The 72,089-nt window shown below is 39.0% G+C and overlaps 1 protein-coding gene across 1 annotated transcript; it reads right to left on the bottom strand.

The window, feature by feature from the left end:
* Positions 1 to 33,468: 33,468 nt before the first annotated feature.
* Positions 33,469 to 66,157, bottom strand: LOC149206323 (cysteine-rich receptor-like protein kinase 2). Its single transcript, XM_089397658.1, has 6 exons — positions 66,040 to 66,157; positions 35,075 to 35,217; positions 34,766 to 34,973; positions 34,413 to 34,647; positions 34,188 to 34,338; positions 33,469 to 34,099 (listed from the first exon to the last, which is right to left on the bottom strand). The coding sequence occupies exons 1-6, from the start codon at positions 66,155 to 66,157 to the stop codon at positions 33,704 to 33,706; spliced, it is 1,251 nt and encodes a 416-aa protein (XP_089253784.1). The 3' UTR covers positions 33,469 to 33,703.
* Between the last annotated feature and the right edge of the window lie 5,932 nt (positions 66,158 to 72,089).

Here is a 72,089-nt window from a genome sequence, read left to right as displayed (position 1 = left end):
AAGATTAATCTCAGGAACAAGACAAGTGTTTCTTTATTGCAGATAGCTAAAGTAAAACAAGGAATGATATCACCTGAATCTTCCTCTCGCAGGCTCCAAGTGGAACTGTCCTCCGAATTCATCCAATCCCAAGTCTTCAAAAGGCTCCTTCCATAACTCACACAAGGATATCTCAACTAATGAAAAAACATCCTAACTCAAGGAAACAAGGGTTTCCTGTAATGGGGGAAGTGTTGGAAGCACAAGGATCTTCAGACTAGATCAAAGATAATCTCAACAGAGTGATTTTTCTCTCTATTCTCTCCTACCTTAAGCCTTCCCATTGAAGCCTTTTTATACTTCTCCCAAAGTAGTTTTTTAGCTGGGAATTCGTTGGGAACAGTTGAGCCATGGGCACTAATGGGTAATCAACAGGTAAAACCCGTGATCTCCACCCGAAATTAAGGAGATTTAATTTTTTTAAGTGTTTAAAGACATATACGTGGGTTGGGTATATATAGACCCACGTACACACGCGTTTAGCTCAAGACAATGTCGCGTATATGGAGTTAAACACTATTTTTTAAGTATTTAGACCAGGTCTGGAAGAAGGGGTTGCCCTAGGCCATGAGTGTAGCATCACAAACATCAAGAGTGAGATTTGGAGCTATAACAAAGGGATAGGGTTCGCGAAGGTCGAGATAAATCCTAGAAGTAACAGAAACCCATCACACAGATCTCTAGATGCAGAAAATTGGTTCTGTCATCCCCCAATACTGCTTCAGGTGAGACTGTAGCATGCGCTATGCTGGTTGTTTCCAAAAGGGCCAGAATTTTAGGGTTTTGTTGGTTGACATAGCTAACTCTAAACTTTGGTCCAGACCCCATTAAGCCAACAGTGGACAAGGGAGGAGGGGGTGTTAAACATGTATAAAAGTTATCTTTGGTGGTCGTTGAAGTCGTCCAAATATTTCGACACTACGTCTTACTTGGAAAAACTACGGTCGTTTCGGATTTCAACCCTTTGACATACATTTTTTAACATCAATTGTTCAGGGGGAAATAATCTAAGTGGATTGTTATTCTCCAAGAGTTCAACCTAGAATTCATCAAATCGAAGTTGAAGGAATCCTTAGTTTTTTCAAGCTAATGTGCGGTCTCCCTTCCCTTGATGCAGCATCTACATCTGAAGATTCCATTTGAGACGAGTCATTGTTCCTGATCTCATCATCTGACCCATGGTATGGATATTTTGTCATTTATCTCCTGACCAATACTTTTCATCCTAACACCTCTCGCTCAGAGCAACGACAGATCCTTTCGCAACACCCTTTACTGTTGTGGTATTGATATGATCTTATGGAGGTTCCTCGCTATTGAGGAGGTCACGAAAGTCTTGAATGAGTGCCACTTAGGGGAATGCGATGGAAATTTATTTGGTTATGCTACCACACAACAAATCTTACACGTCAGTTACTTCTGGCCCACCATTTTCCATGACTCTGTCCTCGCAGTACAAAAATTTCATGCATGCCATATCTATGATTGAAAATTCCAAGTTCTGCCCACTCCTTTGAATATCGCTATCACCGTTGGTCCTTTTGCGAAATGGGGCATCAATTTTATGACATGTAACCCACACTCAACCAGAGGGGAATGACTACATTATTGTCATTGTTGACTACTTTACTAAGTGGGTTGAAGCGATGCCTACATTCAATAATACTAGCGGAACAATTGTGTACTTTTTCTTCAACTACGTGATTGCTAAGTTTGGTGTTCCGCAAGCAATAATAAGAGATCACGGGAAGCACTTTCAAAATCATATGTTGACTGAATTAGCTTCCAAATGGGGACTTTTACATGAAAATTGAACTCCCTATTATCCTCAGGCTAATGGACAAGTTGAGGTGATTAACAAAGTTCTTAAGAATATTCTTCAAAGTATGATAGCGGTCCACAAATTGGATTAGCACTTGCTTCTCTTTGCTACCTTGTGGGCATATTGAATCTCAGTTAGGACTGCTACTGGATTCACACCCTTCCAGTTGGTGTATGGTCTTGAAGTGATCCTCCCCATCGAATGCAAAATTTCATCGCTCAAACTAGTTATCGAACTTCTTCCCACTACTCCCGTAGAGGAGGAGCTTCTTTTACATCTAACTCATTTGGATGAAACCCAGTGCGATTTCACGTTAGCCAATGAAGCCCATAAAAGACGCATTAAAGTGCAATATGACAAAAGTGAGAAGCCTAAAATTTTCTCGAAAGGAGATCTTTTTCTCTTATATGACCAATAGGCTGACACGTTAGGTCGAGGAAAGTTCCAGCATATGTTGTTGGGCCCATACTTTTTCAAGTGAGTGTTATAGACATTTTTGTGCCTCGCAGCATGGAGCATGAAATGTCAATAATTACAGGGATCCTCAGTCCCTAAACATGTTGTTCTTACCCCTAGAGGAACAAGGTCAGCAAACCACAGCACTTCCTATCAGTTCTCCACCTGAAAACACTCAAAAACAGGCTATTTTTGGATCATGTCAGCTGCTCCACTGAGCATCTGCGCTGAATGTCAACTGCTCCTCCTTGTACCTGCGCTGAAAGTCAAAACCAATGAAGGCTACCTGCGCTGGGCGAGATTGGCCAAGTGGCACAGTCACCCAGGAAGCTTCCAAACTGACACTTGGTTCGAGGAATTCGCCCTGTGATGAGTAAGAGGTACTTGATCTCCATGTGGAAGCAAGGATCTCCAAGTGGACTCAAGAACTGAAGTTTAACTGAAGAGGGAGAGGACACAAGGCAGCTTTATGTCAGTCTCAAGCTAACTCATCCTTTCTCCTTCTACCCTATATATAGAGCTCTTCTATGAGGTTTAGGGAGGCTGGAATTTTGTGCAAAGCAAGGAAGTGTTGTTGGTTTACAGTTAGGGCTATTGGGTGATTGCTTTTATAGAGGAGAAGAGGAGATTTCTTGCTGCTGGGGAGGTGCTGCTGGATTGGAGCCATTTATGGTTGTAACCTTCTCAGAACCTTTTTCTTCTATCAATAAAGCTTTGATGTTCTCCTATATACTTGTATTGCAATGATGTATTGTTTTTATCTGTATATTTGATCCATTCTAATCCATGCATCAGTTATGAGTACATGTTTCTTGTAGTTTCCCTCTCTTGTTTTTGCAGGATCTTTGTGTAGCTGGGCCGGCAAAGGGAGCAAGGAGCTGGGAACAAGAGGCAAAGAGAGAAGACAGGATCGACAAAAGCGAAAGACATCGGTTGGTCAATCTTTTCTTCCTTCTCTGTACTTTCATAAAGGAAAAATATCAAAGCTTTACTTTCAGTTGTTGCTAAGGAACTATCACCCTTAGAGTAGGGATAGGGTCATTCCGAGTCGGATACTTTTCCCCACAACAGTGAGTCCTTGCAAAAGGGGCTTACGAGTTAGTGGATCTCAATGGAATTCCATTATGTAGCCTAGAAATGGGTTGTACCTCAAAAAATGTTATGCTTGATCCCATGCATTGTACACTGTGTACATACTATCTATAAGTGTGTTGAGTGTGTTTGCAGTGTGTTTTTTCAAAGTTTCCCATGGTTTTTGTTGATTTTTTTACTTTTCGATTGTAGATGTCAACCTCTCTCGAACCGTATATTGGTTATGTCGATGGTGCTAGTTGTAGTACTCAGAACCTATCCTCCACAGCATGGTCTATCTTTTCTCCAAATAGTGAGCTAGTGAGTATGCAAGGGATTTACATTGGTCGCTCGAATAACAACATTTTTGAGTATAGTGTAGTGGTTGAGATACTTTTTGATGCTATTTCACATGGTATCTGTTGTATAGTCATCAAGTTTGACTCGCAATTCGTAGTACTACAAAACTCTATTCAGTGAGAAATACCGCCATCCTTCGCATGGTTTTGAGAAGTTTTGATTTCATATGATATGAACATATTTATAGAAATATGAAGACATTATCAGATGCCCTAGCTAATTTTGTTTTAGATCGACATTTGCAAAGAATGTAAATAACTTTCAATTCACATCACATCATATTGAAAGTATAATAGGAACTAGGAAACACTCAATCTATATATATATATATATATATATATATATATATATATATATAGTTTGGTTTTACAAAATGTGTGCCCCGAGACACATATGGCTACATCGGTCATATAAATCTACATGCAAAACATTTAAGTAGACAAACCAGTGGTGCTCATGATAAAATGACATGGCATGAGCTATCTTTCACAGTAATCGACCAATACGATTAGGCACTTTGATTGCGTGTCACTGAAGTCGCAATGGAAGTCGATTGACTATGGTCTCATCAATTCCATGTGTCAGTCCTTCCATGTGGCACTCCACTTCTGATAGGATCTCTGCTACATCTGGATCTCGTAGCGCATCCTTTCCTACTGCATCATCTTGTATTGGTCCCATTGCCTCAATATGTGGTTATCTCTCTATGCAATGGAGATATGTACCACCCATTAGTCAAATAGGTCGAATGTATGCATGAAAACATCAAATAGTTTAGTCTCAAGAATATCAAAAACATAAAAAATAAAAAAATAAAAAAAAATAAAAATAGTAAAACTTTCAAAAACTTAATGGTCGAAGTATATTACCTAAATCATCTCATTTCTTACCCTCAGGCAACTCGAGCTCAGGATCATCACAAAAATCCATCCCTGCGTAAGGATAATAATCAATAATGATGAACTACTTGCATAGCCATCCAAAGAAGGCTGGTGAAAAGTTGATCTTTGATGGGCCTGTATGTCAACTCATATGGTCTATCCACCTCCTCATCCATGGGGTCCTTGGATCAATGGGTTGAAATGCAATCTACTAAGGCTGCAATAGTGGAACCCACTCTAGAGAAAAAAGGACTAAGATCATTCCACAATGGAATCTTTTCAACTTCCTCTCCTTTTCTTCGGTAAGATGTTCCTTCAAATTAACCAAGAAACCCTCACTCCAGTTTAATATTGTCGGCTTTAGAAATTATATCCCATACTACATGTAAGATCTACTCACTACATGTAGTGTTGAGCTACCTTCCAATCCTGAAATAATGAATAAGACCATTCTCAGAGGTAATTGAGATATATCCTTTATGTTGATCTTCCCATCTCTATTATGAAGGGTTTGAGGTCTACAATAGGTATCGATATAGTATTTGATCATCTCACCACCAGGTCTTCCACCTAGAAGAGAGATGGGGGATCCTCGCTTTGACAATCCAGTCAAAAAGTAAATACCCTCTACCTGTATCTCGAGAAGATTCTTCCCAAACCTGAACGCATGTGCCTGTATATCCCATGAACAGACAAGGTACTTAAGCAAGTCCATCTATTGCCTCATTTCCAAAACCCAGAAGAATTTCAATAACCCACAGTTTTAGAGTGCTTGGATGGTAGCCAATTCACTTGCTGCATTTTTTAATCAAATTTTGTTCTTCGTGTTCTCTTTCTCACCATATGAATGCGATTTTGTACTAATTGGTGCCTGAAACATCAACAAGGGATCCACTATGATCTTTCCCATGCAAGAAACTTGACAAAATTTGAGGCAAAACTAAGAAACAACTTAGGAAAATGCGCCCAGCACACCCCAACAACGTCTACCATAGCATTGCACCTCTACCTACAGTGTTTCCCTACCTAAGGAAATGTAGTTTTCGACATGGTGGGGGTGCGTTGGTCTCAAGGCATTTTTTATGAACCCCTAGGGAATCAAAACCCTAAAATTTTTGCATGAAATTACAAAAATGGATCGTGGAAAGATAAAGAAAGGTTTAAGTTCCTACTTGGAAGCAACGACACTTGAAATGGTTCCCTGGATTCACTGCAATTAGTTGCACAAGATCGAGGGAAAAAGGGCTCCAAATACTCATTGTTGAAGGTAAAATGTGAAATGGTAAAAACAACAACTCATTTTGAATATTTATGGTCATTTTCTCATTATTTTATTCATTGTTAATGTTTTTACCTAGATGTGCTTCATTTTTACTATGAAACAGGTATGTTTAATCCTTCTTGTGGTGTTTTGAGCAAGTCAACAGTTGTTAGCAGGTTTTCATTATGTTTGAACAGGTTACTTTGACCACAGAGTATACTTTTATCTCTTTTTCGGACTCTTTAGACCCACGAAAAAGGAACCCCCCTAGAGTCCTCTTTCAACTCTCTTCAGACTCCCAAAATATGAAAAGATTGTCAAGCACTTGTCTTTTCAAACTCGTAAAAGTAAATTACAAGACATCTATTCAGCATAAGTTTAACCCTTTTCCTAATTGAGATAGACTAGCTATGAAAAAGGAATACCTTAGTTGAACATGACTAAGAGGTTCTTTTGGGTATTGTTTTCTACCTTTCAGGCCTAAGGGACTATCTACGAAAAGGGACATCTAGATTTTTCTTTTTTGCCTCTTTTCCAAACTCGCTAAACATGAAAAATATGTCGAGTTTTACCTTCACTGGACTCGTTAAAACATCAAACAGTGATGGACTTGTCAAACATGATGAGGCTGAACCACTCCTCAAGGTTCGTTAAATATACTTGGAGGGATTCATCTAAAGGATGGACTTACAAATAAATCATATGTTATCCTCCTCAAGATTTCTAAAAAATAAAGAGGTACTGACTAGTATGGTCGGGGAAATTGGGAAAACAAGGGATTCCATTTTGCTAATGGCAGCGAGTCACTCTTGTACATGACACTCTTCCACTTCATCTTTGTGGCTATTGGGTTGGGTAATCTACTTGTTTTTTGGTTATCATATCGTTTTCAGAGCCTCCATCTCAGTTTTGGGTCAATGCTGCCAACTCCATTCAGTGTTGTCGATGTGTGTAAGAGAAGTCATTCAGTTGATCTCTGTTATAATGCTCTTAAGCCTTCATTTCATGTTTGACTTTCTTGATCCAATTCCATATCAGTGTCATTCTTCTCATTCTGTCTCAATCATCATACATGTTTATGTCATTGATGGGGGGTACATCAAGGCCCTTCTGATACGAGTTTCTTCATGTCGACATCAGCACGTCATCCAGGAAGTTAACGTAGAAACACCCCTTGGTACCTTAGTGCTTGCATAGATCAATGGCAAGTTTCTTCACACTTGGCGACAGGTTTACATCTATGGCCTTGGACTGAAATATTTTGTGTGGTGTTTGACATCAACCCATTTATTCACACCATACAGATTGTACTATGCTACCTTGAGATCCATTAACATCATTGGTGGTTTCTCTCGTGCCCATTAATGGATTACATCATTGGTCAGTAATCAGATGGTGTCTACCATGTTCCACTCTAGTGATGAGCCCCAATTTTGGTACAATTTGGGCTCATTTTGGCCTATTCTACTTGCTCAAACCATTCATTTTTTACTGCTTATGCATGCATTTCTTAGTTTATTCATGTTGTTTGTAGGAAGAAGGGTAGGCACTCTATCTACGTGACTAATGCATTGTGATTCCAGGTTTTGGCATTAAAAGGGAGCAAAAGACAACGAAAAGGAGACAAGGAGACAATGAGGTGGCACTGCTGACTTTTAGGAGAGGATGTCCACGGTCTTGGGGACATTCCTCGTGATTCCCACCAAGAACTCCGAGCTCCAATCCATCTCCCCTCCAAGCTTAGAAACAGCCAGCTGTTCTATAGGAACAGCAGTTATAAACTGCTCTACAGGAACAGCAGTTATGACCGTCCTACAGGATCAGCAGTTAAACTCTAGTTGGACAGCCGAGCTCCTAAAATCAAGGACACTTGTTGGATCATCATTTTTGTATAAGTGTAGAGGCCTTAGCCTTGGATAGGTTGTTGAAACTCTCGTATTGCTATTGTAATTTTGGAGCACAGTTCAGTTTTTGTTCCTTTTTGTAAGCCAATTTGGCATGATATCAGATTATGAATAAAGAAGGCAGATTCTGATCTAGTTCTGAGTTTTCTTAAGGAGACTATAGCTCTCAGGTTAGGGCCCAACCTGAGAGCCATAGATCCCCTCTGCTGTAGTGTTGTTTCCATTTCATTTCAGCACTTTGAGCTTTTCATTTGCACATGCAATTCGAATTACAGGTTGTTAAGTTGGTCTTTTTCATGAGTAAGATAGGATTTGCTTATGGTGAGTTTGTTTACAGTTGTTTAGTGTAGCAGAGGATAGATATAGTCTATTGGAGCTCCAACAAAAAGGGTTGTTAAGGCTCACTGCCATCTCATTTGGGATTGGGGTGCAGTCCATGACTAACCACCAAAAACACGCATTTCTTTATTTCATGATTGCTGCAAACACAGTCACGTTATGTTAGATGCTTCCTTTTCATTCACACCTGCACCACACTCCTTTACCACAGCTTCATGTACATTCTCCTTCGCGTTTTGGATTGTTGTTCATTGAATTTACAAGCACAGGTAGTTTAGGTTAATGCATTTTCGGTTTGGTAACAGTCACAAGCATTTGTTTCACTTGCACTGCCCTCTCTCATCCATTACTTCATTCTCCATCTTGATCACACATGCAACACATCTCCTCGACCTTTACCCCGCTCTGTTATCTCCCAAAGTCTTCCACTCCTCACGTAACTTCATTTCCTAGCCTTTTGTTGACCTGGCCCTCTATCTTCCAACCTACTCCCTACATTCACTCCCTATCCTATTCCTCCACTTCTACAGCCATCACCAGCCTCATTCCTACCTTACACATCTCCCCCTACCATTTCATCACTCCTCCATCACGCCAAACACTAACGGTAGGTCATCCTGTAGCCGTTTGTAGACATCCTGTAGAAACCAGAGTATCCTGTAGGATCCCCTGCAGACTTCCTGTAGGAGTCCACTCACTCGGTTGCCGAGCTTCTGAATGCGAGGAACCTCTGTGGATGGATGCTAAGGATCCCTAGGGACCTCTCCTAGCCTTCCCAACCTGTCCCACGTTCTCCTTCCTTCTGCATTCCATCTGCACAACCAAACCCTAATTAGCACACAATCACAATCATTCCACACACTTAAAGGAAAAATACAAAAACATGTCTTTTATGATGCAAGCAGCTTAGATCCATGCATTTTCACTTATTAGAGGTAACAACAGCATTGGTAGAAGTTTCCTTCACATTCTTTGCATTATAGAGGTTAGACTAGTTAAATTAGGGTTTCCTAGGTTTACATGCTTTGATTTGCTTTCAGTTCATTTTTGTCAAGTAGATTAGTCTCCTTTGAGCTATCTTTCGTCCATCCTTGATAAAGCTTCTTCTGTGAGCCTATAGAAGTTGGCTTGAGCCCTAGCGGACTTGTGCCAGCTGACCAAGTGACAACTGCGACAAGAGCTAGTACTTGTGCATACAGCATCGTCGCTTCCAAGTTTGTACGAACTACCGGGTTGATAAAATGAGAGACAGGAAGCCCCAGGAGTTGTAGCATTATTGCTACAATACTGGAGCTCACCATATTTTTGGCGCCGTTGCCGGGGAAGCGTCAGAGTATTAGTAATTGTTGCTTTTCTTCTACTTTCGTACTCTTACTTCTGCTCAGTAGTTTATTTCATTTCCATTCTGCAAAAGTAGCTTAGTATTTCCTGCTTTCATAGCTTAGTATTTCCTGCTTTCATAGCTTAGTATTTCCTGCTTTCCTAGATTAGCATTTCCTGCTTTCCTAGATTAATATTTCTTGCTTTCCTAGACTAATATTTCTTGCTTTCCTAGAGTAATTTTTCTTGCTTTCCTAGATTAGCTTTCTAATTCTGCAATTTCATTTGAGCAATATAGTTAGTTGTAGATCACTTTGTTTCAGTTTTGCAGGTACCAAAGAAAAAGCAAAAGCACTCAAAAAAAGAAAAGTCCTTTCCATTTCATGCCTCGTAGGAACCGAGATAGATCAGGCAAATTCCTACCTAACACCCCCACCACATCACTTAGTCACCCTTCACTCTTCGGTGGCGACAGTGATCCAGAGGAAACTATAGGTGAACATCCCGAGACATACCAAAATCCTATAGAAGAAGAAGAGTTAGAGACCACTCCATCCGAAGCTATGGCTGACAATAGAGAAGATGAGAGAATAGAAGGAGCTTTCCCCATCCGAGAGACCAATGGAGATATGAAAATGAAAAACATTAGCCCCTCCGCCTTGCCTCACTTCCATGGACTGACCACTGAGGATCCTGATACCTTCTTGTTTGAGTTTGTTGTCCTTTGTAGAACCTATGACTATACTGAAGATGAGCAAAAGCTGAAGCTTTTCCCTTCCACTCTTAAGGATGCAGCACTACGCTGGTTCATGGGATTACCTGGGAATAGCATCGCTACTTGGGCTCAGATGCAGCAAGCCTTCAATACCAAGTATAGGGATTATTGTAGGTCCAAGGAAACCAAGGGAGAGATCTTTCGAATGACCATGGGGAATGATGAGTCTTTAGAGGATTATGAGGAGAGGTTCCAACTTAGCTATAAACGGGCCAGGTGCACACTTGACCCTGAATCCCTCAAGTTGGTTCTACTCCGAGGAGTCCCTGAAGATCTCTTAGACACCCTTCACATGTTAGCTGGGGGGGACATTTACCAAGTGCCTTATGAGGACATCAAGACTGTGTTTCGAAATCATTCCAGGGTAGCTAGAAAACGAGGTAGAGGAACTCTCCTCTCCACCGGTGTCCCTTTCTCCAAACATGAGTTTACAAACCAATTAGAAGATCTTAAGAGTGAGGTGAGACAGACCATTGCCATGCAGCTGGACACATTCAGGATCCAGCAGAAGAAAGAAGAAGCTGAGAGAGCCTTGGCTGTCTTCTGTCCTAGGTGCACCAGAAGACACCTTAAGAACGAATGTCCATTGCATTTGGTTGAAGTGTGTTTCGTTTGTGAGGAGGACCACCCAACAAATCAGTGTCCAACCTTACCTGGGTTTAAAGCCATGTACCAAGGAACCGAAGCCCCCACTGAACCTCTCTACTTCATCAACCAAAGGAGGCCTCAAGGATCTAGACCTTATCAGCAGGGGATGCAAGGGGCATCTCAAGCTTATTACAACCCCAACCACTTGACTCCCATGCCTTCCTGGGGTCCCCCTGCTCATCCTTCTTGGTCCATGCCTCCTCCATGGTCTTATCCACCTCAGTACCCTACTCAACCTCCTTCTCATCCATATCACTCACATACCCAGTCGCAGCCTCAATGGAGTGCTCCTCAGTCGGGGTGGAGGCCCCAATACAACACTCCTCCTGCCATTTTGCCTCCACCACCAGTTCAACCTCAGCCTTTACCTCCTGCTCCTCCAAGGCAACCTCAGATGCCTGCTCAACCGAACCCGAACCCCAATAATAGACAGGCTCAGTAGGTATATACTGGGGAGACCTCATGCCCTACCTATGCTGTGGAGATCCAGGAGATCAATCTTAGATCTGGAAAGACTCTTCCAGATCGCCAACCTCCTCCCCCAGAGGATGAGGAAAACCATTAGGAGAGTGAACCAAAGCCTATTCCACCCTTTCCTTAGAGACTAACAGCCACCACACAACCTAACCCAGAAGAAGATGAGTTTTTGGGTGAGCTCAAGCAGTTGTGTGTAAAGATCCCACTTCTCCAAGCCATCAAGGATGTGCCAATATATAACAAGCTGGTTAAGGAGAAGTGTTTCAAACACCCAAGCAGACGGAAGAAAGATGCCTCAACTATCAATGTCATAGGACAACTGTCTGACCTTATGCTAGGACAAGTCATCTTCCCAAAGTACCTAGATCCTGGAAGTCCTGTAGTAGATGTTCACATCAATGGCACCATTATCCCCCACACCTTGATTGATCTGGGGGCGGCCATCAATGTGATGACTAGGGATACCATGCTTAAACTCAATCTTCAGGATTCCTTGAGGAAGACCTCGACAGTACTGCAATTAGCAGATCGCTCCACCGTGACTCCCGAAGGGATTGTGGAGGATGTCTTGGTCTCTATCGATTCTTGGGAATACCCTGCAGACTTCCTGGTTCTGCAACCAAAGGCCAAGCTTACTGGATATCCTCTCATCTTGGGAAGGCCTTGGTTAGCTACTGCAGATGCTTACATAAGTTGTCGGGCAGGAAACATGACCATCAAAAATGGTCCCATGTCCAAGCAACTAGTCCTATACCCACCTGCGCAACCTTCTTTAGAGCATGATTTACCACTCTGGTTGGAGGAAGGAGAAGAAGACGAGGTGTCTTCAGCACCTCTGTGTACCCTAGATACCACTAGAAGAAATCCCCCAACCGAGGATGATTTGATTGAGACCCTGATCCAGAATCCACCTTCCAGTGCACTATCTTTAGAGAAGTTGGTGGAGGATGCCCAAGCTAGCACCTTAGTGGACCTTTGTACAACGAGCCCTGTCACTCCCAGAGTCAAAAGTGTGGAGTTCGGCCCTGAGAGAGCATTAAAGATCAGCTCCTCCCTATCTCCTTCCCAAGAGAAGGAGTTGTGTAGCCTATTGGCCAGCCACTTAGATGCTTTTGCTTGGAGCTATAAGGAGATGAAAAGGGTCCATCCCTCGGTCTGTACCCATCATATATACATCAAAGAGGATTGTAAACCAGTTAGGCAACCCCAGAGGAGAATGAATCCAGCCCTTAAGGACATTGTCAAGGAAGAATTGCAGAAACTGTTGGATGCCGGATTCATCTACCCCATCTCAGATAGTGAATGGGTGTCCCCTCTAGTGTTGGTTCCCAAGAAGAATGGGAAGTGGAGGATCTGTGTAGATTACCGTGAGCTGAACAAAGCTACCAAAAAAGACCATTTCCCTCTACCTTTCATAGATCAAGTGTTGGATGGACTGGCAGGAAAGAAGTTCTTCTCTTTCCTGGATGGGTTTAGCGGGTACAATTAAATCCAAATCAGCCCGGAAGACCAAGATAAGACCACCTTCACTTGTCCTTGGGGTACCTTTGCCTATCGAGTCCTTTCCTTTGGGCTATGCAATGCTCCTGCTACTTTTCAGAGAGATATCTTGAGCATCTTCTCGGAGTTGGTCCATGATGCAGTGGAAATATACATGGATGACTTTACTCCTTATGGGGCCAACTTCCAGGAAGCATTGTCCAACCTGGGGAAAGTCCTAACCAAATGCACCGAGATGAACTTGTCCCTCAACCCTGAAAAATGTGAATTCCTAATGACTGAAGGGACCGGGCTAGGCCATACCATTTCTTCCCAAGGATTGCAGGTGGATCCTAACAAAATTGCTCTCATCAAGAGGGTTCCACCTCCTCAAAAAGTAAGGGATGTCCGGAGTTTCTTGGGATTAGCAGGATACTACCGGAGATTCATTAAGGACTTCAGCAAGTTAGCCTCACCATTTTTTGGTCTGTTGGCAAAAGATGTGGAGTTTAAGTGGACTGACGATTGTCAGAGGAGTTTGAATGAGTTAAAGGACAAGTTGGTGTCAGCACCAATCTTGAGAGGTCCAAACTGGGCCCTACCTTTCCACATCCACACTGATGCCTCGAACAAAGCCATAGGTGCAGCCTTAGGACAAGTTGAGCAAAAACTTCCATATGCCATTTACTTCGTTAGCAAAAACTTGTCCAAAGCAGAGCTGAATTACACTGTAACCGAGAAGGAATTCTTAGCTGTGGTCCATGCACTGAACAAGTTCCAACATTATATTACTGGTTACCCGACTTTTGTACATACTGACCATGCTGCTATTAGATATTTGATGAATAAACCCGATGTGAATGCTCGTATTATTAGATGGTTACTTTTATTGCAGCAGTTTGATCTAACCATTGTTGATAAACCAGGAAGAGAAAATGTTGTTGCTGACTTCTTGTCTAGATTGGATTTGTCTGCAGGTGAAGATGGGACGGTGGATGACCAGATGCCTGATGAGCATATGTTTGCTATCTCAGTACTCTCTCCATGGTTTGCTGATATAGCGAACTACCTTGTTTCAGCTCAGTTCCCTCCGCACCTCTCTTCAAAAGAGAAGAGCAAAATCATCAGAAAAAGTGCCTCATTTACTTGGATCGGGGGCAACCTGTTCAAGCTTGGCCCTGATCAGATCTTAAGGCGTTGTGTAAGGGAAGAGGAAGTCTTTGACATCCTCCTCACCTGTCATGATGGGCCTTGTGGAGGACATTTTGCAGCAAAGAGAACTGCCTTCAAGATCCTGCAGGCAGGCTACTATTGGCCCACACTTCATCAAGATGTCAGAAGATATGTCAGCCAGTGTGACCAATGCCAAAGGATGGGGAAACCAACCCAAAGGGATGAGATGCCTCTCCAACCTCAAGTGACTCTTGAGCCATTTGAGAAGTGGGGCATGGACTTTGTGGGTCCAATCAATCCCTCTTCGAGGCAGAGATCCTATATCATTGTGTGTACTGACTACTTGACAAAGTGGGCAGAGACTAAAGCAATCAAAGCAGCACAGAAGAGAAGGTGGTCGAGTTCTTAAGAGAGAACATCTTCTACAAGTTTGGCTACCCAAGAGAGCTGGTGACCGATCAGGGGAGCCAGTTCACATCCAACTTGATTGAAGATCTTCTAGCTCATCACAAGATCAAGCACAGGACTTCCACCCCCTATCACCCTCAAGTAAATGGGCAGGTGGAAGTCACCAATAGAGCATTAGAAGGTATCTTGACCAAAGTGGTGAGCAGCAGCAGAAAGGACTGGGCAGATCGCCTGGTTGAGGCCACATGGGCTTACAACACCACCTGGAAGACCACCACCGGCTTCACACCTTATGAGCTGGTCTATGGGAAGAAAGCTTTGCTGTCCATTGAGTTTGAGTATAACACTTTGAGGATGGCAGCTCAGCTGGACCTAGATCTCAGCCATGCACAGCAAGAAAGGTTATTGCAGCTGAATGGACTGGATGAGCACCGCATGCAGGCCCTCCTTCACTCAGAAGTGGTTCAACTTTAGAGAAAGGTGTGGCATGATCAACATCTCCATGACAAGCAGTTCCAGCCGGGAGATTGGGCTTTGTTGTATGACTCCAGATTCAAAGATTTCAAGGGGAAGTTGAGAACCAGATGGCTAGGACCATATGTAGTGGAACAATGCCATGACAATGGATCTGTCCTCATTCGAACCATTGATGAGGAAGCCATTCCCATGCTTGTCAATGGGCACCGATTGAAGATCTACAGAAGACCTCTCTCAAGACAAGAGTTTATCAGCACTATGGAGAAATCTGTTTTGGTCATAGAGAAGGGTTCTGCCTCCACTTTGGGCATACCCTGAAGAGAAAAAAAGAAAAAAAAAAAAAAGAGAAAAAAGAGAGAAAAAATAAAGATCCTTGGGTGAAAACCTCTCTGAGGTGCCCAAGGCAGGCAGTAGGGGTGAAAACCTCATTAAGGCGCTCCTATTGTCTTTCAGAAAAAAAGAAGAAGAAAGTTAAAAAAAAAAAAAGATCCTTGAGTGAAAACCTCTTTGAGGCGCTCAGGGCAGGTAGCAAGGGTGAAAACCTCTTTGGGGCGTCCCTGCTATCTTTTCAAAAAAAAAAAGAGAGAAAAAAAAAACAATAAGCACAATAAAAGTTTTGCATGCAGATGTTCTATGGAGGAGAAGAAGCCTCCCCACTCCAAGCCAGGGGCCTTCATCATGCTATCAAAGGATGTCATCAACACCTCCTCCAAGAATAACAATTCTTTTCAAGGTATGTGCAATTTTATCATGATTTGGATCTTCTACAGGAAGATACAGTTTTCTACAGGAACAGACAGTCTTCCTACAGGAAGACGCGGATCTTCTACAGGAAAGTGCAAAATTTCTACAGGAAGCTCTGCGTTCTACAGGAAACTTCCTGTAGAAGGTTGCGACGGCCGAAATGTGTTTCAAGTGAAGATCTAGCGACTGAGGAGTGGATTGAACGCATGCATGCCACTGATGGCACCGCTGAACATTGCTATTATCTTGCTCCACCATCCTCGTCGCCATGCAACCAAGATCCCTGCAGCAGCACAACAAAGCAATGAGTTCTCGTGAAAAAACATCTGTCAAAGAAAAACCAAACACCGAGAGCCATACCACATCCACATTATGCATCAGAAGCGGTGGGATTGTGATCGAGAAGCCAGAACCGCCAGCATGCAGCATGTACCCAAGGAGAAAGGACTGTGACAAGACCCCTCACGGGGATCCTGTAACAGTTCAACCTGCTCGAGTGAATACCGTCCACAGCACCGCCATCCGAGATAAAACACGGGCGCATGAACGCGAAAGCATCCACTCCAGCGTCAGCAACCGGTAGCCATGTGCCTCCGGGTCTGTGTAAGCCGCGTGCAGCAGGTAAATCCATCGTCCACAAATTGGAAATCATGTGCAGCCGCGCGCAGGTAAGTGTTCTAATCCTTCTCTCCATCAAATCGCATGGATATTACTTTGATTTGTTTTGCATGGCATAAAGGTGAATGGTTGAGCGGTCGTAAGGCCAGTTGACTGGCCACATCGGCTAGTGAAAGGATAGTCAGTTGATGAGGTGGCAGCCACGACAAAAGACACACGTAGCACGCACGTGAAGATTAGTCCGTCAACCGTGAAACGAGTTTAACCGAAAAGGGCGGCGGCAGATCTGTGGGAATGAATGCGGCAGCAAGCGAATGTGCAGGCGGATGATGGGTGACGTCACCCAACGGTCCGGCGGGGACAGCTCACCCCCCGCGCCACGAGCTGCGCCGATTCAAAATCTAATCGGCTCGATTAAGCGTGTATATCCATCAACCTCACTTCAAAACTCGAGTAGCTCCTCTGATTACCTCTGCATGTTGATACGCCAAGCTCTCGGCTACCTGAACGCTGGTAAGGCACCTCTCGACCGCTGTCCAACTATAGCTCCCCTCGAAGTCTGCGCACTGCTCCTACAGGAACAGTTTCTACAGGAACGCAGTCCTACAGGAAGCAGTATCTACAGGAAAGCAGTCTCTACAGGAAGGTGAAGTCTTCACGTAAAAAAGGTGGCGGAAAAGAGGTAACCCTGAAACTCCTTCCGCAATTGGTTTTCAAAGGTGGCAAGGTCATTATTCACAGTTTGGTCATAAAAGATATTGGATTGCCGTGCCCATACTATCGCTTCTACAGGATAGAGGTATAATTAGACTGTGGTTTTGTGAATTCATTGCATGCTCTGTCTATAAGACTGAATTCCCTTTATATTTACCACCTGTGGTCAAAACCACCGTGCTCATCATGCCTGGTGGGTTTATCAGACGAGAGCCCACTGATTCAACCACATTGAGGAGAAATCAGGCAGTGGTGGAGCTCTTTACACAAGCACAGTGGATGTCTTTTTGTGATAAGTTGCAGGGGTACGATGAGGAAGTGGCCGAGGAATTCTTGCAGGCCCTGAGGCCAAAATCCAAGGTGCTGGCCACAGTCAATTTCAGAGGCCTAAGCCTCAAGATAACCCCGCAGTCCATCAGTAGAATCACTGAGCTTCCTATGGGTCTCCCGTGGGATAAAGAAGAACGAAAACAGAGCCAGCAAGCGAAGAAGGAATTCTTTCCACCTGAGGAAGAATTCTCTGAAGATAAGAATGGAGTACGAAGGAATAGTTTGACACCACCTTGGAACGAGGTCAGTTTGCAGATTATGAAATATATTACATGTGAGGGGCGCTATAGCATCATCTACGGGTACCATTTCTGATTGCTGAACGAGTTAAGGCACCGAAGTGAGCTTCCTGTAGAAAAGAAATTAAGCATTCCTTATTTCCTATTGCAATCTTTAATGGAATGTGCTACGAAGCTGAAGGGTGGCGTCCCAGATCAGGTGGCACACCATGGGCTAATCAAGTTGCTTGTAGAGGATGCATTGCACTCCTATAAAGTTCCCCTCTCCTGGGAGTCATTTAGAAATCTAACACGAGATGGGGACATCAAAATGCTGGTCGAAGATAGTGGCTCCTCCAGCAGTGAAGACAAAGAGGCAGTGGCCAAAGAAAAGAGGGAACCAGGTCAGAAGACCCCTGCCACGGTGCAGAGGAAGGAACAAAAGAGGAAGCAAGAAGAAAAGGAAGATGAAGAGGAGGGTGACACACCTGTTTTGACAGCAAGAGAACAGAGGATGAAGAGCAGAATGGACAAAGCGGAGGTGGTCCTTGTCAGCCCAAGCACCTCATCAGCTCCTGCAGTCAAAGCCAAAAGCAAAATCCATGCAGCCAAGCAAGAAAAGGTGGTGACAGTTGCATCTACAGGGAAACAAACGCAGGCTTCTACAGGAAGCCCCAGAACAACGCCTACAGGAAAGCAGACGAAGGCTTCTACAGGAGGCTCAAAAACAGAGAAGGGATCTTCTACAAGAGACCCACAGAGCGTAAAGAAAGAGTCTTCTACAGGAGGTCCAAAAGTGGACAAAGTAGGGTCTTCTACAGGAAGCCCGAAAATCACTAAGGAACAGACTTCTACAGGAAGTCTGGAAACAAAGACAAAGGCTTCTACAAGAAGCCCAACAATTCAAGAAAAGGCTTCTACAGGAAGCCCAAAACTGCTAAAGGAAAAAGCTTCTACAGGAAGCCTGAAAGAAAAAGGAAAAGCTCCTGCAGGAAGCCCAGACGTGCTAAAAGAAAAGGCTCCTACAGGAAGCCCAAGAGCTAAGGAAGATGCTCCTACAGGGAGCCCAAAACCGGTCAAGGAAGGGTCTTCTGCAGGAAGCCCGAAACCAAAGGAGGAGGGACCCTCTACAAGGAGCTCTGAGAGAGAAAAGCACAAGAAAGAGAAGGCTAGCATCCTCGAAAAGGAGGCGGCAGCGGTACTGGCTGCCCTCAGCACACCTCCAAAACCGAAAGAGAAAAGGGAGAGGGAGACCCCTCTACCACCTGAAGCCAGGAGAAGCAAGAGGATGACCGTGGGCAAGCAACAGCCTCCACCCAACAGCCAAACCACTTCAGGGGATGTCCCTACTTCACCCAGTGCAAGGACCCCCTCTAAAACATCAGCTACCCTCGAAAAGGGGAGCCCAAAAATAACTTCCTGGACACGAAAGATAGGCCAGTCGCCTTCCGAAGCCCGACTCAAGGAAATAGGAAAGGGGAAGGAAGCATCACCCTCGTCACCACCAGGGGCAGAGAAGGCAGGGCCATCAAAAGCAGAAAAGAAAGAGCCTGTTCTGGTCCCGAGTCCTCGGCCAACAACAAGGAGCAGGAAAAAGGTTGCTCAAGGATGAGCAAATGGTTCAGCTGGGGGGTGATGATGAGCCCCAATTTTGGTACAATTTGGGCTCATTTTGGCCTATTCTACTTGCTCAAACCATTCATTTTTTACTACCTATGCATGCATTTCTTAGTTTATTCATGTTGTTTGTAGGAAGAAGGGTAGGCACTCTATCTACGTGACTAATGCATTGTGATTCCAGGTTTTGGCATTAAAAGGGAGCAAAAGACAACGAAAAGGAGACAAGGAGACAATGAGGTGGCACTGCTGACTTTTAGGAGAGGATGTCCACGGTCTTGGGGACATTCCTCGTGATTCCCACCAAGAACTCCGAGCTCCAATCCATCTCCCCTCCGAGCTTAGAAGCAGCCAGCTGTTCTACAGGAACAGCAGTTATAAACTGCTCTACAGGAACAGCAGTTATGACCGTCCTACAGGATCAGCAGTTAAACTCTAGTTGGACAGCCGAGCTCCTAAAATCAAGGACACTTGTTGGATCATCGTTTTTGTATAAGTGTAGAGGCCTTAGCCTTGGATAGGTTGTTGAAACTCTCGTATTGCTATTGTAATTTTGGAGCACAGTTCAGTTTTTGTTCCTTTTTGTAAGCCAATTTGGCATGATATCAGATTATGAATAAAGAAGGCAGATTCTGATCTAGTTCTGAGTTTTCTTAAGGAGATTATAGCTCTCAGGTTAGGGCCCAACCTGAGAGCCATAGATCCCCTCTGCTGTAGTGTTGTTTCCATTTCATTTCAGCACTTTGAGCTTTTCATTTGCACATGCAATTCGAATTATAGGTTGTTAAGTTGGTCTTTTTCATGAGTAAGATAGGATTTGCTTATGGTGAGTTTGTTTACAGTTGTTTAGTGTAGCAGAGGATAGATATAGTCCATTGGAGCTCCAACAAAAAGGGTTGTTAAGGCTCACTGCCATCTCATTTGGGATTGGGGTGCAGTCCATGACTAACCACCAAAAACACGCATTTCTTTATTTCATGATTGCTGCAAACACAGTCACGTTATGTTAGATGCTTCCTTGTCATTCACACCTGCACCACACTCCTTTACCACAGCTTCATGCACATTCTCCTTCGCGTTTTGGATTGTTGTTCATTGAATTTACAAGCACAGGTAGTTTAGGTTAATGCATTTTCGGTTTGGTAACAGTCACAAGCATTTGTTTCACTTGCACTGCCCTCTCTCGTCCATTACTTCATTCTCCATCTTGATCACGCATGCAACACATCTCCTCGACCTTTACCCCGCTCTGTTATCTCCCAAAGTCTTCCACTCCTCACGTAACTTCATTTCCTAGCCTTTTGTTGACCTAGCCCTCTATCTTCCAACCTACTCCCTACATTCACTCCCTATCCTATTCCTCCACTTCTACAGCCATCACCAGCCTCATTCCTACCTTACACATCTCCCCCTACCATTTCATCACTCCTCCATCACGCCAAACACTCACGGTAGGTCATCCTGTAGCCATTTGTAGACATCCTGTAGAAACCAGAGTATCCTGTAGGATCCCCTGCAGACTTCCTGTAGGAGGCCACTCACTCGGTTGCCGAGCTTCTGAATGCGAGGAACCTCTGTGGATGGATGCTAAGGATCCCTAGGGACCTCTCCTAGCCTTCCCAACCTGTCCCACGTTCTCCTTCCTTCTCCATTCCATCTGCACAACCAAACCCTAATTAGCACACAATCACAATCATTCCACACACTTAAAGGAAAAATACAAAAACATGTCTTTTATGATGCAAGCAGCTTAGATCCATGCATTTTCACTTATTAGAGGTAACAGCAGCATTGGTAGAAGTTTCCTTCACATTCTTTGCATTATAGAGGTTAGACTAGTTAAATTAGGGTTTCCTAGGTTTACATGCTTTGATTTGCTTTCAGTTCATTTTTGTCAAGTAGATTAGTCTCCTTTGAGCTAGCTTTCGTCCATCATTGATAAAGCTTCTTCTGTGAGCCTATAGAAGTTGGCTTGAGCCCTAGCGGACTTGTGCCAGCTGACCAAGTGACAACTGCGACAAGAGCTAGTACTTGTGCATACAGCACCGTCGCTTCCAAGTTTGTACGAACTACCGGGTTGATAAAATGAGAGACAGGAAGCCCCAGGAGTTGTAGCATTATTGCTACAATACTGGAGCTCACCATCTATCTCATTGATTCACATGGTTAGACTCATACTTTTATTGGTCATGTCAATGAGATAGAAGACCCCAGATCTAGTTTCATCCATCCAGGCTATGATTTTAGGATTATACATAGATCACAATGTATGGTGGTCATGATCATATTGATATTCATCTAATCATGGGTCCACTAGTTTCATCTGTGGACGTGTCATTTGATCATTGTACATGTTATGCTAGCTTATGAGTTGAGTATGGGTATGCCTCCCTCAGCATACAAATATGTCATGTTGTAAATGTATTGTAACTATAACACCCTCCTCCCACATCTACTGAAGCAACCAGTCAGCCTAGGTAAACATGCTTCGAGAGGCCACTATGATATGATTCGACCTCCTAAGTCACCTTAAGGAAGTGGAACCAACAGAAATAGACCATACAAACATTCAGCACTAGCTTCAAGACCCTTAGTAACCAATCCAACACTTCAGACAACTTGCCCTTGGGTCCCATTGAACTTTTGGAAAACTTAAGCCTCACTCGCTCTCATGTTATAGGCATGACAGCATCCAGAAATCCAGAATTGCTCTCACAGGCTTGCCTTCCAGCATCCTGGGAGTCATTTAGTCAGTGTTATGCCAACATCCCTAGGATTTGAGCCACCTTTTCAAGCCCAGAGCCTAAGTCACTACCCAAAATTGAACCATCTCTTTAGAATAGTAAAATAACATGGAAATGACAGTAGTAAAGAAAATACTTGTTTAAGACCTTGACTAGACCCCTACTAGCCATGGCAAGCATTTCGTTAATTTTCCATGAAGCATTGATGTCTCAACATATTAACTTCCACTCCATACATTAGACCATAGATACATTGTTCATTCACATACAAGTAAAAATATGATGAGACCCATGCATAGTTGATGTCATAAAGCACATACATAACCAGCATAATAGGGACACAAATAACCATGAAATCATAGCTATATAAACTACATATAATCCAGTATAATACTCATAGAAATACAAGGAGAAATAACCTTTCATTAATTATGAAAAATCCAAACCTAGGATGGGACTTCCACGTTCCACCCGACTATAGAATGGCTGAGCCAAATATCTCTTCATCCATTCACCCTCATGCCATATTCCAAGCATGAATGTGGGAGTCAAACCAAAAGAACCAAACAAGGCACACCAAGGCTAAACCACCTCACCCTCATCAAAATAAACCAGGCTTTATCGTGATCCATCCCAGACCACTAGGCCAACACAATAAACATATCATAACATGCTTTACCATGATCTCCACTCGATCACTAGACCAAACAAGCATCGATGCCACCGTATTTCTCCACCTACATCGTGAGTCTCCTAGTCTCTCAAGCTTTACCTCAATCCAAACCCAAATCACTAGGCTCTAAACCGACACCCCTGTTTCTTAGGCTTTACTGTAATCCACACAGGATCACTAGGTCCTAAACCGAGATCCACTCTCCAGGCTTTACCACATATCCCAATCTGGGATTACTAGGCCCAATAGAGAGAGAACCACCTCTTGGATTTACCATATATCCTGCTATTCACCGAGAAGGATTCTCAGGCCCACCAAGGCAACACAATCTTGCCTTACCACAACCCATATTCTAGCTCAGGGTTCAACAAGCCAGTGGCTTCACCGTGATCCACAGTTTGGTTCAGGGACCACTAGGCCATGTGCTCTATCATTCGAAGATCCACCCCACTTAGCATTAAATCCATCCAGCTCAACCAAAACATGAGAACCCCATCACACCATGGTTATCCAGAAATGGCAAGGCTAAGCTGAAAACATTGTTACACCTGGAAAAACCCATGCCATAACAACAAAAGACCACATGAAATACCATGCATGCCAAATCTAGCAAGGAAATCACACATGCAAAGTGATACCTGCAAAGAACCATGTTGTAGATGTTTGATCTTGCTCTTCCTTTCTTTCTCCTTCCTTGTTTTTTCCTTCTTTCCCTTTCTTGATCCCATGCATAATCATAGAAAAATCTTGAGCCAAGAGCTTACACTGACTAAGATCTTTCTCATTGATTTTCAGAATCCTTTTTATCAATGAGGCCTCTATTTTCTTCATTTTCCATTATTTTCCTTCAATATCCTCCTCACATGCAACCTGTGACCTTTCACCTTCCTTTTCTCCTAATTTCCATTATTTTTATAAATAAATGTACCAAAACGCCATTTTGCCTTTCCAAAGCCTTATCCATTTCCTTTACCAATTTCCTTAGCCATAAACAACCAAATGAACACCCCCTGGGATGTCTTGCCTCGCCATTCAACTTGGAATATGTGTCCCATCCCGTGGCCTTATATATATATATATATATATATATATAGATATACATGGAATTTTCACTAGGGCTATTACAGAACCCTCCCCCTTGTGGGAACATTGTCCTCTATTTTAAACCACACCAAGACCTCGGAAAAGCTATTGAAAAGCAAACATACTGCCCATGGAGCTTTACAACTTAGCTCGTTGCAATATTTACAAAGAAAGGCCTACTCAAAAGAAGTACATCATGACAACCTAACAAAATAACAACCATACCGCATACTGGAGATTTATAGCACAACTCATTATGATATTTACAATAATCACATATACATATATACACATTCACTAAACTAGCAAGTAAAAGGATACAATGCCCATATCAATCAACAAGGGAATTCAGAGGATCACACCTCCTACCTCAAAATAATACCAAGATTCACCTCCTTCCCAGGAAGTCCAGAATCCACTATCACAGTTAACGCTGCATCCAAAGTCCAACGTTATAATCTTGTGCCACTCGTCCCCTCAGTGAAAAATTAACTACTCATTTTTCCATGGTGCACTCCCAATGTGTATCTGATTCAATCTAGTAATGCTAATGACCAAAACCAATATATCCATGATCTTCCCTTCTTTGCTACACAGTCCCTTGGGAAATCTAGTCACCCCCTTCCGTGAAGTCACTCACCTTCCATGTTCCTCGACATCCCCTATCCTGGGCGATCCATTCCTTCGCAAGGATTCCTCACATCAGAAGATCAAACAACCAAGGCATATACCTTCCACAATCATCATACCAGTCATAGCATGCTCATGGAAATGAATGGACACTATTGGGTACCAGTGCACCACAATGACCCTGCTCCTGAAGTGCTTTACCGACATACTATTGAATCTTCCAATTCTTTTTGCTATTGTTGCTAATACTTGCAGTCAATTTCAACCACCCAACCAGGAATGTTCATGCACTCTTGTTTGAAGCACATAATTTCTATTAGATTCAAAATAAATGGAAATAAATTCACATCATACCTCATTGATAGCTCGTCAATAAGGTACACTTGCAATAATGTTTACTTCCTCTCACAACAAGTCAAAATAGCATCTTTGATCAAATCAACAGGTATAAAAATATCACATCAAGTTAGCTCAAACACAACCATCATAGATCAAAATCATAAGTCACATGTAATCATCATAAACCAGAATCATAGATCACATGTAATCATCATAGCCCATAATCCTAAATCACATGCATAATAAAATTGAAATAAAATGTTGACCAATGACACTTATCATTTCATCAATCCTTAGCTTATACCTTTGTCTTTTTTCCATACGCACTCTAGATCGATTGCCACATACACAGTGCCAACTCCTCAACCATGTACACATACACATAGTGTGCTTCACACACATACAACCACACATGACATACAACACCATGCAATACATGCACCTAGTACCATGTGCCTTCAACACAGCATGTATGACATGCGAATGATATCACATGTACATCAGTGCCATATGTGTAAGGCCCCATCTGCACAGCGTGTGCACAACATCACATGTACACGACACCACCTGCATAATGTGTACATAACACCTCATGTACACTGCACCATTGTACAACGTGTACACAATACCACATGTAAAAATTACCACACGCACGACACGTATGCGACACAATATGTACACAGCGCCACATACGTGTACACATCACCACCTGCACAAAATTCCACTTGTACAACATGTACACAACACCTCATGCACACAACACCATATGTACATAGTTCCACATGTACAACATGAACATAACACCACCTATAGATAGCATTGCATATCCAACATGTACATAGAATCATTTGTACACAACATTGTATATGTAATATCCGCACAACACTACATGCACATAACATCACATATGCAACATGTGCACAACAATAGTACCACACATCCAAAACCACATTGTCTTTACCAAGCAACCTTGCTTATAGTGTCTTATCCATGCTTGTCCCATCATGTCACAGTGCTTTCATTTCGCTATTGTATCCCTCGGTATAACCTGTCCATAACATAGACATAATATAATTACATAATATAAATCATAACCATATGATATTGACCTTGTATATTTTTCATGACTGCTCTTCTCAATTGATTCCTCGTAAGACTAGGAACCTCTTCATGTCATTCGCCTGTGTAAGAAATCATTCCTCCACAAGAAAAAATTTTGATGACCCTCTCAGACAATGACATAGCTACATACATACGTACATATATAATCATTAGCATAAAATTATCATCATTATGTGAGACAACGACATACATACATACATGTATACATATATAAACATAAGAATAACATAATCATAACAAAATTACCAGATAACATAAGGTCTAGGTTAAGAGAACTTCCTTTATTCATGCAAAACATGCACAACATTGAGAAAATCGTTCCCAACATAGCCAAGGCATCTAACACCTCAGATCAATTTACTTTACCTTTTCTTGTTACCTTTCACATGTTTGTATTGTCACTATCCATTTACCACTGTGGACCAACCATTCCAATCAACTGTCATAGTCCTACCTTCTGTTGCGCTTACTCATACACAAAGCTTCATCCATGTCTTATATTACCTATTGTGTACCACATAGCTCTCCCCGAGCTCCAATAAATTTCCTCTTTTCCCAACCAATTCCCAAGACTTACAACATACAATACTAAGAAACAAACAAGAAGCAAAACCATGAAAACCAATAACAACACAACACTGCAACAAAGTGGCATAACTATGCACCAGACACACTCAATATCACACATCAAGCACAACAATCATAAAAAACCAAAAGAACAAGGCTAACAACAAACACCAGGACTCAATCCCCATGGTTCCCAAGGAAAACTCAACCAGATCCTTCTTCAAGATTTCATGGTAGCCTCTTTTCCATGCAATCCCCTCCATCATACCGCCATAAACACATAATTGTCAGTGCATAAATAAATAAAACAATACACTAGATACATTATCTTTTTTTGCCAAGCATGTTTCCTTGTAGCTAAACACGTCCATGCCATCTCTCAAGGAACTCCAATTCCCTTGACAAATCCACCTGTAACTAGAGACTAGCTAATATACTTGTCAATTACAGGTCCATGAATATAGCACATATCCACATAATTTTAGAGAAACCAGTGTTAAGAAGAATTCATGTGTGAAAAGTACTCATTCGTTTGGAATTAGGGTTTCCAAACATAGCCAAAGGAATTATTGCCCAATTCATTTCCTTTACCCTTTTACCTTGCTACAATCGAGGCTTACTATGTATTGTCATATCACCCAACTATTAGTTATATAAACACATCAACTATTACCTTGTCACACTAATACCAAGCATGTTCCCTGCAACTGCTCACACCACATGTTCCAAATATCAAGACAATCGTATATATCAATTTGAAATCAACTTTTACAAACAATAATGTCATAACCCATAGTCAACTCATAGTCATTAGACATAATTTTACAACTATCAGCTACATTCAAGTACATATCAACTATCTCAACACATATGTGTTAGTACAATCATCTTAAAACAAGATCATTGGAGTGCATACTTATATTATGAAATTCACCAAACATTCAACTAACTTGCAAACATATCATGTTAAATAAATCAACTAGACACCAAACACTCAAATACCAAATAGATGCCATAATCAAACAGTTAAGCACAAGGTAGATGACATAAACAAGTTCATACCTTAATGTATCTTAGGGGAAGCAATATTGTCTGCACAATCAATCCAATTAGCATGATATAACTTCACAAGATATTAAATCAAACATAAATAATATCACGATACCCAAAATAGTCACTAGATAACATGTTTATATCATAATTCATACACAATTATCATTTATGCATAACAATCACATATGTACAATCGGTCTAGATTAGTGCCACACAATGCAACATGATAAGTCAACTCATACCTGAATGTCATAACCCTAACCATCTGCATAGGCCAATCTAATTTCACATGATACATATAACATAAAGATATAAATGTTATAACCCTAATCACAAAGTTACTAGCATATAACAACAACACTCTATATATCATGCTCATCAACAACATATAACCTAACCATTAAGTTATCTAACATAAAATAATAATAACAATGCATATGAGCACATGTTACTATCATTCTTGACTATCTGACACATGTGCTTATGACTATACTAATCAACTATCATCTATCATGTATGTAACCATAACATCAAAAGACATGTACATAAACCTAATGTATATAACCTAATTCATATAACAATCCTTGACTTGCATACATGGATGCCAAACATACAATACGTATATGACAATCTCCTCTTACCCCAAAGTCCAATGTTGCAACCTCATTATGATTATCTGCATCTCCTTCTCTATCGCATCCAACATATTAGCATCATAACATACTTATATCATCATGATAACCTAAATTACATACCATGCCTTCACAAGTCATGTTTGACCTACATTTCATGCATAACTATAACAAAGACCATTCATGCATGACAACTGCATATACACATATAACAAATGAGTACCAAACCATATACACATCATTCTAGCTAGAGTCCAGTCATCAATGCGTGACCATATCAACTACACAAACCATGACCTCATGCATGACAACAACCATTACTCCATTGTACACATTGTCATATGCAACCATCAACATGCATAAGAAATGCCTAATCAACTATGCATGTAGTCAAGCATAAGCAATTAATTCATGTAACCAACATGCAAGACCGATGGATGTCATCAAACATACAATAATGAAACCTACCATACAAGGATGTAATCAAGAAAAATATAACATGTAAGCAACCTATAACAATATGTAACTAGTCATATAATCATGACAATGCATTCCACCAAAATCAAAATCAAGTTCCTCATGACAACCTCAAGTTTCACATGAAGACATCACTTCAACCCTAATCGGCATCATGCAAATGCAACAAACATATGGAATGCAAGTCTAAGGGACAGACATGCAACTGACATGCATGCATGGCCAATAAATGTTTTCCATCTAGTCTGATGGGTGAACCATGGTTTGATACCACTAGGTAACACCCTCTTCCCACATCTACCCAAAAAACCAGCCAGTCATGGTAAACATGCGACGAGAGGCAATTATGATATGATTTGACCTCCTAAGTCACATTAAGAAAGTGGAAACAATAGAAACACACCATACAGACATTCAACATTAGGCTTAGGACCCTTAGGAACCAATCCAACACTTCAAACAACTTGCCCTTAAGTCCCACTAAACTTTTGGACAACTTAAGCATCAGTTGCTCTCATGCTATAGGCATGACATCGTCTAGAAACCCAAATTCAATCTCAAAGAATTTCCTTCCAACATCCAAGGACTCATTTAGTCAGTTCTATACCAGCGTCCCCAAGATTTGAGCCACTTTTTCAGGCCCAAAGCCCAAGTTGTTGCCCAGAATTGAACCATCTCTTAAAGAAAATACTTGTTTAATACTTAATTGGACCCCTACTAGCAATGACGGGCATTTCGTCAAACATACCATGAATATGTAAACTACATGTATAAATAACAAATATGAGCATAGAGGTCTCATACTTATCTAAGATTCGCCATGAAGCATTGATGCCTCAACACATTAACTACCATTCCATCCATTAGACCATAGACACATTGTTCATTCATATACAAGTAAAAAATGATGAGAACCATACATAGTTGTTGTCATAAAACACATACATAACAAACATAATAGGGGCAGAAATAGCCATGGAATCACAGCCATATAAACCACATATAATCTAGTATAATTCTCATAGAAAAACAAAGAGATAAAATTTCATTAATTATGCAAAATCCAAACCCGAGATGGGACTTCCATGTTCCACCTGACCATAGAATGCTTAGCCAAATCTCTCTTCATCCATTCACCCTCATGCCATATTCCAAGCATGAATGTGGGAATCAAACCAAAAGAACCAACCATGGCATATCGAGGCTACACCACCTCACCCTCATTAATAGAAACCAACCTTTACCATGATCCATCCCGTATCACCAGGATAATACAATAAACATATCATAACAGGCTCAACCATGATCTCCACCTGATGATTAGGCCAAACAAGCATTGATTCCATCGGATTTATCCACCTACATCGTAAGCGATTTTCTTATCTCCTAGTTTCTCAGGATTTACCACAATCCAAACCAAAATCACGAAGCCCTAAAACGAGACCCTAGTGTCTTAGGATTTTACCAGAATCGACACTGGATCACTAGGCCCTAAACTGAGACCCACTCTCTAGGATTTACTGCGTATCACAACCCAGGATTACTAGGCCCAATGGAGAAAAAACCACCTCTTAGCCTTACCGTATATTTTGTCATTCACCGGTAAGGAATCCTAGGCCCACCAAGGCAACACAATCTTGACTTTACTGCAACTCATAGTCTTGCTCAGGGTTCACTAGGCCAGTGGCTTTATTGTGATCCACAGTTCGGTTTAGGGGCCACTAGGCCATGTGCTCTATCATTCAGAGATACATCCCACTCAGCTTCGAATCCATCCGGAAATCCAACTCAACCAAAACATGAGAACCCCATCACACCATGGCTATCCGGAAATGGCAAGGCTAGGCTGAAAACACTATTCCATATGACAAAACCCATGCCATAACAACAAAATAACCATATGAAATACCATGCATGCCAAATCTAGCAAAGAAATAACACATGCAAAGTGATACGTGCAGAGAACCATGTTGTAATAGCTTGGTATTGCTCTTCCTTGCTTGCTCCTTCCTTCTTCTTGCCTTCTTTTCATTTCTTGATCCCATGCATAACCATAGTGAAAGCTTGAGCCAAGAGCTTAAACTAACTAAAATCTTTCCCAATGATCCTCAACAGCCTTTTATTAATGGGGCCTTTCTTTTCTTCATTTTCCATTATTTTCCTTCAATTTCCTCCCCGCATGCAAGTTGTGACCTTTCACCTTCTTTTTCTCCTAATTTCCATTATTTTCATGAATAAATGTGCCAAAATGCCATTTTTCATTTCCAAAGCCTTATCCATTGCCTTTGCCAATTTCGTTAGCCATAAACAACCAAATAAACACCCCCTAGGATGTCTTGCCCCACCATTCAGCGTGGAATACATGTCCCATCACCGTGGCCTTATATATATATATATATATATATATATATATATATATATATATATATATATATATATATATATATACATGGAATTTTCGCCAGGGCTGTTACAGTAACAGATGAAGCTCGCTGGTTGTCCTTGATCCCTACTTGTTACAAGGTAAAGCACTTCATTCAACAGTCATCATCTGTGACTTTGCGCTTTAGGGTGAATTTTCTTATAGGCCATTTTGTCACATTTGATCAGTGAGCCTCCTAATGGGATCAATCAACATCTTATTCCCCCTTGTCACCATCTTGCACAAAGCCCTAAGCATGTACCTTTCATTTCCTAGAATTTTAGCCCTAAATTGTGTCATCTAAGCCAGTTTGAGGACCAACACTCCCTATAAGCCTACTAGGGTGTGTTCACCAATAGGTTGCTCCACTATGGCCTACGTTGGTCACCAGTAGGTTGCTTCCCTTTGCACCTGCGTTCATTCTAGAAATCTGGGAGGATGATCGGGATTCCGAAAGCTTCATCTTCTAGGAGTTTCTAGAATTTGTTAGAACTACTTACCTTGGATAAATCATTCGGATCCTATCCATCCCTACATTGGATTTTTCACCACTTATCCGTTGATCCTATCCCTCCATCAAAGGGGGATCTCTTACCCTAGGATGGTAATTGGATAAGAACTCCCAACTTACCATAATTCTTTATATATATCCAGCCTATTATGAGGTTGGGGGTTGGCTTTTGGAGAATAATTTTTCCCTTATGATGCTATAGTGAGTGGTCATCATTCCATGCATTTAGGGTGATTGGAGGTGCATATTGTGACAAGGAAAGGACAAGTCAACAACTTGGAGGAGCTCTTCTACAAGATAAACTACTACTTATGGTTGTAATCTCCTTCCATTTACAGTAATGCAATGAATTTATTGTTTTCCATAATGCAATGAATTCATTGTTTTCCTATATGTAATGTTGTTTCATATATTTCAATACCATGTTTATCTATTGAATGAAGTACTTATATGATAATGCATACATCTTGTAGTTTCTTGGCTTGTGTTATCTCACTGTGCAAGTTCTAATTTTGGCAATTGGAGCTGGAATTGGGGCTTCCAAGCTAAAGAATAAGCGAAGCATGCGAAGGATTCGAGGTAAGCCTCACTCCATTATCTATTTATTTTAAGGAAAAGCATTGGGTTCCTTGTCCCTTTTTTGTTCTAAGTTAGCCACCGACCTAGGGGAGATACTTTTGTCCGCAATCGTAGATTCCGTATAACAGAAAGTTCTAGATAAAGTCTATGCACATCTTTAACATGAAGGGCAGTTTCATAATGGATCCATCTCCCAAATGACTATCTAATGGATAGTAATACAAACCTAATGACCCCAACTAGGAAAGAAAGGAATTTTGTAGTAGTGTTTGCAATTATTTTATTAATATGGAATGTCACACTTAGTTTGATTCTTATTTCATGGGAGTGAGTAAGCACTTCCTGGTAAAGAACATGAATTGTCTTGGTTATTTTTTATTCATTTTTCCATTTTAGGATTTTTTAAGTCTCTTATACTTTTTTGTTACCATTCTCGGAGAACAATTTTTACATACTTGTTCAAGTTTTGTATATTGTTTGGACCATTATGAAGGAGGTTGAATGACAAGGAATAGAAGCAAGTGAATTCAAAAAAACAATGAGTTTTAATGTTATCTTTATGGTAGTTGTATCTATCAAAAAGGAGTAATTGTGTCTATTGTTATTCTAATGGACAATTGTTTAAGCCATGGCTTAATTATGAAGTTTTATGACCTTGACCTAAATAATAGATATTTCTCCTTAATCTAATTGTATTTAACAAGGATTTTGATATTAAAACTTCAAATCTACCTAATTATTTTTCTGAAAACCTTTATGTTTCAAGGTTTTGAGAAATCCCATTTTCTCAATTTGACCTTGAAATCATGATAAATTTGCTAAGGAATACCTATGAACCAATTGTAAATCTTGTAAACATTTTATAATTTCAAAATAAATAATTCATTATTGTGTAAATTCACATAATTTTTGTTATTTGTTTTAAGCATTTGTTTATCATTTTAATATTTTTATATTTATTCCGATTTAAATTGATACATATTAGATCTAAAAAAAATCATGTGCATTTAAAAGTCATGTACTTTTAATCAATCATGTTCTCATACAGAAATGAGATGATATACACTCCTCGTTAAAGCCAAACGAATATTGTTGTACTTCTTGTAATTCAAATATACTAAATCTATTGATGGTATGCAACACTCCAACAATATATTAAATCAGTAAATTACTACCACTCCAATATTTTTGTGCTTATTCTGATTTGAATATATTAGATCCCTATTTTGCATGTCAAATACATAGCTAGCTCTTTCAATCCATTCTATCACAAGAACAGCAAATATGTTTCCATCGGGTTAAATTCCAGACGTACACTTTGAAATCACGTGCTTTTATTCAATCATATCCTTGTACAAAAGCCAGAGGATATACATTTCTATTGAAAATAATCCACACTAATATTGTTGCACTTGTTCTAGTTCAACTATATTGAATCCATATATTTTATTCAACACTACTAATATATTAAATCCATAGATTGCATCGGCCATTCTAACATTGTTTTGGGTATATTGAATATATTAGATCCCTATACTACATGTCAAGTACATAGTCCTTTTTTCAATCCATTTAAAAACAAAAATAACATATATGTTTCCATTGGATTAATTCCAATGTTACAAAAGTTGGTACCCCTTCTTCAAAGAATGTTGGTACGTGTTCATAGTACTTATAAAATATAATAATCCCCACCATGTGGGATTAACTAATTCACTAACTTTGAAACATTTCTTTTTATCATCTTGGACCAAAAGAGCTTATTGAAACGGTGTTTAATGACATTGGATTGTGAGAATAAGAGTGAACGTTTGGTAATGTACCATCATCTATTAGTGATATAGGTGAAACACTTGTGTTAGTATTTGAATTTGAATGGCTCAATGTAACACTAGTATTACTGTTTGATTGTAAATGGGTGACATCTATATAAGGGGGTTGAGTAGGTTCTAGAAGATTTTGGTCTTTACTAATGAGGAATGTGACAACTTCAGACATGGAAGGACGAAGTATTGCAGATGTTTGTGTGCAAAGAAGAGCTATGTGAACAACTTGTAGTATCTCCCCTTGGCAGTTTTCTTTGATGTTGGGATCAATTATGCTTGCAATAGTGCCTGATAGATGATAGTTCCAAACCTGCACCATACATACATTATAAATTTGAATATTATTAGAATTTTATTTGAAGAAGCAATGAAAATTGTCTATATGATGATTCCATTACCATTGTTAAGAGAGATGGTATGTCATTTCTGTGCATAGGAGTTTTATTCCTTCTGCCACTAATAATCTCAAGGACTAGCACCCCAAAAGCATAAACATCAACCTTTTCTGTCAAATGGCCATGAACTAGATATTCTGGAGCCATGTAACCTCTGTGAAAACAAAAATAAGAAATTAGACACATTTTCTATTAAAAAAAATTAATAACTATCAAATTCATTCTCACCGAGTTCCAATGATTCTTGTGCTAAGATGACTTTGATCTTCTGAGAAGTATTTAATCAACCCAAAATCTGCAATTTTTGGCTTGAAAAGGTGGTCTAGTAGAATATTGCTAGCTTTTATATCTCGATGGATGATGCGTATATCTGATTCTTGGTGGAGATAAGCTAGCCCACTTGCAGTGCCTAGTATAATGTCAAACCTCCTTTTCCAATCCAGTGCATTTTCCAGGGTCTCATCTGTTGTAAAGTAAAATTCTATATCAAATAACTTAAACATAACTTGAAAAGATAATATTTCTCAACATTTGAAGATTGATCATAAGGAAAATAAATTTATTGAGACAAGAACTATTACCAAATAGAAATCGATCAAGGCTTTTGTTGGGAAGGTATTCATACACCAAAAGTTTTTCTGGGCCATCCACACTACATCCAAGAAGTTTGACAAGGTTTTTGTGTTGAACACAACTTATCAAATTGACTTCATTGAAGAACTCGTTCGCACTCTCTTCTCTATTGGAAAATAGTCTCTTCACAGCAATTTGTTTACCATCTAGAAGGCCCTGCAAACATGCCCATTCTATTTTGTTCAATAATGATGTAAATTTATCTATGTATTTTCAAAAATCAAAAGTTTAAAATGAAATTAGAAAATTGAAATCACCTTATACACTGAACCAAAGCCACCTTGACCAATTTTATTTATGGGATCAAAATTTTTAGTGGCAGTCTGTAGAGTTTCAAATTTGTAATTTAGTTTTGATTTGGATATAGCTATTGAGAGTTCACTTGATGGTTTGTAGTGACCTGCAAAAAAACATGTCAAAGTTTTTAGAAATATAATATAACAACATTATCAATGACCATATGATATTTTACACATTTTATTGTCTATAGTCTACACATTGTTCTTTGAAGCTTATTGTAGTTTTGATACTTGTGTTTTAATAAATGTGAAAAAACTGCAATGAAAACATACAATACTTTACAACATAATATCGATATAATTTTAATTAATTAAGGTTATAACATCCATTAGAATTGTGATTATTGGAAACTTTTGATATTAGTAGGATTATAACATCTATATTGTTCATATTTATGCTAACATTATTTCAATAGAGTTACAACTTGGTGGGTGACTGAAACCTTGAAAATGGTTGTGCCTAGGTTCAAAAAATAACTCATTATACAAACTTCATAGCTTTCATAGAGATGGGAGAGCAAAGGTCATCCACTTTCAAGTCCATAATCATGAAGAAATGACTTATAAAGCCTCCCCCCTCACAATCGTAACAAAGGAAACTATAGGAAAAGACAAACAATATTTTCTTAGAAAAACAACAAAGGCCTCATGCTATGAATCCATCTCCATGTGCATTAACAACTATATGATATGCATCAATGTTCATGCAGAGACGGGATATTTTAGGATTTTTCAATAGAGAAAGACCTTACTCACCTCAAGGATAAGAAACAATTGAAACCCACATGAGTTGTATAGCTCAAGCTAGGCTCTAAATAATGCTTTTCCACTAAATTCACTAACATAAGATACCATTTTTGAGTATTTTAGAATGGCCCCTACTTCTCTAATTCAATAATCTTTTTTTTTGCTACTAGGTAGAACAATTCAATGTAGAACAAGAGGATTTCACTTAGTTACTCATATCAATATGCATGTATTTGGTACCATACGAATTTTGTCGTTAAAAAACCATGACAGGAAAATGAAATAAGATTGAATTTTATTTAAAAACATTTAAGGCAACCAAAGCAACAAGATGCACCTCCTATATCAGCATCGATGTCTACATGAATGTCTTTAGTGCCCTTCCTAAATACATTCTCACCAACTATCAAAGCATTGTATGGATCCAAACCCTAGATAAGCACATATTATTTATCTACATAAATTACTACAAATAAATAAATAAATCATTGTTCTAAGAATACCCCACAAATGAGGCCAACATTAAATATAAAGATCCAAAGACAAAATGTGCAATGAAAACTAAAAATAATTGAAATCATAGCTTAACTCCACATGTCGATAAACTACAAAGAAAAAATAATGTTGATGCATTGCAATTAGAATCAATCCTTCCTTATAATGAGGGAACCAAAAAGAGGAGGAGCCAACAACCATCACATAATAGAAGGAAAGAATTCCTATAGAGAAAAAGCAAATAAAACCGATCTTATCACCAATAAAGGACCTAGACGTCAAAAGAAGAAAAACCAAAAGAGGTAGATCATGTAGTTCCAAGGAAAATAGAAATTAGGGGAGAAATATCATGGAGGAATCAGTCTCATCAAGTGTGGCTAAAGAGGTCTCTCATGACTCATATATAAATGGACAATATGATAACACTCTTGTGTAACAACCCCGGGTTGATTCTATATATAAATAAAATAAGACCAAGGTCATGTCACACATATTCCAAGTTGAATGGAGGGAAAAACGTTATAATGGGCATCACTTGTGGTTAATTAATGGCTATGGAAATTGGCGAAGGAAAAGAGGCAATAAATGGAAATATAATAAAAGAAATAAAGGAAAATAGGAGAAAAGGAAGATCAAGGGACACAAATATACATGCAGGGGAAATTAGATAGAAAATGAGGGAAAATGAAGAAAAGAGGAAAAAGGAAAGGAAGAGACTAGACATCAATGACAAAAAGACATCAAAGAAACAGTTCATAGCTTTTGTCAGTTCTAGCTTAGATCACCTTCATAAATAGATCTCTAAGAGAGGAGAGAGGAGGCAGTTGGACACAAGCAAGCAAAGGAGAGTAATGGATCACAAGTAAAAGGTTGGAAAAGAAGCTACAATAAGAGGACATTCCATGTAACAGGTTGCATGTGTGATTTCATTTTTGAGATTTGAATGCATGGTGCATTCATTTGGTTGTTTAGTTGTGTTGTTGTGACTAGCGTGGGATTTTCCTAAATTGACAGTGGTTTTCATCATTACCTTGTCATTTCCTAGTTAGCCATGGTGTTGTGGGTTCTTTGTTTTGGTTTAATCTTTGGATGGCCGATAGACTTTGGATCCTGGTGAGGTGGTCTCAGGAAATTCCCAAGGGTCAAGGGTGGAGATGGGATTTCTCTTGGAACTCTTAACGAATGGGAGGAGGCAGGAAAAATCCGTTGAATATCGTGAAGAAATTTGGAGGCATCCAAGCTTGTTTGTTATTAGTAATTTCTGGACCGGTTTAGGTGAAATCATTGTGGTTGAGGGTTGAGGTGTTTTGGCCTCTAGAAGCCCTGGTTTGTTCAGTTTTGATTCATCCCATGAGATCCCACATTCATGCTTGGAATATGGCATGGGGGTGATTTGTTGAAAGAGAGATTTGGTTCATCCAAATCTATGGTCGGGTGGTATGTGAAGTCCTTGACTTGGTTGGTATCTATATATGTTCATTTGAGTTATTTCCTTATTGTGATCAATGAGCACATGTACTATTTATTTTGTTGATTTTATCATTGATTTGTCATGAATTCATTCTAGTTATATGTTTGGTTATATGCATGGTTAAATGATGTGCTCTTGCCATGGATCTTGTTTATGATTTTTTAAAGTTAATGAATGGTTATATGGATGCATGGGATAACTATTGTTGTTGCAACTAGTTTGAGAGGGAATTAAGCATTCTTGATTATTCCTTGATGAAGTTAAGGAGACATGGAATGTATATGAATTCATCACCCGTATTTATTATGTTTAGTATGTGTTTGACGAAATATTTTTCATGTGTTTAGCAAATTTTGTGTAAGATATCTCCTTGGTACTTAAAGTTCTAGGTTGTTCTAGGCAGTGGCTTGTAGGCTAGCCTAGAAAATATGGCACTAATTTCGTGCCTACATGCATGGAACTGGGAAATTTTGACTACAACCACATGGAGGGAGGCATGTACATGTGGTTGGCCTATGAGCTCAGTTTAAAAGAAGTTCCAACTCAGGACTTGAGCACTAGGGATTGTGATCTAACACCTAGGTTATCTGATGTCCTTAAGAGGTTTCAATATGTTTCCGATTAGTAGACCCCACTTCCATAATTGGAACTTGGATGTTGGGTCATGTCATAGTAACTCTCAGCTCATGTTTAGCTGGAGAGCTTGTAAAAGCGAGTAAATGTGGGATGAGGTTGTTACATCTTACTCCAAGAACAATTTGAGTAGGAATATCTAAATTGCCTCCCCTAAGAGATATCCCACAATGATACAAGGAGGACATGTAGAGAAGGACCAGGGGAGGAGGAATTACTTTCAACCTAAACCACTTCAATGAATTGGGCATGAAATTAATCGCTCTTAAATCAGAAGAAAATAAAAGGAGTAAAGGGTAAACCAAGGGGGAAGACCAATAAACCAAAATTACAAAAAACGGGTTCCCTATAGATCAACTCTAACCAAAACAAGGCTCTCTTAGATAAGTTCCAATCCACTCTCCATCTAGTGAATCATGAAAATATTTTGGAATAAAATAGGCCTCAATGGTAAATGGTAAAGGAAAGAACTACCTCTTGAAAAAAAGAACCCTATTAGAGAAATGAGATATCATGCTTCTATAAGAGACCAAACATAACTATGAATCCATGCTAATATAATAAATATAAAATGTAGAGTTATAATGAACTCATCTCCTTGTAAACAACTCTAGTGGCAAGGTGGATGGTAAGGTCATGGTATGAAATGCAACTTGAATCATCATGAGAAGCCTAGTAGTGGTAGTGAATTTCATCTAATGACTTTCCAAGAATTAGGATCTAGGGATAAAAGGATAATCACCAACATATATGGACCCCGAAAAACCCATGTAAACAAAATCCTCCTCTATTCCCAAAAATAATTGGAAGAAATAAAAAGGGAACAAGAACAAATTATTGGTGGAAGATTCAACCATAACATCCCTAGCAGAAAAAATAGGAGGAAATATGAATCGAGAGAAGAAAATCAATGTTTTGAAAAAATAATTGACTCTCCAAGGCTCAAGACATGCCCATGGGTTGTACATTTGTAACAACAAATGGTGGGGGGGCCAAAGTGTAGGTTTTAAACCCGTACAGAAATTACCTGCATATGAATTCTAAAACACATAAAATAAACAATGCGAGAGCATAACACATAAAACACATATACACAGAGATTTTCCCCTGGATCCCAAAACCGAGACTACCAGCTTGAATTTTCATTATATTCCTTTAAACATTACAATACTTATTTACACATGCCGAAGCATCCAATACCATGGACCGAAAACCATCGTATCCAAAACCATGTGCGAAAAACCATGCACAAAACCATAGGTAGGTTCGCCCAACCTAATATAGGGTCCAAAAAAAAAATTCTCGGGTCGCTGCCCTGGACCCCGTAGAGGGGGGCTACACGCCCCCCTCAAACCCCCCCTATGACCCCCCCACTACGCAATTGACGCAACGAAGGGGGTACTCCACACCCCCTCTAACCCCCCGATTAACTACATAGGGTAGTCGTGGAAAGAATATAACACAACCCAACATTATCCCACTTGTTGTTTTCTTTCCACAGAAGAGCTTAGTCATTTATCCAGCCCTGAAACGCCCATCATTTCTCTACACCAAGAGAACTTCTCAGAGTTCATAGATTTTTTCAATGCATCTGCAGTATTCTTTAAAGTGTCCACCTTTACTAGCAACACCTTTTTGTCTTCTATCATATCCCTCACAAAGTGATATTGAACATCAATGTGCTTTGCCTTTGAATGGTAAGCAGGGTTCTTTGCCAAGAAAATTGCACTTTGGCTGTCACAGTCTATCCTTATAGCTCCCCTGTACTAACTCCATACTTGAACACAATCTCTGCAACTAAACTGCTTCCTTGCTTGCATGAGTGGCTGCCATGTATTCTGCCTCTGTAGTTGATAGTGGCACTATAGATTGTTTCTTACTTATCCAACTAACTGCACCTCCAAATAGGTTAAACACATACCCACTTGTATATCTTCTTTGATCCAAATCTCCAGCCTAGTCTACATCAACAAAGCCAGGAATATCCAACACTCTGTCCAATCCTGGTCTTCCTTGGTAGCACAAACCATAATCACTAGTGCCACGTAAATACCTGAAAACCCACTTCATTTCTATCCAGTGCTCCTTCCTTGGTTTTGACATAAACCTGCTCAATACTCCCACTGCATGTGCAATTTCTGGTCTAGTACAAACCATTGCATACATCAAGCTACCGACTGCACTTGCATATGGAACATGGGACATGTCCTCTTCCTCTTCTTGTGTCTTGGGACACTGTTTGGTAGATAAATTTACACCTACAGGAATAGGAACCTTCACCGATTTAATATCCTACATATTAAACCTCTGCAATATTGTCTCGGCATACTTCCTTTGGTTTAACCAGAGCTTCCTCTTTGCCTGATCTCTTTTAATTTCCATGCCCAAAATATAGTTTGCAGCACCAACATCTTTCATATCGAATTTGGAGGACAATTTGGTCTTCAAATCCTAGATAATTTTTTTGTCATTTCCAACCAGCAACATGTCATCCACATACAAGACCAGATAAATAACATAGTCACGAATTAATTTAAAATACACACAGTGATTTTCTCTGCTTCTGGTGAAGCCAAGTCCCCGTATAAATGTATCAATTTCTGATACCACATCCTTGGTGACTGTTTTAACCCATACAAAGACTTATTTAACTTGCATACTAGTTCTTTCTTACCCTTCATTGCAAAACCTTCAGGTTGCTTCATGTAGATCTCCTCTTCCAGATCCCCGTGAAGAAATGTTGTCTTCACATCCATCTGTTCTACCTCAAAATCAAAAGCAGCAGCAACAGATAAAAGTAATCTAATAGAAGCTACCTTGGCAACAGGAGAAAAAATATTACCAAAATCAATTCTTGACACCTGGGAATAACCTTTTTCTACCAACCGAGCTTTGTATTTCTCCACCTTTCCTTCTACATTTGTCTTCTTCTTGAACACCCATTTGCTGCCAATGGGTTTCCTTCCAGCCGGCAACTCCACCAGATCCCATGCCTCATTTTTGTGCAAAGATGTCATTTCATCAACAATGGCCTCTTTCTAGAGTTTTCCATCCTCTGAATCTACTGCTTCCTTCACAATTCTGGGATCATCATCAGTAATAGATAAAGCAAAATTTGAATAGAAAGCAGATGGACTATACCTTTCTGGCTACCTTCTTTCTCGAACAAATCTTCTCACACCCGGAGTTTGTGGCTTTTCATCTTCTGATTCCTCCTCTATTGTAGAGTCTAATTCTTCCTCCTTAAGCTCAAACTCTATCTTCTCAGGTTCCTTTGGTTGGACTTCATGTTTAATAACATCTTTCACCTCTCTAAACACCACTTCGCAGCTGTACACAACCTTCCTTGTTACTGGGTTCCAAAGCTTATAACCCTTTAAACCATCCTTATACCCAATAAAGATGCACTTTTCAAATTTACTATCCAACTTGGTTCTTTTCTCCTTTGGAACATGTACATATGCATCACATCCAAATACCCTCAGATGTGAAAGAGAGGGTTTCTTACTAGTCCATACATCTTGTGGAGTCTTATCCTCCAACACTGATGAAGGTGATCTGTTGACCAGGTAACATGTTGTCTCCACTGCCTTTGCCCAGAATTCCTGTCCTAACTGGCACCACTGAGCTTGCTTCTTGCCGTTTCCATCAACGCCTTGTTCATTCTTTCTGCAACTCCATTTTTCTCAGGTGTGTATGGAGTAGTCTTCTGCCGTGTTATACCACACTTCTTATAGAATTATTCAAATTCCTTGCTGCAAAACTCTCCATCGTTATCTGACCTCAGCACCTTTATCTTCTTCTCTATCTGGTTTTCCACCAGAGCCTTGAATTCTTTAAACCTACTCCAACCTCTGCCATCGTTGTAACCTCTGCATCTGCTTTATCTTCTGCAGTCTCCTCATGGACTGCAATCCCCTTCACTGCTCATCGGCCTCATCGAAGTACCCCAAAAGCTAACAAATTGTCAATTGCGTGGATAGTGCATGACTAGAGGGGTGAACTGCTTGAAATAACACCTTGTTAGAATCACAGGGTATAAGGTTACAATTTCTACAAATTCAACCCTGAAAATAGAACTGATAGATTTGTGGCTAGATCTACTGCATCTCGATCACAAAGGTCATAATCAACAGAATAAGCCGTTTCTTCAAGCGTTGTTGGTGGTACTTATGCTAAACCAACAGAATAACTTGCTGAATTGACAGAAGCTGCGTAGGATGTTGTTGGTTTAATAAGTAGTGTTGTTGTTAGTGCTGGACCAATTTCATATATTTTCGTTTTACTGAAATGTACCCTTTACAGATCGTTTCCCTATCATTTCCAGGTGTTGATATCCACTCGATCCAAGAAGAGTTGATCCAGTCGATCCCGGTTTCAATGCACTAGATGCTGGTACTCCATGCCAAGAGGGGATCCACTCAATGTTGGTACTCGATGAAAGAAATGATGGGTTTCAATGCCGATACTAAATCCAGGACTCTTTTCCGATAGTACCCGCCTTTTCTCATTGCATAAAGACTTCAAATTTCTTCTTAAGGAAATATATCCATTTATTCCTTGAGAAGTCATCTATAAATGATACATAGTACACAGACTTATCCAGTGATGGAACCTTCATAGGTCCAAACACATCACTATGCACAAGCTCTAATATTTGTTTCACCCTCTTACCGCTAGAGGGGAAACTCACCCGATTCTGCTTCCCATATACACAGTTTTCACAAAAATCAAAATCCAGAGAGCTATTACTCATACATTATACCATACCTTTACCATGAAGTATTCAAAGGCCCTTCTCTCCAATATGTCCAAGCCTTTGATGCCACAGCATGGTCTTCTCTCCAGAGACCACAAGATTTTCTGCTCCACTTTTTGGAACCACAGAATTGTTGCACCCATCAACAACAGTGCTACCTTACAGCTTGTACAGAGTTACAATCCAAACTCCCTGCAACAATACTAGTGCTCCCTAAACCATCTTGCAAGTATCCTTCTCGAACACTATTTTTACACCTACATCATCCAGTTTGCTTACAGAAATCAGATTTCTGGCCAATGCAGTAATATGCAAAACAGCCTGAAGTTTTCTAACCCTTCCACCTTGCAACTTCAACTTTACTTTTCCACAACCAATGATTCTAGCCTTCCTATCATCCCCTAAGAAGATATCACCACCATCATCTTTCTCAAACTTGCAGAACCACTCTCTATGGGGAGTGAAGTGAAAGGATGCACCTGAGTCAATCAGCCATGCCTCATGATCTACATGTGTACTTCAAGAATCCAAGTACACATCCCCACCTTCATCTGAGGTGGTTTTCACCTCTATAGAAGGACCATCATCAAATCCCTTTCCTTTTTCAAGAGCTTTAGATTTACAGTCCCTTTTGTAGTGCCCTTCCTTTCCGCATTTCCAGCAAACTACCTTTACAGGTTTTCCTGGAGATTTAAATCTCCCTCTAGATTTAGATCTCCCGCTCGATGACTTATTTTTGTTTCTGTTTTGGGATTGTCCTCATATAGACAAGGCATCACCATTCTGGCTCTCCATATTTTTTCGTCTCGTCTCCTCCGTCAAGAAGGATGAGACTATTTCATCAAACTGCAAGGCAGTTGCATTGCTACCTATTACAATAATCAGACTATCCCACAAATCTGGTAGAGAACACAACAAACTGATGCACTTATTTTCATCTGAAATTTTAATATCAACAGATAATAACTGACTTACCACAGTATTAAATGCGTTCAGATGCTCTATCATCAAGTCTCCATCTTTCATCCTTAGGTTATACAGCTTTTTCCGTAGGAACAGTGTATTCACCAGAGACTTAGATTGGTACAAAGTCCCTAACTTGTCCCACAAAGCCTTAGATGTTGCTTCCCCTGATACATTCAACAATACTAAATCTGAGACACACAATCGTATTGTGCTCTTTGCCTTCCAATCCAACTTCTTTCATTCTTCATCAGATACTCCCATTGGTTTAGTACCTGGATCTGCCGTGGTCCACTAATATTTATCCACTAACAGATCCTCCATCTTGAGCTTCCATAACTCAAAACTCTGACCATTAAATTTCTCGATCTCTATCTTTCCACTGCTCACCATCTTCTTTCACCACCAGAATCGATCCCGCAGATCTCCCACTAAATAGGGTCTACCACAGGCCTGAGCGAAACCCCTCAGCGACAAAGGCATCCCCTTGAAGCCAAAACATCTCCGATACCAAATGTAGGTTTTAACCCCATACAGAAATTACCTGCATACAAATTCTAAAACATAGAAAATAAACAATGTGGGAGCATAACACATAAATCACATATACACAGAGATTTTCCCCAAAATCCGAAAACCGAGACTACTAGCTTGATTTTTCATTATATTCCTTTCAATGTTGCAATACATATTTATACATGCCGAATCATTCAATACCATGGACTGAAAACCATTGCGTCCAAAGACCATGGATCGAAAACCATCGCATCCAAAACCATGTGCAAAAAACCATGCGCAAAACTATAGGTATGTTCGCCCAACCTAATATATGGTCCAAAAAAAATTCCCGAGGTGCTGCCCTGGACCTCGTAGAGGGGGGCTACCCCCCCCCCCTCAAACCCCCCTATGACCCCCTCACTGCGCAATCAGCACAACGAAGGGGAGGCTCCGCCCCCCTTCTAACCCCCCGATTAACTACGTAGGGTAATCGTGGAAAGAATATAACACAACCCAACACAAAGAATAATATTAAAGCTAGATAGACTCTTTCTCTTAAAGGAGTTATGAAAAAGAGAATATAATGGAGGTGCTACCCATCATAGGTTTAGAACATTGACCAACTCATATCCTTAAAATGGGATAATTATAGAAACTCACAAACCACACGATTCAAAATTGAGCAATTCTAGCTCTCTTATCCAAACATCAAGGAAAAAATGGGGGAATGGTAGGAGGAAAACAACATACAAGGAACCAAAATGTACAAACTCCAACAAAACCTAAGCACATGAAATACAAATTCAAACAATGGAGGAAATAGAAGAATTGAAATGCCTTCCAAGACATATGGTAATTGGAGCAAAAAAATTGTTGTAATACAAAAAACAATAATGGACATGGGAATGACTTAGAACTTAAAGAAACAAAAGAATAGCCCAAGGAAGCAATCATAACTTGCAAATAGCAAGAATAATGTCTATGGAAGAAAAAATCTAGATTCAAAGAGAGTGACAAGAATATGATATGCTTTCACCAAATTTCCATAGAAATGATAAATTACAATAAAATAACTACCTAAATAATGTCCATGGAATAAAATTGCAATTCCATGATGAAATATCTAGGATCTCATGGACTATTTTGGCAACCTTCTCTTAAAATTGGAGAGGGAAAGATTTTAATAATGGAAGACATCATTAGGAAGATATCTAAGCTAGTCATCGATGAGAAAACACCATCCTAATGCAATGAATAACTTATGAGGAGGTCAAAAAGGTTGTAAATGACATGGCCTTGGGCATGGACCATGGACTATATGGGTTCACAACAAACTTATTTAATTTTAATAGGAGGTCATTGATCTGAATTGGATCATTATATTGTTTTTCACCCATCTCGATGCTTTCAAAGTGGAAGAAGTGGAGGAATCATCTCACGAGACTATTTTTATCGGTGGGACCCAATTTTGTAAATTGGGGCCTAGAACATTTTGAGAGCATTTTGAGGCATCAAATGACATTTTTTGGGGTTAAAACTTTGTCACTTTGGTATAACACCTTTTTCTCCTATTCTACACACAAATACCTTTCCAACAGTGCAAGATCACCTCAATCAAACTCTGTATGCAAAATATATGCCACTCAAAAGTTGACCTTCCTATTTTCACCACTATAATTCGACAAGAGGCCACGTCAGCCCCCATAGCTCTTCGAAAAGGGGCTATCCATGTGATTATGGTGAATAAAACTCTAGAAGAGTCCATATTGTAACTCTGATTAATATTTGACAGAGTTATACCTAACCACTAGTAGGCTATCATAATGTGTTATTAGAAAACCGCTAGGAGGAAAAGGGGTTCCATTCTTTTCGAGTGTATCTTGTTCCATAGAAGAGAAAAGTAGTCAAGAGGGATAGGGAGAGAGAATAAAAAGAGGATTTTTTCATTGTAGCCCATGGGCCATGGGCCATACTTGTTTGTACTCACATCCATTTTCTATTCAGAGAAAGAGAGCAGAGTGATCTCACCTTCTAGCTAGGTTTTCTCCTCAACAGGTTTCCCAAGATATATCTTTGTGGCAATCATGGATTGTGATTTTTTATTTTGTTTTTCTCTATTTCCTACATAATTATAATTTACATGCAAACACAATACAAAAGAATTTATAGATCCAAAAATATGAAGAGAAATAAATCCTCATTGTTTAGATTTCATATTTTTAAGTATAATTTATCAAAGTTGTTGTGATGAACTCTCTAGTGGAATGTCCACAATGATTTACAAATCCTATTGGTGTGAGAGTCAGGTTTCTTTGGCTATCTTGTGGATAGTTGTGGGGAGTCTAGATCAGCTAAGACAAAGGTTAGAAAACCCTAGTCACAACCAACAAATCTATTAATAACCCTTGTGATCCTGTAGAGGAGAGGTTTTCGCGATTGGAAGCACATGTTGAAAATATAATTTGTAATGTAAATCTCCTAATGTTTTCTTTGTAAAATAAGATCAAGTTATTCAGAAAATATGGGGGATTTAACATAGAGGACAGATCAAAGGGTAGATCAAGAGATTGGGAAGAAAAAAATAACGAGCTGAAGAAAGGACCCAAAGATCAACCCAGTTTCACTGTCGTGAACTATTCACATTCCTTGTTCAAAATGAAAGCAAAGGTTGATATCAAGCCATACCAAGGTGAGATCGATGCTCTAAATCTAAATCATTGATTCCAACAATTAGAATTTTATTTCAGTGTTCATCATATAGAGGAGGAAGAAAATATTTCATTTGCACGACTAAAATTAGAGGGCCATGCCCTGACTAGGTGGGAAAGCCACACGAAGACCTTGAGGTTGGAGGGAGATCCTCTAGCGACCAAGTGGGGGGATTTTAAAACCCTCATTAAGTCACAATTTGTTGGGCGTGGGATCCCCCAAGGGAATTTTTTGGGCCTAAAGCCCAGATTTTGGTCAAAAGTTGTAACTCCAATGTAAAGACTCCACATTTTGTGGGCACGGAGTGCATAGTAAGTAAATGAGTCATAGGGTTGTTTGCCCTCAAATTTATTATTGTAATGTCAGCTGTAGAGATATACCCATGGTCCGCAGACCATGGGATTGTATAAATAGAGCGAGGCTCTAAGTAGTTAAGACATCACGATAAGGATGAAGAGTTGAGTCATATCTGACGTGTAAAGTCTAGTTTTGGGTCATAGAGTAAGAGAAGGCTCTGCAGCTAAGTGCGCAGAGGCCTAGTAGTCTACAACTGAGTGTGTGGACCCCTGCAGCTAAGTGCGAAGGGTGAGTCGTGTCTGTAACCATTGGAGCATTAAGAAAGAGAAGTTTCATATCAATTATGTGTATTTATTTCCTATTTACTGCATTGAATATATTGGGTATAAATTGCACTTCTACTATTTATATGTTGTGCAAATATACATGGTTGTGTTGATTAAGTGAATGTGAGATAGAATATCTGTTTACACGAAGTTAACTAACATCTTTAAGAAGATAAGTAAAATACGCGGTCTAGTTTGGGTAAAATAGCACAGGTCGTTGCCATAGCAGCGCGAAAGCATCTCAGCCCCTGGTTAGGGCTGCGCGAAGGTGATTATAACAGATCGTGAAGGTATTGCAAGTTAGAACATTACGTGAAGGTAGGCACCGTTGGACTAAATCGACACCTCAAACATCTCAAGGGTGCAGAAACTTGGTTCCAGCATCCCCCCATACTACTTCGGGTGAGACTTCAGTCTGCGCTCCACGGGCTAATGCCGAAAGGGCCAGTAGTGTAGGAATTTGTTTGGCTAATTAACTCTGAACCTGGGTCAGGCCCCATCAAGCCAACACAATTTTACCCTACTGGGTATGTAGAGGACCAATGGATCTGGTGACACTACTTCATACAGAAGCAGGGGCAGAGTGTATAAGGGTACACCACTGAGCTTAGAAATATGGCCATAATTTTGGGTATCTCCCCAAAGAACCAGATGTACTCCTCAAGTATATATGGGGATCTACATAGCCATTTGCAGAAGCAAGTGATGTTTTTCAAGCCCAAATCGATGGTTGAGTCTTGTGTATATGCATAATACCTGGAGAACATAGGATTTTAAAAAAGGAAATCCACTAGATCAAAGATAAAGGAGCACCGAGACGCTTCTAAGGAAGAGAAGAAGAAGTGAAAGGGGGGAATGATAAAAAGATGACAGCCACAACACATAAGTGCAAAGACCCCAACAAACACTAAAATTACTGTAATTTTGACGGTCATACAAAGGAGAAGTGTTGGAAGTTGCATCTAGACCTTAACCTAAATAAAATAAATAAATATATATATATATATATATATATATATATATATATATAATAAGAAGAAGAATCGCATGGCCATTGATTCGAGCAACCAACTTGAAAGCAACTCGAATGTGGATGAGATGATCATCCATACATTAGTGCAAAAGGAGGTGAATTTCAATAGCCTTCAACACCAAGAAGAGAAATAAATGATCAAACTCTTCCACATAAAGATACAGGTTAAGAAGAGAAAGATTGATGTTATGTTTGACTTAGGATCGCAGGCGAATGTCATTGTTGCATAACTAGTCAAGAAATTGTGATTAGAAGTTCGTAATCATCCAAGCCCATATCTATTGGGATGGTAAATAATGATGCATATTTAAAGGTACAAAACTAGTGCAAAATTAGATTTTCTATCCGTGTTGATTTTATTAATGAAGTAGAATTAGATGTAGTTCCCTTTGATGTATATGGAGTGGTGTTTGGAAATCCCTACATGTATATGTAATATGAAATTTTCATGCGAAGAGCCAACCAATACTGACTCATCAAGGATGGAAAATCGTTCACCATCAATGCACATAAAGGAAAATAAAAAATTTCACTAGTAAGTGCCAACTAAGCCAAGAAATTGATTAGTTCTAGCAATAAGTATGCTTTACTATTTTTAAGAGAAAATCAATCTGTAGAAGAGTCAATAAGAGGCAATGCATCCCTAAAGGGGTATTCTAAGAAACAAAAGCAATAATTCGAAGATTTTCTATAAGCATACATGGATGTCTTCTGGGAACCTAAAGGGTTACCACCCAAGAGGGGAGTGGAACATGAGATCCAACTATTGTTAGACTCCCCATTGCCAAACATTGGGTTGTACAGGAAGTATGATGTTTAAGAAAGTGATGTAAAGAAACAATTGCAGTAGTTATTGGAACAGGGTGCCTTTCCACTAAGTACATCACCATGTGGGTAGCCCCTCCTCATTGTACCAAAGAAGGTCAGGGCTTAGCAGATGTGTATTGATTATAGGGTATTGAATAAAATTACACTTAAGAATAGGTACCCCCTACCCAAGATAGATGATCTGTTGGATCAGTTACAAAAAGAGAAATACTTACCAAGATGGACTTAAATTCTAGATATCACTAGGATTGAGTCAGAGAAGAAGATACTTGGAAGACCACCTTCAAAACCAGACAAGGTTTGTATGATTGGTTAGTCATACTATTCGGAATATGTAATGCACCAACTACATTTATGAGGTTAATGAATGATATATTGCACCCTTTTATAGATTCATTTGTTATTTCCTATTTAGATGATATAATGGTATATAGTGCTACATGGGATAAACACATCTCACATTTGACACAGGTGATGGAGAAATAAAAGGAGCACCCACTGTTGTGAAATGTCAAGAAGTGTGACTTTGCATTCTTTGGTGTATCTGAGATATGTGATAGGTGGAGGAGCGCTGAAAATAGATCCTGCCAAGATGGAGGCCACCATGAAATGGGTAATGCCTACTAATGTTTTTTAGGTTAGGAGTTTCATTGGAGTGGCACAGTACCTAACGAAATTCATAGCCACATTTTCAATTGTAACAACACCACTCCACGCAAGAGTTTCCGTTGGGGAAAGGGTCAACAAAAGGCCTTTGAGGAACTAAAGAAGAATATCAATCAAGCACTAGTTCTGGCATTATTGAACTTGCAGGAGCCCTTCTAAGTGGAGACAAATGTGAGTGAGTATGTTATGGGAGTGGTCTTGATTGAGGGAGAAAGCCTTGTATGCTACCTTTCTGAAGTATTTCATGGGATAGTTCTTAACTACCTTACTTATGATAAGGAGTTGTATGCCCTAGTGCAAGCTATGAAGAAGTGCAAGCATTATCTAATGGGAAATGAGACATTAATCCGCAATTCACTAGCTATTACAATACTTGTAGGCCTAGAGTAAGCTACAACATACCATGCATTACAAGTGGATGAGGTTTCTACAACAATTTCATTTAGTAATCAAGTATATGAAGGGAAACATAAATAAGTCGGCTGACATGCTTTCATCTCCACCCACATAAAAGATCATAACTTTGGGAACTCTTATGAATATGGAGCCATTCACCCATGATGCATATAGAGAACCATATTTAGGGGATGAGGACTTCAAGGAGGTTTTTTTTGTAGTTGTAGAGTAAATCTCATGTGTATGATGGTGACAACATAGTTGACTACCACCTCCAAGACAGGTTACTCTAAAGCTTGGACAAGTTATGTGCTCTTAAAGGTGAGCGATTGCAGATAATTAGAGAGGCTCACACCTCCAAGGTTGCAACGCACTTTGGTATAGAGAAGACAATGGTCAACTTGTAGAGGTATGTGTATTGACCTAAGATGCAAGGATAGGTCACTAGGTTCATAAGAGGATTCATGCTTCGTTTTACGAGTAAGCCTAATAACAGAAAATAGGGTATATATAATCCCTTACATATACCCGCTCATCCATGGGAAATCATTTTAATGGACTTTGTGGGAGGTTTACCAACAATCAGGAAGGGACATGACTACCAATTCATGGTCATTGATAATTTTAGCAAGATTTGTGTTTGGATGCCTTGTAAAAGACCATAAATGGGCAAGAAGCATCAAAATTGTGTCTTTGGACAAGTCTGGGTGCACTTTGGGAGACCACGAAGCATCATTCCAAACAAGGACACAATATTTCTCAGTGCATTTTGGACTACATTGTAGGACAAGATGGACACAAAGTTTAAGATATCTACAACATTTCATCCATAGACAAATGGGATGAGAGAAGTCGTCAACCGACTTTGGTGCAACTTTTGAGGGGCTACAATTAGAATTATTTGAAGACCTGGGCATGGTTTATATGCAACACTCTTATAACAAGGCATACCACACTTCCATTGGTAAGTCCCCATTTGAAACTTGTTTTGGATATTTGCCACCTTGACCTTTAGATATTTCATATGGCTGGCAAGGAGGAGTAAGGGAGGATCTTACAAGGGATGTCTTGAGGGCTTAAAAACTTGTTGAGAAGATCAAGAAGATCCATATACAGTTACAGGAGACACTACAAATGTCACAAGAAAAATATAGGACCAAGCATGATTAGTACAGAACAAAGAAGTTGTTTAAGGTGGGAGCTGTGGTTATAGTTGAAAAAGGAGAGGCTACAAGGTCCCAATAAGAAAATCAAGGCTTTGGGGTATGGTCCCTTTGAGATAGTGGAAATGGTGGGAGATAACACTTATAGACTCAGTCTACCCCCATACATGCATATTTAATCAGTTGTGAATGTAGAGAATCTGAAAGTCTATGAGCCTTCCATGTTAGATCAGGAAGAGGAATAGGTCCTACCTTCTATAGAGGATTTGGCACCAAATGCTCAGGAAAATTTGACAGAGGATACAGTTTTTCAAAAGAGGCCCAAAACCATGAGACAAGGACAACATGCCCTTTGGTAGATTGTGTTGAAGGACAAATTCTAAGTAAACCTAAATGGTACACCTGATAAAAGGTGGAGGAAAAATTTCCTCACCTCATTTAGTAGAAGTTGTTGGGGACCAAAAGACTCCCAAAATGGAGAGGTGTGATCCAGATTGGATCATTATATTGTTTAAATATAATTGATATCTTTTTCAATGAACTTTTGAGTGGAATATCCATACAAGTTTAAAAATCAGTTATTGAAAAGGGAGTCTATGGGGTGGTAGAAGATTATAGATGAACAAGAGGAGTTATCAAGGAATCTAATGGCACCTACCCTCCCTCATCCCAAAGGAAGGTGAACTAGACTTAACATACAAATTCTTCCTCATCTCACTTTGTAATGTCATCTACAAAATTATTATTACCTCAACCAATCACACATTTTACTAAAGAATGGAGGATATATCAAATGTAAAAAAATTATAGATAATGTCATAGTATCCCATGAAGCATTCCACGCCCTTAATAGTAGCAAGAAGCTAGGTTTGTTTATTAAACTTGACATGTCAAAAGGCTTTGATGGACTAAATTAGAATTTCTTATAAATTATTTTGACAACCATTGTCATCCCTTGTATTTGTACCTAAAAGGTACTAAAGCTAGTCTCTATTGTCCTCTTAGTCTCTGATATTGGGGTTCCTTTTACCCCTTTCATCCCCTATAAAGGTGTAAGGAAACATAACCCCTATACTATTTACTCTTTCTCCTCATGACAAAACACTAGGATTCTCTCTAAAATTAGCCATAATTGGTAATCTGATCAATGCCCTTAAATTCTTCAACAAAGGAGAATCCCTCTTGCATATTCAATTGATTGATGAAGACATCCTTCTAAGCTCCACTTTTAAGGAAAGCAAAGCCCTCAATTGATTCATGGAAATATTATTGCTAGCTTTGGGTAGTCAAATTAACAATGTCGAATCTTAAATCATTTTTTTTACATTAGACTAGCTATCCAAGATAATATATACACAATTATAAGCTTCCAAAGGGGCATCCTTCCCATCTAAATACCATGGCATCACCCTTGCTCAAATCCTCTCTTAGACATTCGTATTGGAAAGACTTGCTTTGTAAGTTGAAATAGTGTCTTGACAGCTACAGTTTCTAGTGCCATCCTCTAGTAGGTAGTTATCTTGATCAAATATATGCTCCCATCTTTGCCCCTATATCTCTTCTTTTCACTAACTGTCGAATAGAAATCCTTGAATCCTTTCATGTTATACAATTGAAATGAAGATGGTAAAGTTATTACAATCCAACCTTCCATGTATCTCTAAGACCAATCAATCTTAGACATTTTTAGATCATTAGCCCTTTTTTTTGTAGCTAAGAAAAAACCAACCCAATGTGGAAAGAAAGAACAATCTACCTACCTAGATGTTGTGACCGATCATTAACCTATAAATCCATGACCCCAACAGCGTTAAACATAATTTCGGAAGTAGAGATGGTAACATTAAAGTTCACGCACTTTTGTGCCCAAATCAAGGGCAGACGTCAATGAGTCTAGTCGCAGGGATGCGTGGATGACATAATTCTTTTCCACGAGCAACATTAAAGGGAGAATTTTGGTGTCGAGTGATGGGAAAAGGTAAGGTGTTTTCTTATGAAGCGGAACGTAGGGTTCTCTCAAGCTCTCATTTGGTAGTTATAGAAAATCCAAATGATTTATGTGGGCAGAGCTCAGCATCCTATCATCTCTTTTCTGAAATAGTTGTAATAATCTCATTTAGTTAGCTCATGAACCCATGGAAATGGATTTGTTTGGAGTTTTTTTTTCAATACTGAGGAAACCCAGCTTAGTCGTACATAAAACCCTTTTTCAGGAATTTTTCAACATAATCATGTCATGTGACTAGAACCTGGGTGGGGAGGTTATCATTAAACCCTCCCAACCACCCAAGATATACATCAGAGTTACACATCTCAGTGAAATGCGAGCAAGAGAAATTCACTCCAATAGAAAGTCCCCAAATCAAATTGTGTTGTGATTGCTCTAAATTCGAATTTGCCAAGAGGGTGCTCTCTCCATGTCCTATAGAAGAAATGTGCAGTTCTTGGTGAAGCAATGATGGGCTTTAGGAGTTGGTCAAGCCTTCAGACAGAGGGAATGGGCATTTCACAAGCAACATCCATAGGTTGACAAAGAATACCTATAGGTTTCATTAAACGTGTTGTTAAAAAAACTCAAGTAATGGATGTTGCGGCTAAATTTCCCTATTTCAATTTTGGTAGGTTGACAAAGAATACCTATAGGTTTCATTAAAAGTGTTGTTAAAAAAACTCAAGTAATGGATGTTGCGCCTAATTTTCTCTATTTCAATTTTGGTTGGCCAACTCCTAGAGAAAAATAAGTCAAACCAAGTTGAATTTAAAATTGATTAATGGGTTTGTTTTAGTGGAAGAGGTAGAGCCGAAGCAGGTTCAAGAGGAGATGAGGCTCAAGTATTTGGGCATTCTCCAAATCACCGTGTTTAGGGAAACCATTTTCCTTTCTAGTTTATATGAATATGCCAAGGAAGACGCAGGACAAATCTATTCACATATATAGTGCCAAAATTTACTAATTTATGAACTAAAAGTGCTTGGGGTTGTATGTCTATATGAATAAAAGAGGATTTTAGATCATTCAAAACATTGCAACTATGGATTACATGCATTGTTGACTGGACAAATCTTGAAACAGATCATCAAGGTTTTATGTGACCATCTGTGACCATACTTGAAATTTCCCACTGTGCAAACCTATCTTGAAAAACCCATTATTATTCAACAACTGCTAAGGAAACATGCCATATATTTCTAGATTTTGTTAGGGTCTAATGGTTTGATTCTCACTGGAAATATATCTTAAATAACTTCGTTGGACATGGGACACAGTTGGGTACAATCTATGGAGATGTTGTTAGATTCAAAGCGCAGAACAAATATCAAGGATTTGGATTTGAACTTTGGTCCGACTTTGACGACTTCATGATCACTACATATTTCATATTCCAGTTCTTCGACGTTTAACGAGCTTTAATCGAAGATCATTTACTCATCTTGAACATTGTTAAATTATTTCTTACTTGTTCGTAGGATTAAGCATTCATACAACCGAGGGCATTATAACCGAGCTATCCATATCTAGAAGGAGGGATAGCTAGACCATGTCATCTGTGTCCAGGGTAAAAGGTTTGGGTTGGGAGAGCATTGTTAATGTAATTTTTCCAATAGTTAATAACATTGAGTTATAATGTATACAAGTGATAGTATTGGCCTGTCCAAGAGAGTCATGATGATTGATGGAAGTGGTACCATCAATTACTCCCAAGGAAGCAAAGAGATGCTTCCATCAATCAATATAAATAAGAATTGGCCCTGTAATAATCACTATAACGTAACAGGTTGAGTTTTATGCTCAAATGATGGCTTGTACTGGGCTGTGATATACCATTGAATTGGATGGTAATTTACTTTAAAATTACAGTAGAGAAGCAGTTCATGTTTGAGCAATTGATTTTGATTCGACTTATATATTATAATAATAGTAAGGGCTCAGCTATGGTGTGGGATGTAACAATAGAAATTTTAAACAACAAAAAAATTGTAGGTAAAAAGCCTACAATGAAATTTTCCATTTTCTGAGTACTCCCGAAGCAACGCCCACAAAAATATGCAGTTGGATATCAAGAAATATTGTTTTTTGAAGATGAGTCACTGTGCCATGAGGATGCGAATTATCTCCATATATTAGGAATGGATATTGTCCATGAATGGCCATTTACTATTTTCTTGGTTTGCTAAGGTTTTCTTTTCATTCCCATGTCACTTCCATGAACAAGTACTTCAAGAATGCTTATGAATTCAAAGATTTATAGATTGAATGTGAAGTTGGTTTTGGTTAAAGGATTCTCTGACTCAAATCTCAAGATATACCTGTAAAGAAGATTTAAAAGTTTATCCTTATGATTTTGCTAGTGATGAATATGCTGAGTCAAAGCTAGAGCTATGTTCCAGTTAGAGAGTTTGATATCCAAAGTCCTCATAAAATCAATATAAATGGTGACACGTAGCATGTTCAAAGTGACAGGTGGCATTTGGAAAAACTTATAGTGGTTGGTTAACATTTGTAAGGAAAGTATGGCAGGCATAAAATGAAGCCCATTTTGAAAAATAAATTAACAAATGCAATAATATAGTTCCAATCAGAGATAAGTCTGAGAATTGGTACTAAATTCTCTTAATTTATTATTAGATTACCATGAATTTAAATGTGTCAAAACACTTAACCACCTTTTACTATTTGGAGAAATACAGTTAAATTCTCTTAATTTATTATTAGTTTACCATCCGTTTAAATGTATCAAACCATTTGATGTTTTATCAACCACCTTTTACTATTTGGGGTATATAGTTACACAAAAGGAGGTAAATATAAAGATGAAAAATGAAGAAGATCAAAAGATAAAGATCATGAATGTAGAATACACAAAGATAAAGATTAAAAAAAAAATAGAAGATGAAGACAAAGAGCATAACTGAAAAAGATTGAAGGTGAATGGCATCAAAGAAGAAAATGAACATTCAATCAACTCAAAGGACCTTTAAACACGAGAAGATGATTGTATCAGAATTATTTGTTAAGGGGGAGTATGAAGGATTAACTCATATTTGTGAATCATGATTAATATTTAAATTATATGATGTTTTGTGATGATGTGTACCAAGCATAGAAGTCTACTTAAGAAACAATCGTGAGGAGAAATAAGTGGAAATTAGAGATGGAGATCAGTGAAGAGATTAATGGAGATATTACGGGAGATAGTTATAAATTAGGTTGAAACACATATATTATGATCTAGCTATTATAACCACCTAATGTTATAAAAAGGGACCAAATTTTACAACTATAAAATGTAGAGGAATGGTATAATTGAGTAGAATTCCCCCTCAAGGATTTACAAGTGTAAACTCTTTATGTCTCTTGTTTTATAGTTTTTTGTTTGTACTTTCTACTAAGCTTGTAAACCTAACATTAGTGGTACATTTCCAGCTAAGATTGACTGAAATTTAAGCAGTGATCTCTTTTGCAAGTCCTCTAACTCAGGGAATCCCTAGGCTTTTCTTTGCACTCTTTATACTTAATGTCTTGAAATCAGACTAAGTGAACTTTAGAAGAAGAAATGGAGCTACAAAATAGGCTTATGTATTCTACAATATGACTTGTTGAAGAGAAAAATAGATATCTTCATAAATCATCACTATAATGCTCATACAAAACTGTAAAAAAAGGGTTGTTGCTCTTCTGAAAAATAGAAATAGGTTCCAAACATAGGTATTAGATAGATGATCTTATCTTGACTTTGAAAGTTGTTATTAAAGAATAGAGATGACTAAACATATTCTTCTATTATCTTTATCTTTTCACAAAGGTTGTGATGTGTTGACCCCTAGATTGAACTTCAGGGTTAAGGGCCATCTTGCATCATCTCGCAAGGGACTAGTGATGGATTTTAGGCATTGGTATATGAGTCAAGGGTTGTTTGCATTGCCTCAAAATCTAAAAAGCCTTGTGAGGGGAACTCGAAAATAGAAAATCTAGACCAAGTGACAACACTATGACATGTGGCCACCATAGCCACTACCTCCTACTCTTTAGTGGGCTTTCACCACAAGGGAGGCTTCCCTATATTAGGTCACCAAAAGGATATGTCTATTCCAAGGGGTAAAGGTGACTAAATAGGTCAAGGAGGAATGCTTTCTTAGGAACAAGGCTTAGCTACCACAATTAGGGCAATGCACATTTTCCAAGAGGCCCAATTTGAGCATAATGTGACTTAGGATTTTAGAATAATCAAGGTAAACATTCTTATATAGTGTTGTAAGGCCAAGAAAAAGGCTTAAAAAGGTAGGTATCCAATCAACTTATGGCACAACAAGCCTTCAATAAGCCTCAAGTTGAAGCTTAGGTAAAAACTAGGATTTTGCTAGGGCAAACTTTACCTATGGCAAAGGACGCCAACCCTAAAATGGAGAAATTAATCACATGAAAGGGTTGATTTTGAGACAAGTACCTCACAACCAAGTGTTGAATCCATCCATTAGGCAATGTGGTCAACCCTAGTTGAAACAAATGCCCTATCCATAGATAGTAGCTTTCCTTAAGAGGTCAGGTAGAAAAATGAGATTTAATGTCAATTTTTGGTGTGATCAACAATGTGACCAAGGCCAATGCCTTGACCTTGGGTGATGGAATCTGTGAGATTCCTAACTTAGGAGAAAATACTAAATCCTAGCAAGTAGTAAGGGAATATTGAAACCCAAATTTCAAACCCTGGCTATCATTTTTGTGAGGGAGCAAAGAAAATGAGGAGAGCTAGTTGAAAGATTCACTCATGGGATTGTCATACAAATTGTATAAGGGGGTAATGCATATAATACCATTACAAAGATTCCATAGAATAATTTTCAACAATAATTAGCACATAGAAACCTTAGATAATTAACCATTCCATACAATAGCCACATAATACATTGTTTTATTAAATACAAGGAAAATTGACAACATAGAATGCATCAATAATTCTTTTTTTGCTCCATAATGACATATTCAATACCAAAGAATAGCTCCATAAGAAAAAATCCTCAACATATCACATCTCAACAAGATACAAGGTGAATTTCAGCTAGGTTGAAATCTTTAAGAGGGCCGAAATAAATCACAAGCGATGATACAAATGACATGAGACTAATGTCTATATATATAAGGTTAAGATCTCCTAATTTAGCCTAATGAAGCCCCTAAGAACATGTTTGATCTTAAATGAACTTGGGTTACAATCCAACCCATTAGCTAATGACGAAATAAATCAAATTAGCCCACATGTGTGAGACATAGCCTCTCTAAATGATGGCGTAATGCCTACTGAAGGCTCTAAATGCCATGCCAAGGTGTGTTGAGGTGAAAAAATATGTGAAAATTCCTAGATGATCCAAAATTTGATGGATGGCCCTCAATTCCTCCCCTAGGGTCCCAAGGGAAGTCACAACACCATCAAGTGGTCTCCATGGGTCTCCAATTATCAAAAAATGCCTCCTCCTCTCCAGCAATAGGGCTTCCTCTAGTGAAACAAGCCCTTTGTAGTATCTCAATGGGAGACGATCCTCATATGGGCTCTAAATCAACTCATACTCTTTAGATTGTGTCAAGGCTAGCCTAGGGGCATACTAGGTCCAATTGTTTCATCATGAAGAATCCTCAAAGCGAGGTTAAAGTTAGCCAACGTCACGGGTCTTGGAGGTACTATGGGATATATGTCATATGCTAATGTTGTCAGGAGATTCCAGTCTCTCAATGTTGACTCTGCTTATGCCATGTAGTTCTCTAAAAGTCCTATTACTCGTGGAGTGGATGCCCTCAAGGCCTGGGCTACCAAACCACTTGACAAAAATAGCATGCATTCTAGTGAAAGAAACCATCCATTAAAGACTAAGATCAATATTGCATCCACGTGAACCAAACTTGAAGATTAAGAGCAATTTAATAATTCAAATAGAGATCACCTTTCAATATTAGGACTGAGTCCTCACAAAGGTGTTTTCTCTCTTGGTAGGGGTGGCTAATTGTCAACCATATTAGGTTCTCCCAATCGTTAAGGGGAAGTGACAGTGCTTGGCTCCACCCCTCAATCAATAGGTATTAGTGCATAATATGATCATAACGAAGGGGAAAAGCCTTCATAGTCAAGTGCCATGGTCAAAGGGACCAGCTAATGGGGTGTCCACATCCTGAACATATAGATGTAAAGAGGAAGAATTTGTGGGCATCTGAGTTACCCTGCTGGGCCTAATTTTTCTACTCCTCTTGTTTGTCTTTTACTTCTTCTCGATTATTCTATGTATTACCTAATATAGCTCAAGCGTTAGAGATTGCTTTTTATGATGTAGTGGTTTTATTTCCCATTTAAGATGAGTTAGTTTATCACTCATAAGGGTTGGGACATGAAAGGGTTCCTTTTGATGTAATGGAGCATTATGTGCTTAGGAACCGGGTGATTGCTAATGAGTGTATAAAATCAAGTAGATTCACAAGCTCATGCAATGTACTAAAGCACAGGACAAGAATCTACTTCTACTTTCAACCAGCGGAAGCCAATAGATCGATGAAAACAATATGAACAAGAAGAAGATAAATCAATGGCACATAACACAAGATGTATCTTGGGAAAGCCATTGCTCAAAACCCTATTATCTGTATTGCATATATCATAAATATGAGTGAAGATACAAATCTTTCTCTCACTAGAACAATTCCACACAAGTATGCTCAACTCTCTCAGCTCACAATCTAGCTCTTCACCAACACTTAGCCAATTCTGTAGCTCTCCAAGCGCATAATCTCTTATGTAATTCCTAGGATGAATAACCTGTATTTAAAGCGAATTCATGCTTCCAAAACTGCGCAATCCAAACATAGGATCAATCTTTGATGCATCTCCAGTAAATAATACAACTGATAGTACATTGTCCCTACACTCTAGTCTCAATTGGGTCTTTCTCAAAATCGACATGCATGAGTTTATGATGAGGGAATCTTTACTTAAGTAGAGTGACACTTGTGGATGCACTAGTGCACCAATTGACTTTTAACTTTCTATTAGTTCCACAAATAGTTTGGAACTAATTTAACCGAACTTAACGAAGTAAACTGAGTGATCTAATTTCAAACTAAATTTAAACTCATACTGGACCCAAAAAACTTAGGGAAAACATATACATGACTACAGAAAGACTTCCAACTCGAAATTCCTAAGCTAATTAATTTAATTAAACTCAATTAACTATTTACAAGTTGTCATGAGAATAGAATTCGATTTTAATTCTAAGTTTAATTAATGTAGTCATTATGGCCATAATTAATCTAATAAGTCCATGCTAGCTCACCATTAGGTCATAAGGTTAATTTCCTGAAAATTGGTCATGTCACCATTAAAATCATTTTATAAAGGAGTAGTGAAAATCAAGTTATCAATAAAGGGTTTAAAGCATGCATTTTATCTCATTTATAATAAATAATTCCATAAAGTTATGAAGTTGCATTTTAAAGATACATCAAAGTCCAGATATGAAAAATTATGGTGGGTCCACTACCACATGTAAGTAAAAAATCGATTTCTACAAGCTATAAATGATTCCAACTCACTCTCCATTTTCTCATTTCATTTTCCAAGACATTACTCCACCAAAACAAATTGAATTTGTCAGCTAAAGATCAATGTTTACATGCCCAAGCCCAGTTTCTCTTCATCGTTTCACATATCCTCATGTTGTGTTGCACATTTCCTTGGACTGTTGTGTTTTTCATCAAAGAGCTGTGAACTTCCTTGCAGTGGTTTCTTTCATCACATTCTGGTTCTGTCACATTCAATCTAGGTTGATGGCCTCTTATTTTCTTAATTAATCTCTTAGTTGTGTTGCTAAGTTTCATTTCCCTCTCTTAGGGTTTTGAAAAAAAATTTCATGATTTCATGATTTCCATGACTTCCTTGCAGTGGTTTCTTTCATCACATTCTAGTTCTGTCACATTCAATCCAAGTTGATGGCCTCTTATTTTCTCAATTAATCTCTTAGTTGTGTTTCTAAGTTTCATTTCCCTCTCCTAGGGTTTTGAAAAAAAAAACATGATTTCATGATCAAAACTTGTATCCTGATGCTTGTACACCTTCTCCTATCCTAATCACACATTCCCAAACACCCTCTATCAAACCCATCCTTAAATTCCATCATTTTTACATAAACCCTAGCTAGAGTACACTTTCCTAGGCTAGGATTGTGTTTCCCTTCTTTGAAACCCTTCCCCTCACCCAAATTTTGAAATTCCATCTTCCTTAGCTCCCTAACATCCCTCACTATCCTCCCAAATTTTCCCAAGAATTTACCAGTTCCCCGTCCCTTTCATTTCCCTTAATTTCCTCAAGCTATCTAAATCCCCTTTTTTCCTACAAGTAAAACCCTAATTTCTCTCCCATAGAGCTAGGTGTTACCATGGAGTCTGAAACATCTGAACAAAAGAGGCATAAAGGAGGGAATGTCATCAGATATGAGCCTACCTCAACTCAAGAAATCATATCATCTCCTTTCATCATAAAATCATTTGAAGATGCAGGTTGTCTTGCCTTTTGCCAGAGAATTGAGCAACTTAAGTTTCATGACCAACTGACCAATGCTTTTGCCACCAAGATAAGGAGGGATAAAGTGACTCCAACAGGAGTTGAGTTCACTCTTTCAAGGGAAGTCATCTCCACAGCCACAAGGATTCCAAACATTGGAGAAAATTAGTTTAAGAAAAGAGACATTGACCTTCAAAGTTACAACATGTACTTGAAAACACCATATAAGACAACTCCAAAACATGTTTTTCCATTCAGACATTTGCTAGACAGATATGCCCCTCTCATGAAATTGATCATGAAATATTTTACATGTGAGGGTAGGTATTCAAGGTTGTATCAATACCACATGAGGCTTTTGATGCATTTCACCGGTGTGAAGCAACTCAACTTGCCTTACTATCTTTATAGAATCCTAACAAAAATGACAGAGAAGGTACAAAAGATTGGAGAAAATCATCATACTAGTCTATTTCATCATGGCTTGGTGAAAATTCTAGTTTGTCATCAATTGGCACAGGTAAATTTGTCTTGGGATGGCTTTGCAAATTTAGCTTTTCACCTAGCTTCTCTAGCTATATCTAATGGTGAATCAACACCTCTAAACTCACCAACAAAGCAAGAGGTTGTTTCTTCAAGCAGACCTACCAAGAAGACTTTTATGGCAGAAGTGACTAAGACTTATTCCAGAGGCAAAAGGCTTGTGTTTGCTCCAAAGATTGTTGAAAGGGCCAAGCCTACAGTAGGTGAACAGAGAGCATCCCCACAGCATGAGGAATTCACTCATCCAGGTACCAATGTGACAAATGTGGAGAAAGGTCATGAGGAAAAAGTTGCAAAGCAAATTATAATGGATAAGGAAGATGAGATCAAAAAGTTGGAAGACAAGTTGAGAGAGGCAAATGCTTTGATAGCATGCTTACAACAAGAAAACATGCAATTGAAAGTAAACCAAATGATCCAAAACAAACACATAGCAAATTTGAAGAAAGAGGATGTAAAAGGAAAAACAATGGTTTAGTTGGATGATTCAGAAGATAAAGAAGAGAAAAGCACACCAGGGAAACCAAGAACAAGAGGCCTCAAGAGAGCCCTTGAGCTACAAAAATAAGTTTCTCCACCTAGAGGTCAGATCATTGTTAATGACTTAATTACTAAAGAGATCAATGCAAACAGAGTATATTGGCTTGACAAGGTCAATGGCCACTTAGAGAAGCTCCTCAAGAAGGAAATAACTTGCAAAGACATATGGCCATGCATTACTACACAAAAAACAGGGTATCCCAAGTCAGAATCAAGCAATTGAAGAAAAAGATCAAGGAAACCCTAACAAGCCAAAACGACAAAGACAAGCTTGATCTACTTACTGAGGCCTTTCTCATGGCATGACATATCATATGATGACTTCACTTGACAATTTTGAAAAATTTTGAGATTTTTAGCATGTTTTGAAACTCAGAAACAACTATATGCGCAGCACCTAGGCGCTACGCTTTTTACTCAACGCTCCTTTTGCCAAAAAATCACCACCATTGGGTAAATAATGGCCTAATCATCTCAGCTATCCACTTTTTCAAACTTGTCAATAGACAAATTGAGAGAAAATTTCAAGAAAAGGGTCAAAACGTCACTTTCTGCCACTGTTTGGAAGCAAGGACTGCACATATCATAGTCCTCGGAAAATCAATTTTTTCTCCCTGCTGGAGTGTCCAAATCACTTTCTTGAAGAGTCAAATGACAACTAGAGATCCATAGCTTTCCAATGAGCTATCAAGCTCTGAATTTGGAGCACGGGAAGGCCTCCAAAATCCTCTTGCAAGCCAGGCACTATGCATATGTCTGAAGGCACTACGCATATCCCTGATGGTGTTGTGCATATCTCTATCGGAGCTTTTTTTCAGCAGATTTCGACTTAATTATGTAATTTTACTATTTCGATGTCTAGATGATGTAATTATGGGTAAATTATCTTAGTAAGTTGTTTTTATGTTAACTTAGGCCTCATTAATGAGGAAAAACTCAAATCAAAGTCTAAATGAAGAGTTTGTCAACCTTCACAGTCTCAGTTGTTGGTTGAGATATTTTTGGAAATTCTTCCACCACTCATGGATTCGATCCCTGAGAGTGGGGAAACTATTTATTTTGGTCTATATATATCATTTTCTCAATTAGAGAGAGGGTTGGACATTAGAGGAGAGAACTCTTGTGGTTTTGTACTTGAACATTTTCAAGAAATCAGAGTAGTTGCAGCTATTATCTAGGAATTCATGTGCAGTGAGTTTGTGATGTTGTATTTTCTCTGTTATAATTTTATATGAAAGATATTCATCTTCTCTTTCCATTCATTATTTCTTCAGTGGTTTTCCTTAAATTTTATAAGCAGAATTCTTTGCATAAAGCTCTGTTTTGATGGGAATATCATTGTGTGTTATTTTCCTTCTTGCTTAATGAATTCATGATGTACATGATCATTAAGACATTTTTCTTCTTCTAAACACTACACTACACTAACAAACCCTAAGCCATGACAAATCTATTGCTACCTTGCTCCTCTATATCTTTGTTGTTGTAACCCTTTGATCCTTTTAACCTAACTACCCAGTTTTCATCCCTTATCCAGCATCAAAATCCTAAAAACTCAAAACCTACCTGAGCCTAGCATATCTAGCCTAAAATCCTTTTACATTCCAGTCAATTCTTTGGCTGTGATCTCATAGAGAGAGCCCTCTCTAGTTTGGTAGGGCTAGCTACCAAACTGAAAGCTTGATTTGTGGTTACCTCCATCGATTCCTCTCAGCCTGGGACATTGTGGAGGATAATATTTTTGGCATCATTTCCGGGGAAATGACTGATATATTATTCCTGGGATTCGTTCTATAAGTGCATTCAAGACTAGATCTGTGGGTGATAGATTCAAGTATCTAAAGAAGGCCGATTTAAAAAATCACATCAAGTTCAAGGTGTAAAAATTACGGCTCATAAAATAAATACAAGATCAAATCCTAACCCAAATCCACCTCCTGTTGTTCATGATCCAGAGAAACTGCTTAGGAAACTCAAATCACCTATTCCTGAAAGTGCAGCTCGAAAATTGGTAAGAACTACTTCTTTTCCTGAACAATTATTCACTGTTGAAAATCTTTCTTTCGATATTCAATTTTAGCTATCTCTTTTCAGATCAAAATCTGAGTCTTTCTTTTCTGAAGTGGTACTTGACCCTATTAAATTTGATTCCCACCTCCCTTCTTCTAAATCCATCTTTTCTAAAGTCTATCATGACCTTTGGTTAAACTTTGATAAATAGCAAAGTATAGCTGACCAACTTCAAATCACCACCAAAAAATCTTATATTCAATATCATCTTGAAAACCTAGCTACTACTTCATCCTCCACTGCACATCCAAACACATCAGCTACATCATCTGTTATTGTTAATTTACCACCACCTCCATTAGTATCATCAGCTCCATCAACACAACCCATTGTAGCACCTGTACAATCCCCTCCAGCAGTCATGGCACAGTTTTCCCCTCTATTATTACCTAGTCAACTCACTACTCTACCTCAAAACTATGGCCAAAGACTCCCTCTTTTTTATGGAAGTTCAAAAATCACAGCCTAGTAACACGTTGAAAAATTGGTGGATTTCATCAATCTTGAAGAGGTTGATGAAGAGGATGCTAAGATGAGAATCATAACCTAGGGCTTTCCCGAAGATGTTAAGAAATGTTTTCGCAGTTTGGCAGCCAATTCTATAAATAGCTCTCAGTAGTTGATAGAGTTATTCTTACCCCGGTGGCAAGAAAAGAGGAACCCATTAGATATTTTGGCTGAGTATAATTCCATGAAAAGAAACCCGAATGAGACAGTGTGGGAGTTCACAACAAGGTTCAATCGGGTGTATAATTCCATTCCTGATGACATGAAACCTCCCCCTGGTTTAGCACTCCTCCAATATCGTGATGCCTTTGATCCATACATGGCATGTCAGCTTAGGGAGAGAGACCCTGCAACTTTAGAAGAAATGCAGCGAAATGCAGTAAGTGTGGAACCTAATTTGCTTATCAAGAAGTCAAAAATAAAACCTGAGAAACCTGAGAAGAAAGTTACCATTAAGGAAGAGTCTTCTTCTTCTTTTGATGTAAAACTTGACACTCTGATAAAAACCATGGAAAGAATGATGAACAGAATGACTATAGTAGATCGACAAGCGGAGCCTTCAATAAGGAATCCAAATTATCGGGGACATCAGCAATCACAGTTCACAAATAAGCAAAAAGAGCAGAAAAATCAAGATCCTCAAGGACAAATCAGAACTCCATTTCAACAAAATTACATTGAAGGCCCCGAAGAAGATGAAGAAATTATTGAAGAAGATCATTTCTTTGAGGGAGATGAACTACCTACTTTTTTGACTAAGGAATATCAGTTTTCTCAGGAGTCTTTTACACCGAGTGATCAACAGCTTGTACTTGCAAATGATGGTTCATGGTCAGTGCAGACTGAAGAGTACCAAAGGGCATATCAGAATGCTCTCAGCCATTTACAGAAGTAGTACAATTTGAGGAGCAGGAATGTGCCTGTCACATTGAATTAGAAAAGGAAAAATGCTCAAAAAGATGTACAAGACAAAGAAACAATCCCTGTAGATCAAAACAGAGAAAATGACATTGTCATTCTAAATCGGGATAAAACTAATGAAGCTTCTACCAGCAATGTAAGAAAGGATATGGAGGCTCAAAGTGAAGGTCACAGAAAGGAGTCTCAAGCCAAAGGACAGCCTGAAAAGAAAGACACCACTGCAAAAGAGGTAGACAAGCAATCCAGTCCATTTAGTTTAGAGAATGAAATTTCTAAGTTGAAAGTTTCGATTCCTCTAACTAAACTAGTCAGGAATGATAAGTACAAGTCTCATATTGCTAAGATGTTGAAAGTAGATCAGATGTCAGATATAGTCAATGTTGCCGATGATGAACCTAAAATTTTGTTTGGTCTAGCTCTAGAGGGAAGTCCTGAAGATAGTGAAGTCCCACCTTTCTATCTTAGTATAAAACTCCATGAGTTTATCCTCCATAATGCTATGTTAGATTCCGGTGCCTCACATAACCTTATGCCAGAAGCTATTATGGACAAACTTGGACTAAATATCACCCGACCTTATCATGACCTCTATTCATTTGATTCGGGAAGAGTGAAATGCCTTGGCCTTATCAAAGACTTAGCAGTGTCCCTAGACCAAATTACAACCAACAATGTGTTAATGGATGTAGTGGTCGCTGATATACCTCCACGATTTGGCATGTTGCTCTCACGGTCTTTGGGGGAAAAACTGAAAGCAACCTTGCAACTTGATTTCTCATATTCTACTATACCAGTATTTGGACATCTTAGAAAACTGTACCAGGAGAAAAAGATGAAATGCAGGATTAGTAGCAAAGAGAGACCAAATAATCACCCCATCCACATTGTACATACCAATCTAGAGTCTTTCATCTTGTATAGTGATATGAATCCAATAGATGATGATAGTCAGATTGTTGAAATTTTAGAAGTTTCGGATGTTATAAGTAGCGTACAAGAAGATTTGATTAAAAAGAGTCAGAACGTAGATTGTTTGCAGCGGGAAAATTCACCTGAAAAGATTGTTGAGTTAGTGCAGAAAACAAAGATTGTTGAGACAACAAGTCATCGTCCAAAAAGTCTGACAGATCAGCCCTCCAAATTTCAGTTTCTGGGTGAAGAAGATGGTCTTTGGACCATGGAGTTTGATGGTGCATTGGGAAAAGAAGGAGCTGGGATTCGCATGTGGATTCATGGTCCTTTGCAACAATCAGGTAAAGTCCCTCGAAATGTAAGATTAATTTCTTATAAGTTGGCTTTTGATTGCTTGAATAACGAGGCAGAGTACGAAGCGTTGATTGTTGGCCTTAAAATTCTTAAAAAGCTAGGAGCAAAGAAAATTTCAGTTTATGGCAACTCTGAGTTAGTGATTAAACAGGTAAAAGGGGAGTACCAGGCCAAACATCTGAGGATGTGAGCTTATCGAAATGTTGTCCTTGACATTCTTAAGACTTTTTCAGAATATGCTTTGTCTTTGGTCCCTAGAACTCAAAATTTTATGGCTGATTCCCTTTCTACTGTAGCAAGTATGTTTAAGATCCCCATCCACTCAAATAAGAAGTATTCAATTCATCTTAAACACCACCCAACTGTCCCTGATGATCTGAGATATTGGCAGGTGTTTTGGGATGACAAACAGATTAATAATTTTCTACAGATGGAGGATGAATTTCTGAATTCCCATATTGATGATGCAAGTGATGAGAATGATTAGGAAATTGAAGCAACTGAGGTTGAAGTGTTTTAGGTTAAAAATAATAACATTCCATGAGGTCTTGTACCTTTGGAAGAGTTATTTGATCGTGATGATGTCGCTAAAAAGCCCACCATGGTCCCCACAGAAAAAGGTGTTGAACATGTAAACATTGGTACATCAGACAAGCCCAAGATGGTCAAAGTATTTATCTCCTCAGATGAAAAGTAAGTACATTTCTTTAATGGAAAAATTTTCTGATGTATTTGCTTGGGACTATTCAGATTTAAAGGTGTATGATAAGAACATCATTCAGCATACTATACCGGTTAAGCCTGATCAGCAGCCATTCCACCAGAAGTTGAGGAGGATTAATCCTAAATTGCTGCCATCCATTGAGAAATAGGTAAATAGACTCTACAAATCTGGTATTATAGTTCCTATTCCTTTCTCTGAATGGATGTCAAATCTTGTGCCTGTGAGAAAGAAGACGGTGAGATACATCTTCGTATCGATTTCAAAAATTTGAACAAAGTGTCATTGAAAGACAATTATCCCCTTCTGAAGATGGACCATATTCTATAGAGGGTAGTTGGGTCTTCCAGGATGTCATTGCTTGATAGATACTTGGGCTACAACCAAATTTTGGTGCACAAAGATGCTCAGTTGAAAACAACCTTTACAACACCATGGAGTACATTCATGTACACCAAGATGCCATTTGGATTGAAGAATGTTGGGGCGACATTTCAGCGGGAAATAGACATTGCTTTCGCCAGCAAAAAAGGTGTATTTCTGGTTATTTATTTAGATGATCTCATAGTTTTTTCTAACTCTGATGAAGACAACTTACATCATCTAAGAATTGTCTTTCAGAGATGTAGAAAATTCGGTATATCACTAAATCCAAAAAGGATATTATTTTCCATGGAGGAAGGTACACTACAGGGGCATATTATTTCCAAGGATGGCATTCGCATTGACCCTGCAAGAGTTGAAGCAATTCACCTGTTAGATTTCCCAAGAAACAAAAAAGAGATTCAATCATTTAATGGGAAAATAACTTTTTGAGGAGATTCATCCCAAACCTTGATGAATCTCTAAGATCACTGACATTCCGAAAAAGGATAGTAGGGTAAGATGGTCTGAAGATGCCAAGAAGTCATTCAATGCGGTTAAATTTTCATTATCTACTACTCCTACTTTGATGAGTTCTGATTAGACCTCAGATTTTATTATATTTTCATTCGCCTCCAAGCATACTTTAGCAGTTGTCCTAATGCAAAAGAGGGATCAAAAAAATGAACAACCCATAACTTTTTTCAGTCAAACAATAAGAGATCTAGCACTGAAGTACAACATTATTGAGAAGCAAGCTTTGGCCTTGGTGAAAGCGCTAAAAGACTTTCGGGTATACATTCTGCATTCCCACATTTTAGCTTATGTTCCAACAACAACAGTAAAAGAAGTTCTTATGCAGACAAATCTAGAAGGTAGGTGGGGAAAATGGATTGCAGCAATGTTAGAATATGATTTGGAGATAAAACCAACTAAATTGATCAAAGGACAAGGTTTGGCAAAGCTCATGGCCGAATCAAATTTGCATGCATTAGATATCAATCTGATAGCTGCCCTCTCAGAAGAAGACGCAAAAGATTCACAGATATAGGTATCATACATGTTCTCTTCATCTCCATGGTATTCATACACAATTTATGTATTGCAGCATTTAAATCCTCTGTTGGAAGTACCCAAAGGTAAAAGTAGATCATTAAAGTTGAAAGCTTCAAAGTATTGTATTCTTGATGGTGTTTTGTTTTGGAAAGATCCGAGTGGTGGTGTTGTTGAACTGTCTAGTCGAAAATGAAGCAAAGGATGTGATGAGTGATTTCCACAAAGGAGATTGTGGTGACCACCTATTCTGGAAAACTACAGCCAACAAAATTTTGAGGGTTGGTTTTTATTGGCCTACTCTTTTTTATGATGTGTATAAAATAGTGATGAGCTACCATGAATGTTAGATTTTTCAAGGAAAAATAAAACTTTTCCCATTTCCATTGCAGCCCATTTCAGTCTTGGCTCCATTCCAGCAGTGGGGTCTTGCTTTTGTTGGGGATATCCATCCTTCATCATCTGCACAACACAAATGGATCCTAACAGCCATAGATTACTTTACAAAGTGGATTAAAGCAATCCCAACCAAGCAAGCTATTGATTTTTTTGTCATTCAGTTTATTAAATCTAATATCCTATCTAGATTTGGCTGCCCGCAGAAGATAATCACCGATAATGTTGTTGCGTTTAAGTCCTAGAATATGGTGGAGTTTTGTGAGAAGTATCATATTGCATTGGGACATTCTACTGCTTATTACCCGAAAGGGAATGGGCTGACTGAATCTTCCAATAAATATTTGATCAACATAATCAAGAAAGTTTTGGAGGTCAATAAGAAGAAATGGAATAAAAAGCTCATTAATGCTTTATGGGCAGATAGAGTTAGTAACAAGGAATCCGTAGGCATGTCTCCCTTTTAGTTGGTGTACGGGGTTGATATTGTCTTTCCTTCATCTATTATTGTCCCAGTCATGAATATTTTGTAGGAAATGGGCAGCGAACCAAATGATATGCAGCAAAGAATAACTTAGATGACCCATGTACAACAAACTAGGGAAGAAGTATTTCAGAATACTTCTAAACTTCAGGAAAGGATAAAAATGATTTATGACCATAAGACTAAAGAAGATAACTTCAACATGGGTGATGTGGTTCTTCGTTGGGATGCACAGAATGAAGAAAAGGGTAAGAACACCAAGTTCGAAAATCTATGGAAAGGACCGTACAGAATCTCATCTTTCAGAGGAAAGAATGCTCATCTGTTGAAAGAGATGAATGCACAAGATTTTTCGGGAGGAGCGATCAATGGTAGGCTTCTCAAACACTACCTTACTTGAAGAAATTTCTGTGAAATTTTCATTATCATTGTATATACCAGTCTACTTTTCATGTCAGAGTGTGAAGTAGCTATCATAGAAGTTTGAAGCCCAAGGAGAAGGCCATAAGGCTTCTTTGATCAGCTAATGGTTTAAAAAAAAATCAATTTTTTTTGTTTATTGTTTGTCAAAGTCAGTTATTCAA

This window comes from Pinus tabuliformis, chromosome 1_2 (assembly GCF_031772625.1).
Source record: "Pinus tabuliformis cultivar Carrire ecotype Pingquan chromosome 1_2, CPIR1, whole genome shotgun sequence".
Taxonomy (NCBI): domain Eukaryota; kingdom Viridiplantae; phylum Streptophyta; class Pinopsida; order Pinales; family Pinaceae; genus Pinus; species Pinus tabuliformis.
The sequence above is the reverse complement of the archived record's forward strand: the minus strand, read 5'-3'. Positions and strand labels throughout refer to the sequence as shown.

Excerpts from the sequence above, each read along its gene's own strand:
- LOC149206323 (XM_089397658.1), bottom strand. The coding sequence starts at position 66,157 with ATGACTGCTGGAGGGGATTGTACAGGTGCTACAATGGGTTGTGTTGAT. Across the intron at positions 35,218-66,039 it reads TGTAGCTGATGTGTTTGGAT|GTCACTACAAACCATCAAGT; the intron begins GTGCAGTGGAGG and ends GTTTTTTTGCAG. Across the intron at positions 34,339-34,412 it reads ACAAGAATCATTGGAACTCG|AGGTTACATGGCTCCAGAAT; the intron begins GTGAGAATGAAT and ends TTGTTTTCACAG.